Source organism: Colius striatus, chromosome 1 (assembly GCF_028858725.1).
Source record: "Colius striatus isolate bColStr4 chromosome 1, bColStr4.1.hap1, whole genome shotgun sequence".
Lineage (NCBI taxonomy): Eukaryota > Metazoa > Chordata > Aves > Coliiformes > Coliidae > Colius > Colius striatus.
The window spans coordinates 20,683,719-20,754,832 of NC_084759.1; the positions used below are offsets into that span (position 1 = coordinate 20,683,719).

At 45.2% G+C, this 71,114-nt stretch overlaps 2 protein-coding genes across 2 annotated transcripts; one reads left to right on the top strand and one right to left on the bottom strand.

The window, feature by feature from the left end:
- The first annotated feature begins 48,102 nt into the window (after positions 1 to 48,102).
- On the top strand, positions 48,103 to 53,757 carry GTF3A (general transcription factor IIIA). Its single transcript, XM_061993464.1, has 9 exons — positions 48,103 to 48,291; positions 48,558 to 48,658; positions 49,187 to 49,283; positions 49,464 to 49,552; positions 50,496 to 50,569; positions 52,331 to 52,414; positions 52,640 to 52,869; positions 52,966 to 53,025; positions 53,531 to 53,757. Exons 1-9 carry the CDS (start codon positions 48,103 to 48,105, stop codon positions 53,690 to 53,692), a joined length of 1,086 nt encoding a protein of 361 aa, XP_061849448.1. The 3' UTR covers positions 53,693 to 53,757.
- On the bottom strand, positions 53,730 to 60,272 carry MTIF3 (mitochondrial translational initiation factor 3). The gene is made up of 4 exons (XM_061993142.1): positions 60,166 to 60,272; positions 56,605 to 57,062; positions 55,243 to 55,388; positions 53,730 to 54,028 (listed from the first exon to the last, which is right to left on the bottom strand). The coding sequence occupies exons 2-4, from the start codon at positions 57,059 to 57,061 to the stop codon at positions 53,834 to 53,836; spliced, it is 798 nt and encodes a 265-aa protein (XP_061849126.1). The 5' UTR covers position 57,062; positions 60,166 to 60,272; the 3' UTR covers positions 53,730 to 53,833.
- Between the last annotated feature and the right edge of the window lie 10,842 nt (positions 60,273 to 71,114).

The following is a 71,114-nucleotide window of genomic DNA, read 5'->3' on the forward strand; positions in this document are numbered from 1 at the left end:
CTGGGATGCATTAAGAAGAGTGTGGCCAGCAGGTCAAGGGAGGTTCTTCTCCCTCTCTACTCTGCCCTGGTGAGGCCTCATCTGGACTCCTGTGTCCAGTTCTGGGCTCCTCAGCTCAAGAGGGACAGGGAAGTGCTGGAGAGAGTCCAGCGCAGGGCCACCAAGATGATCAGGGGAATGGAACATCTTTCATATGAGGAAAGGCTGTGGGACCTGGGGCTGTTTAGTCTGGAGAAGAGGAGATTGAGGGGAGATCTTATTAACATTTATAAATATCTAAAGGGTGGGTGTCAGGAGGCTGGGACATCCCTTTTTTCTATAGTAGCTAGTAACAGGACAAGGGGTAATGGGATGAAGCTGGAACACAAAAAGTTCAATTTAAACTTAAGAAAAAACTATTTCATCGTGCGAGTGACAGAGCCCTGGCACAGGCTGCCCAGAGGGGTTGTGGAGTCTCCTTCCTTGGAGGTCTTCAAGACCTGCCTGGACATGTTTCTGTGTGACCTGATCTAGGTGAACCTGCTTCTGCAGAGGGGTTGGACTAGATGATCTCTAAAGGTCCCTTCCAACCCCTACCAAATCCATGATTCTATGATTCTATGATTCTATGATCTCCTCAGTCAGACCACCAAGGCTTGGAAAGTGCCAGGTTTACCTGGACCTTCGTGCTCTGGCCGCACACACTTCCCAGCACAGTCTCAAAGTGGTGCCTGACTTTTTTCTTTAGAAGGCCCAGTTTCATTAGGCAATCTCGAACACTGTGTTTCCAACTCCTATATGCTTGACCCCTCCTCCAGAGCTCCTGTGACATGTAGCTGCTGCCTGCTTTTTGGTGCCCTTGGCATCCAATCTTACCTCTTTCTGTCAGGAGGACATGGTGGCCCATGTGCCTGGGCTGCTTCAGTTTGCCCTCCAGAAATTTCCACTAGGCAGATCGGGAGAGAATGCAATTTGTTGGTTTAGCTTCCCACAGATTACTCTGAGGACAGCAGTGAAGTTGAAACTGGTTTGTGGCTTGTAAGAAAAGTGCTAGGAGATTTCTGCAGCATGGCTGCTGATGCTTGGCTGAGCCACAGAAGCTGTGAGAGAGAGTAGGACAAACTGGGAAACCCTGCCATAGGCTTTTTCACCATAGCTTCCTTGCACAGGCAAACACCACTTAATCTCTGACCTCATTTCCTAGTTCATCTGCCCACTGCAAACATCCTTGCAAGGACACCACGTTTAATCAGTGGCATTGGGAGAAACTTTTCCAGTTTTCAAGCTCCCATCTGCCATCCTCCACTGACTAAGCTGCTGCCAAGAACAAGTGGTGATGATGGCACCAGTGATCACAGATGTGGGGGTGTGTGTGTATGTCGGTTCTGAGCACTCTCCACCCCACATGCTATGTCCTTATGTAAGCCTTGGGGAAGATGCTTGACACAAACATTTACCACTTAGAGCAACGATACAGTCTTGATAACATCACTTGCCAAGCAGCTGCAGATAAACAGACTTAATTTTTTCAAAAAAGGGACTTCACATCATTTTCTTCCTACCAGAACCAATCAGTGCATCTGGCCTGGTGTGGGGGGGTGTGTGTGGGTGGGGGGGGGTGTGTGTGTGTGTGTGTGTGTGTGTGTGTGTGTGATGCTGCAGGAGGGTTCGGCTTCTCATAAGAAGTGCAAGCAACTGGTTGAACTGGGCTGTCAAACCTGCTTCAGTCTGCTTCTGTTTGTGAAGCAAAACCTCCGAAATCTCCATGCAGCCCTTGGGAAGAATGAGAGAAATGGGTCAAGAGGCCCTGGGAAGGTACTTTTCACAGCTTTTACCTTCTACTTGTTGAAACTGATGCTCCTAAGCAGATGGTTTGCCTTTCCCATATCCAGGCAACTTTGGTATTAGAGCTTCTAAACTCAGAGCCAGGTGCTTTCCAAAATGGTAGCAAGTTGCTTCGGTTGCAATTGAATTGCTTCACTGAGCAGCCAGCCCACGAGCTGTAATGCCAGACCTTTCTGGGTGCAACACCTTTAATCCCCAAGACATCTGCTACGCTTTGCAGAGAAGCTCTGATGGTGTTGCATCATTCCTGAAAATTGTTCTCTGTAGTAACAGCAGAATTATATCTTAGAACATGCAATCACACCACTTCTCAAGGTTTTACTGACTGCAGCATCTGACCTTTACAAAGCACAGAAGGTTGTACTTGGAGGCATGAGCCACTCGGAAGACCTAAGTGCCGAAATGGAGGTTTTATTAGAAATGTATTCCTTCATTTTCTGTAAAGATTTACTTTTATACAGACATATGTGAGTTTTGTTTTGCACTTAATGTGCTTTCTCATTTGATTTTATTTTTAGATTGCTCCCACATACAGCCTGATCGCCAAGCCATATCTTCTCACAGCCACTGGCTGACTGCATCTTGAGCCTCTCTCTCTTGTGTCCACAGCCATATGTAGAAGCGAACTGCAGGGCTGGACACAAAGAGAACGTCAGATACATAGGGCAACTCTTTTTTTGAAATTTTATTCTTTTAAACTGCCTTTATTTTTCAGGAACAGCAAAGTGGTAGTGTTGCTTTTATGAGAGTATGAGTGAAAACAATTTCACTGATTACGGTTAAGAATAAGACCCAAAGAAAAACAATCATTAAGTATAAACCTGTTTTTATGCCGTTGCTCATTTCATGAAAGCTTGCTGAGTCAGGTGCTCTTTCTGGCAAGCTGAGGGGAACAGGGATTACATGTTCCACACCAAGATGTCAGAAAATGCTTTAAATGTTTAGCCTGGGTTGGGTTTTTTTTTGAGAACAACTAAATCTTCATTGATTTTTCTGGAGATCAAAGCTGAACATACGTAACTGGAAAGAATAGCCCAGGGAGAGCAGAGAAAAGAAATGCATGACACTTTACATTGATTTAGCTATTATGTTCTACAAATGGACAATTGGAATATAGCAAGAAGAGCCATTACACACAGTTGTTCCCAAAGGTGGCCTTGATATTTGCACCTACTTAGACACAATTACAGTTTTAAGTACAATAGCAAGTGGTAGAACTTTGCCCTTCCTTCTTTACCTTCAAGTCATGAAATTACACAGAGTGTTCCTTAGTCATCCAAAGGATGCCACAGAGATGAGCAAAGCACCCTATACTGCTTTTTGAAGGGGAGGTACTAAAAAATGTAGAGAAAAAAAACCCCTAAGCAAATACAAAGAAGAAGGAGAAAAGCTTTCTGTGCAGATGAGACGCTCCTCTGGGTCTTACTGGCTGCTGGCAGCCAAGCTTTCCAAAATCCTCTAACTGCCAATGCCTAGGGAACACACTCAAGGTACTGCCTGAGGCATGGAAGAAGAAGTTGGAATTTGAATTGGTGTTTGCCATTTCCAGCTTCACATATTAGGTAGGGGAGTATGACCAAATCATCCATCTGCTGAAAGACCTCTTCCAAGCAAAAGGAAATGTTGTATGAGACTATTTAAGATCCAAACAATGATTTTAGAGGAACAGTGGCCACCAGTAGAATCTCATCTCACTTTTTGTTTCCAATGGAGAAAGAGAAACTCAAGTTGCCTTTGAGTTGATAAAATTGTATTCAGGTGTCAGGAAAGCTGCACACGTCACCTTAAACAGCAATAGATTTGTTTTCATCCCAGAAAACCTGCCAAATCCTATTTAAGACTGAATCACTGCTTCTCAATCTTTCAAGCACATAAGATCACTTCTATTTGTACTTGATTCATTTGTGAGCTTTCAGTCCTGTCCTACTTCCAGGATCCCAAGCAACTTCATATCCTACTTCATGTGATCATGAACCCCTTTTTCGATCTGGAATTATAAGGATATGCTCGTGGCCTGATGACAGACCAGCTATCCACTTCCTCAGTACCCAAAGTCTGTGTAGTGGGCTTGAGTGGATGGGTTTTGGTAGCAGAGGGCTACAGGGGTGGTTTCTGTGAGAAGGTGTCAGCCACTTCCCCTGTGTCTGACAGGGCAGATGCCAGCCCGCTGGCTCTGGAGATGGACCCACCACTGACCAAGGCTGAGCCAGTTACAGATGGAGGTAACGCCTCTGTGATTAACATGCTGAAGAAGGGGAAGGAGTTGCTGGATAGTTTCTAAACCTGCAGCAGGAGAAGGGAGTGAGAATATGAGGACAGTATCTCCACAGACACCAAAGTCAAGTGGAGAAGGAGGGGAGGAGGTTCCCCTGCAGCCTGTGGTGTGGCCCATGGTATGGCCCTGCCCTTGCAGCCATGGAGGCCAAGGGGCAGCAGAGACCCAGCTGCAGCCCGAGGAGGACTCCACGGCAGAGCGGGTGGATGCCCAAGGGAGGCTGTGACCTTGTGGAAAGCCCACACTGGAGCAGCTCCCAGCAGGACCTGTGGCCCCATGGAGAGAGGACCCCAAACTGGAGCAGGTTTGCTGTCAGGACTTGTGAGCCATTTGTTCCTGAAAGTCTGTTTCCCCCATGGATTAGACCCACAGGGGGGCAGTTTGTGAAGAACTGTAGCCTGTGGGAAGGACCCACATTGAATAAGTTCATGAAGGACTGTCTCCCATTGGAGGGACTTCACACTGTGGCAGTGGGAAGTGTGCAGAGGCCTCCCCCTGAGAGGAGGCAGCAGCAAAGTCCATCTGTGATGAACTGACTGTAACCCCCATTCCCCACCCCCCTGTGCCACTGGAGAGGAGGTAGAAACCCATGAAGAAGGGAGGAGTGGGGGAGATGTTTGAAGATTCAATTTTTATTTCCCATTTCCCTACTCGGTTTGGATTGGTTGTTATAAACCAAACCAATTCTCCCCAAGCTGAGTCCATTTTGCCTCTGATGGTAGTTGCTGAGTGATCTCCCTGTCTTTATGTTGACTTGCAAGTCTTTCATTATATTTCTTTCTTCCCTGTTGCATGCAGTTTAGGAGGAAGAGTGATAGAATGGGTTTGGTGGGCACGTGGCACCCAGCTAGGGCTAAATGACCACAGTCGTGGATGGATGGATGGAAAGACAGATATAAAGACAGAAATACAATCTTTTTGATGTGTCAATAGTCTGAACTGCTCTGTTTTCTGCATTGCTTTCTGTCCTTAGCAGATCTTTAGAAAAGAGCAGCATAAAAACTGAGCTAGAGCTGTCAGTAAGGTGTCAGAAAATGGAGAACGCTAGAGTAATATCAAGTCATGGTCATGGTTGTCACAGTTGCCTTTGAGGCTGAAATGCATACTGCCAAATACATGTTATGAATACAGTAATGCCTAGGTTTAGGCTCCAAGACTTTCTGTCTTGTGGGCAAGTCCCGCCAAATTCCATTTGACAGTATAAAATCAGTAGTTTCTCTCCATGCAGTATCTCATGCACTCACGGCTTGGCTGCCAATACTTCTGCAAATACTTCCCTGTAATAAACCTGCATTGCACATTTGAGCCCCTCTCTTTTCCAGATGCTCCCTCTCTGTAAGCAAGGCATGAAGACTGTACTTTTGCTAAAACAGTTTCTGCTTTGTTCTGGGGACATCTGTGGGGTGAGAGTCAGGAACCTGGGTGTCACCTCACTTTTTTTCAAGGACTCTACTGAAGCTCAGGCCGCTGCCCATGGTCCCTGCCCAGGTGCACTCACTCAGGACACAAAACCAAGAGAGTCATCCTACACTTTGTCTCTGCAATGCTGCCCTTCAATTACCATGCTGGGTCCTGTGACACCTTAGCTTATGTAATTGTCTGAAGGTATAGCTGCAGGGCCACATGCTGCTGAGCTGCTGCTCCTCTGCCCCTGTTGTGGAATCCTGTTTTTGTTGTCCTGGTGTGTAATAAAGGCTTCATTCACTTTCTAGTACTATTGTTCTCTTCCAAGTGGCTCTTATGTTTCCTCTCCCTTATTGCACCGATGCAAGATCTTTATTACAGAGAGCTAAAATAGAACTAGTTCATTGTTTGCTAACAACTCCAGCATTTGCGAGGCAGCTGCACACTTATTCTCCACAAGATAAAGAATGCCCATCATTGTGGGTCTGGCTTGGCCCGCTCTGGAGCCAGCAGGACTTTGTTTTAATGTGAATTAAGCCTTGGTTGCTGAGGCTGATATCAGTAAGTATGAAAAGAACAAGCCCAGCTTTCAGAAGTATCTTACAGTATAGAGAGAAGTGCAGTTGCTTCAGAGGTGGTATATTAGGCACTCTGGTCAGTGGAGCTGATCCTGAGGTTCACAGCTGTGAGCTATCCTCCCAGAAATGGTGCTGTTAATGAACACATGCTTTGCCTGCTGGGAGCCAGTCTCTGCTGTAGAAGAGCCACAATGCAGTTCACAAGCAAGCAATTGTACCTGATGTTTTATGAAAACGCTGTAAATTTGCCATCACAGCTCTGCTGAAAGGAGTATTGGGCAGGAAATGACAAAGCCAGATCCTGGTTTAATTCTGCAACCCAAAGTGCATGGTATAACTTTAGCTGCAGCTGATGACTTTGGAGTGAGTTTCTTCTCCTGACAGTGTCACCAGCTGTAATGTTATCAGTTTTGTTATCAGCCAAGTTATCAGTTGCTGTTGATTTGAATCAGGATCACTGCTTTGGGCAGTGATCTCCTGCGATTGTGACCTACTCTAACTGGTCCTGCTCTGGCGTAGGGGTTGGACTGGATGATCTTTTGAGGTCCCTTCCAATCCTTAAGATTCTGTGATTCTGTGAGTTTCCAGCCTGTGTTCCTAGGTTTTTCCATGTCCATAAATTCCAGATGACTAGCTTTTGTGGATACGTACAAGTTCTGCTGCTTTCCTGGCACTGGAGAGAAATTAGGCCAGTGTTACCATATTGAATGGTCTGGAAGGAGACCCTGGCAGTCATGCCTGCAATGCTTTTGAATAATCTCATAAAGCTGATCAAGGTTTGGGAAGAATATCTAGCTTGCTGTGAAGTTTTCAACTCAGACTGAAGTCTACCTTACTGATTGCAAAGCAAGCCTGTTCATTGTTTTGACTGATTTGATCTGGTTCACGAGCATTTAAGGAATATTCTGTGTTTCGTAGCTTCTCCTCCTGGATGATCTGTGTCCTCTGGTCACTGTTACTGGACCCACACTAGTTTGCATGCAGCACGTAAGGAAATGACTTGGTGACTCTTGGACAAGGAGTGTGACAAGGTTTTGCTCTCAGCTTACCTAGTGCACCTCTGCCTACCCGATTTTTTTTTGGCTGTAACTAAGTGTAATCACAATAAATATCTGCTCAGGTATAAAACAATCACCTACCTCATAAAAGACCTTCTCTTAAATTGCACATGTTTGTGTGGGAGTGTTTTCTTTTCCGCTGGCAAAGAGTCCTTATAAGGAGTAATAACACTGAGGAATCTGTTAAAGAAAAATGGTTATTGAAGGTTTACTATTTCACAGGTTTTACTGTAGAATCATTTACGCAAAGCTATGAGTCACAAGCTGAGGTTCAGTGTCTGAAGTTGCTGGCAGAGTGAATGAATTTTGTGCATGACAGAGATCAGCAATCTTCATGCATTACAGCAAATTCATAATTGCTTTAAAATCACATGGCAAATGATTATAATTAGGACAGGAGCTGTTAAAATCAAGAACAAAAGAAGGCCAGCGCCTGAAGCTATTTACTGCTACATTTCTCCTCCTTGAAGGTTTATGAAAGACATACTACCTCCTAACTGGAAAGCACAAAAAAACCCATCAGTGCCCCTTCCAACTGCTGCAATATCAGCAAGTCTGGGAGAAATGTCTGTGAAGTGCCACATTTTACTCATGTTACGTGTCACAGGGACTGAGGCAAATACCAAAAATAGACAGATCTTGACAGCAATAACTTCATTGTCCTGCCCGGATGGTCAAGCCTACCTAGTAAATTGAAATGACCTCTATCTATGGCTGTTCTGTCTCCTCTGCATCCGGGGTGTGCAATATCTATTAATACAGACCTTCCTCTAAGGGCTTCTCTTTCTAGAAGCAAGATGCCTTGGGGAAGTACATGTCACTCTTGAAAGAGATGACTATCCATGAGGTCCACAGACTGGAGGACTGAGACCGCAGCTAAGTGACTAGAGAAAACAGGACAGAATGAAATCTCGAAGAAAGGTATTGTGGTGATAGAGGCTAAAACCAACCAACATGTACCAACAGCCAATGGTGTTATAAGAATGAGCCTGGTCTACACAAGCCCTGGCCACCACACTGTGAGCTCTTGCCATGGCCCCCATCTCGCTGGTGGTTCAGAGACACAGTCCCTTCCTGCAAGGTGCTCAATGCCCCGGGGTATGGTGGGAGATGACAGACCTCTTGGCAAGGTGAGGAGCCAAGGGAGACACTGGCACAACCTCAAACACACACAAGGTGGTGATGCAGCACCAGAGTTTGTTGATATTGCCCAGAGTTTTGAAACCATCAGAACCAAAACAAGGTTTTAAGGGAGGACTTCATTGTAAGCAATGGTTATTGCCTCTGGATATTTGTGCTTTATCCATTCCTGATGGGTAGGGTGGAGGCAGTGCCCATGCCAACAGTGGGCTATGGGGCAGCATGGCCCCACCATTGCCAATGGCCAAACTCCCTCAGCCCCCTGGAAGGAGAAACTGCACAGGAGAAGGATGCTGACTCCAAAGGACGTAGGCATAACTGAATCAAAGAATGAACTCACCCTATTTACAGCAACTGGTACACATCATTGTTTAACTGAATCAGAGCAGAGTAAATGCTTCCTACCCCATAAATCAAGATGAACCTTATTAATTCCCAGGAGATTTTATTGTCAAGAGCTTATATTTACTCTTCATTTGAGGATTTGTTTGAGGATCTTTTTTGGCAAGGTCAGCAGTTGTCTCACCTTTCTAGCTATCCTCAACACCACATACACTTTGTCATGGACATGGGTCACAGAACTGCTGTTCTGGCTGTGTCAGCTGGGGAGGGAAGCCACAGGAGGGGTCCGTTGCCCACCCCACTGTGTATGCAGCAGTGGAAGACCCGTTGCTCTGCACCCAAGAGGTGCCAAGGCCCTAGTATTTTAGCTTCAGTTCTCTTAACTACAACTTTCAAAACAAACATAAACTCAAGAGAAGATTAATATTTTCTCTTCATGGATGAGGCAGAAGTCGTATCAGCAAGCAGTTGCTGCTGCCAGGAAAACACGAGTCTCCTAGCTGGGAGGCAGCTGAAGTCTCTCAAAAAAGGAAATTTTCTCTCTTCTAATGACTCCTGGATGACAAAGCAACTCCTCTTACCTGCTAGCATGCAATTTACAGGAAAAATGCTTTACAGCCCCTATAATGTGTGCTAAGATTAATCTAAGAAAGGACCCTCGCTCCTCTTTCTGAGGCTCTGATGAGGAGGACTTTCTCCAGGTGATGTATTGTGGATTACACCTCTTTTTACTCTCATCAACCCAAGGCAGTCAATGCTCCTGCTAGGTTTCTTTTTCTTCTGCCATGCCCTCTATAGTAAGGGAATGGGAACAGTTAATTCTTTTCCTAGAATTAAGAATGTTCCTCAAATGTTTTGGTGGAAAACTTAATAACCTTTCTGAATAGCACAAGGGCCTCCAAGGCTTGGAGACATCTTATTTATTACTAACACTGAAGCATGCTGTCATGCTCAGATTTAGCCTTCCTCTCAGCCACACAAGAACAAGAGAAAAGAAACTTTGTTAGGATCAGTGCATTTCCATTGATAACAAATCCAGACACCACAGGATCCAGACTGATGCTCTTTCAAGAGGCATGTGCAAGTCACTGCAGCTGTTCCCAGGATACAACGTGTTTGGAGTGAGGCCCAGAGGTCAAGTCCTGAGCAGCAGTATCTTAACAGCTGATATGATGACTATGGAGATAATGCTAGTTAGGAAGATATATATGTGTCAATCACCAGTGTAAAACCAGATGCTCTGAGCTTGTATTTGTGGCTAGTTGGCAGATCAACTGACATATTCTTCATCTGCAGGAAGATGAGAGTTTGGCATACAGGTGTTTATTTTGCCATGGCAAGGAAGAAATCTGATGTGCCTCAATTAATTGGTTAAGTGCAGGACAAGGCCAAGAGAGTAACAGACCCAAGGTGGAACCTACTAAGTACAAAGAGGCTATTTACATTCCAGGTGCATTGCATTTGCACATTTGTAAACAATTAAGATGATCCTTAAGGGCTTGTGATAGTTGTTTTTTTATTTCCCAGCTAAACATAAAATGATCTGACTATGAGTTTAGCCTTTACACACATATCATGCTCCTATGCAAAGGTTCCAGAAAGTAAGTCCTCTGGGACAACTTCCCCGGCTGCGGTGGGCACCGATGTGAGCAGTTGGGTACCAACTCGCCTCTCTCCCATGAAGATGGTCTCTGGGCTCTGAAGGTATTTTGAATCCCTATGTCTCAAAGAATTGTTGTCAGGGTGATGGCTCATTCCTGGGATCATATGGTTACCGTTTTAGACCAGAAAGACTTTTTCCATCATGGTCTTATCAAAGCACTTATGTATGTTTCTCAAGCCTCTCTTGCAAGCCAGACTTGATGCATGTTATGTTACAGCTCTTGTGCTTGTTTCTTCTCTTTTTTCCCTCTCAAATCTAGAGCAAGATTAGTCTCCAATGAGGTGTGGTAGTTCTGTAAGAGGGAAATAGTTCTCTAGGGCAACTTTAATGCAAACCTTACAATCTCATATGGTCTCTTCTTTTATGGGAGATACCAACAATCAGCAAAACAGACACAGGCAGTGAGTTTTATCATGCTTTCTGTAACAGTCAGGTACCTATGAAGTTTAGATATGTTTTCAGCAAGCATTTGGAGCCACTGGACTTTAGTTTTGAACTAGAAAAGAACAGTAATAGGCACTATAAATTAAGGAAATGTAATATTTGCCTTCTAGGGGACAGCAGCTTAGCAAAGCTTCATAGGGGCTTCTTGCAATCTCAGATGCATCCTTCAAGTGCTTTAGTGCAGCTCAAGCAAACAGAGGCACAGTATGGCATTATTCAGAGGGACATCAAGGCTATGATGGGCTGAAGAACAGGAAAGGAAGGAAGAAGCAACAAACGCTATGGAGCACTCTTCAGGAGCATTCTTCAGCAGTTGAACCTTGAAGAGTGAATCTGAATTTATTCCCTGACTGCCTTTCAGGTGAGGAGAAGGCAGTTGTGAAAATGAAAGCCAAAAAGAAGCCAGACTGGAAGAGGCCTACTATTGTCCATAGGACCACAACTCATTACCAGAGATGGGGTGAGACATCAGGCATCATGGAGATGTTAGACAGGGATCACAACTCATGGAAAAGTTATCTTGCAGGTGTTCCTAGCACCTCTTCATACTTGACATGTAGGAGAAGATTCCCTAAGAACACCAATTATTAACCATCTAATGGGACAGAGACTCAAAATTCCCATTCAGAACATCTTCAGTTATGGGGGAAGATGCGAGTCCAGTTGTTTATTCAATAGGCACGTCATTAGAAAAAGCCCACTGCTGAAATAGCTGGGTTTTTTTGTGCAACATCATGCATTATCAGCCTGAGTTGTACAGATTTACAGTCAACTTCCCTGCCCCCTGCCAGCACGATTTCCAGCCTTACATACCAACGCAGTTCATGTCCAGGGTAGATTTATTGAATTTCTCTCAGCTAGTGGCTACCCAGAGTCATTTGTTTTAGTCTTGGATTTTCCTCGGGTGGTAAATGCACAGATTTCTACATCTCTGAAGAACATTTAAGCAATTTCCAGGAAATAGCTGCATATCTGGACATGCTCTAGCATTACCTAAATGGTCCTTAAGAAATAGGCAGCAGATGTTTTAAGATGAAAAACCCCAGCATTTCACAAACAGTCTCAAGTTCTGTTGTTTAAAAAATGTACTTAAGTCCATTATGAGCATAATCATAAATAAAGTAAACTGGATGCATTTGCTGTGACACTTGAAGCTAGAACTCATCCAGATTGTGTTTTCTTTGGAGTTCAGTGGGAGCTGAAGACACAAAAGGTGACCTTCCTAATTCATTAATCATCACAAAACACTTCCTTGAGGGAAAGAAATATGAAAGGTATGTGCAGTGCTGAAAGTGGGCGGCTTGTTTCACAGCAGATTTGAGAGTCTGGGCTCCAAGTCAGAGGATGATTTTTCTTAAAGAAAAGGTCCGTCCAGCCTCCATGTGCATAGTGGATCCAAGGTTTTATTTTAAGGGCATGTAATGTCTGTAAAGCAAATAGGATTATTTGTGTGCTTGAAGTTAAGAGCAGGTTGAAAATTACTTCTCTGGCTGTGGGCCAGGATGCTCACTATGTAGGTCATCCTTGCTGCCTTCACAGCTCTGGGAGTGTACACTGGCCTCAAGACCACCGTCTTGGTGGGATGACAAGAGTCCAGAGTAAAGCCACAACGTCAGAAGACCAGAGTGAGCAACTTATAAGAGAAAATCATAGAGTTAAATAGGGTTATCTGAAATATAACACAATGTGTGGCCAGATGTGAAAATAGTCTGTAGATGTTTGAGGAGAGTAAACACTGTTGATAGAGAAAAATTGCTTAGGCAAACACAGTGGCAGCGTAATTAGGGTAAATGAGAGGAAATTAAGGAAGATTCAAATTAAACACTACGAGCATATAATTGATGAGAGAATTTATACTGTGAAACTGCTGTCTGCAGTTTTGCTAACTTCTGCAGCTCTGCTTCTCATAAAGTCATCAGGCTGGAATTCAACAAATCGACATTAATACTGTGGTTTTTCCATTTGATGCAGTTTTAACTGAAATGTCCTTGCATGGTTCAGTGTATTCATTAGACGTCACACTACTTGATGCCACCTCTACAAGAAGGTAGATAATGAGACAAATTGTGCTCTGATTGATACCAGCATCATTCTTCTTCACCCTCACTGTTTTTGGGCAAATGGCGTTAGAAAAGGGGAGGTCATCAGGTGCAGTTCCAGGCTGTACAGGTTTAGGTGTTGTGAAACATTATGGAAACATTATGGAAACATTTAAGCTTTTTTTCCCAGTGTCAAAGAGATTGTTATCTCTTCACATAATTACTTCTATCATCTAAAAACAGTTGGCATTTTACAAAATTATTCACATTGCTCTTTTGTGTGGTGAAGCAAACCATACTCTGGGATTCTAACGTCAGCAGTTTGCCAAAATCTTGTGTACCACCAAAGGAGAATCAAAGATTGGCCCAGATGCCACAGCCTGCAGTGAATGCAGGCTGGCCATTACCTGTGACTTTGTGTTTCAGATAGCTGATGGCCTTGCTTTCACAAGGGAAGTGTTGCTCTTGATAGGCCCTTGGATCCAGATCCAAGGAACAATTTGATCCTGATGGGAGGACTCCAAATGCCTGTGTGGAGCTATATTCCAGTATCTAGAAGAATTTGTGATTAAGCCATCACCCCTTGGCACCATTGAATTCCAGATTTAAGCAGGGCATACCCCATTTCCGCTCCTGCACCTGCCTTTTAATTCTGCTTTTGTTTCTGCTCAGAAGTAGCCCGTGCTGTAGGATCACAGGGAGCCCAAATAAACCTCATTCAAGGCCCAGACCCATGGGCAGATGCTCCTTCTCTCCCAGTGAGAGTTACAACATTAAAAGCAGAGAGTGTGCTTTATGGCTTGATTCATTGCTGCAAGTAACTTTCTCCACTATTTGCCTCCTTGGGGTTGCTAGAAGAAGCAGCCATGAGAACAAGGTTGGAGGCTTTGTTTTTCTTCCATGGTAATCCGTTTCTTGGCAGAAGTGCCTCCTGTCTGCATAAGCAGCTGGTGGCTGAGCAAATAATTTCAGGGGAGCTCAGTTTCTGCGGAAGCGTTGCATGTGCCCCTTACTGTAACTCTCCATAAACACTGGTGTCACTGCGAGATCAGACAGCAGTTATCACCGTGTTTCATGATAAACACAGATGGTGTTTATGTTTAAATATGCCAAATGTGGTAATGAGAGCAAACTTTGAAAGGATTTATTTTTATGTTGTTTCCATTCTGGCCTCTGATAATTAAGGCTGCTGTGACCTGCCTTTTGGAGGAGGAAAATGTATTTGTGCAGTGCTATTCAGGTTTCTAAAATAACTCAGAGAGGTTTTGTTTGGTTTTTACTGAAGGACACTGAGCTCCCGTTTCCCAGGGGATTTTATTGCCCTGTATTGAAAACTGTAGACCAAGGTTTACAGAGACAATCTAGCCACTAGTTTGTGCATGTCTTAGCTGTTTCTAAAGCATCCTTTTAAAAACTATTACTTTTTTTTTTTTCTCCAGAAAATGAGGTCAATGTAAAAGTGAGAAAAGTTTTACTCTGCTCTATGTAAGTTCTTAAGCCATGCTTGTGCAGTAGTGTTGACCACTATTAAGGGATGTCTTCAGCCATGTACCTGTTTCCTAAGGCGTATCTCTTCTCTCATCTCCTCTGGAGGTGAGTGTGTTGGGAAGCCCAGTTTCGAGTAAACACTGACATATGCAAACACACACACAAGCGTTTATGCTACAGGCAAGATCTAAAAAACAAGTCCTACACTCTTTGAAGATGGTGATGGTGTTTTCCAGAGCTCTCTCTCCAGCTACGAGCATCTCCACTCTCCTTGTCCCAAGGGAAGGAGCTCCTTCTCCTGTGGGAATGAGCCGGAGTTGCCTCACACACACACACACGTTGCTGCCAGCCTTCTCGGAGGAGAGCCTTCTTCTCTGCAAAACTTCCCCCACATTATGGTGTTGAAACCCTGGAACAAATCCATGTGAGGCTGCTCTGAAAGGGCAATCTGCCTGAGCTGGAGCAGAAAGCACCTCTATTTGTCTTCTGCCTTCAGGCCAATATGCACAGGAAATCTTTCAGAGTTAACGCAACCTTGTGCCACAAACATTGGCACTGGACACTTGGACTGAAAGAAATGGGCTGTGACATTTAAGTGGGGTCAGAGTGGAAAAGATGCTAGTGCAGCATATCAAGCAAGCTACGACAGACAGTTCCAGAGATGCCTTTCCTCTGAGGGCCCTGCACCAGCCATTCTGGTTGTGGGTCCTCGGGATTTCAGTTTTAATCCTTGTTATCCCACTGTTTTATTGCACTAAAGGTCACAGACTGACAGGCACCTCTTCTGTTATCAAATATAACCTGTAGCAGAAGCTCTTACACTGAGTTTTTAAATAGCTGTGCCTAAATGTCACTGTTCTGGGAGGAGACTGTATGCACTGAGACTGCATGATCTGTTGGTGCAGAGCTGCTTCAGGGACAGCAAACTAAGAAGAATTAGAGAAAAAAAGTATCATTTCTTTATATTAACATTTTGAAACCACTTTGGAGTGACTACATAACTCAAACAGCTTTCTAACTGTTGGAATTTCCATGAATATTGGCTTCTTTAAGGGAAGCTAAAGCCTTACTGCACGTTTTGTGTCTTTCAGATGATAAAACTAGCGTTTAAAATCTTTTCTCTCCCTTTCCATTGCCTGCTGATACAGTGAGGAAGATGCTAAGGTGGTTTTTTTATCCTACAATTGTTACCATTTAAATCATGGCCAACAGGAGGTGTGTGTAATGGTACTTTCAGGAGTCTGTGAGACAATAGATGTGTTAAAGATAGTTGTACGTTTTCTTCTCTACTTCAGCTTGGCATCTATAGCTGTACTATAAAGACTAATATAGAGGCCTATATAGACTACAGAGGGATGGTTTCCTGCACAGCTAAGCGCCTTCATCTTCCACCTTTGAAAATGAGTGCTGAACACTGGAAGCAGGAAATACTGACTTCCATGGCTACCTCAGGACCAGAGCATCAGTTAGCAAGACATCCAAATGTAAATCACAGACCAGGAACTACTGATCACACTCAATTAATTTTCAGTGCTACACATAAGTCTATAGGATGCTACTGATCTATGGGGTCTGTTCTACTTAAAACCAACTGTGGACATTAACTTATTCATCTAGAGTCAATGCGAAAGTTGCTGTTGAAAAGGTGACTGGATGGTGTAGATACAGGGGGTGTTACATGTGTTGAGGGAGAACCTATGACAAAAGGCTGAGTAAAGGTTAACTTCTGTATGTGTGAAAACCTATAAAAAAGACCTGGGAAACTGGTCAGTCACAGAGACAAACCTGAAACCAAGTCAAAACTAGGTGTTAAGAGTAGCTGCTAAACACTCAAGAAACTCAGACTTTCAGTCCTGGTTGAGCAGATCCCCCTATAACCTTCAGCAATTCATCTCATACTAGATCTGTATCTCCTAACTTCAGGTATTTAAGCTTCCTCTGTAATCAATGGTGAGAGATAAACACTTCAGAGATAATTAACCTGACTCACCTCCAGAAATACATCTTGGTGGCCTCTGCTGAACTCTCCCCAGCTGGTTGATGTCTTCTCTGTGTTGGGGAACCCAAAGTTGGATGTGGTCTAATGAATGTTGGGTAGAGGAGATGATCCCTTCCCTTGATCCAGTGCACTGCTCCTGTTATTTCAGCTTATACAAGCAAAGTCTGAAGAACGATTCATGTGCCTCATCCCGGCTTGTATGAAGAGAAGACGCCATAAGGTATTTCCCTTGCCCAGTTTCCACCCCATCGCAAGAGCAATACTATACTTCCACTCTACAATGACCTCCAGGCTTCTCCACAAAAGTGCTGAGGAGTTTTAACATGTAAGTTCAAGGAACACTTGATTTACACGTAGTCTCAAAGACCAGAAACTCCTGGGCAGCAGTTCACCAGTACCTGCTCAGCAGAAAGGCTGTGGTCCACCTTGCCATCAGGACCCTTACATTTTCCCTTGAGAAAGTGATCGTGGCCATGCAGAACTTAGAATAACAGATTTCTGAAAAGGAGCACTGGAATTTGGTTTGATAGCAACAAAAATAGCCCCAGTCAAACATTAATCCAAAATAAATAAGACATGAAGATCACTAGATTTTCCATGTCACTTGATTTTAAACAGTTGTTAGGAACGAGGGGAAACAACAGAAACACTTGTCTTTTTATAAAATCTAAATTTTTGAGGGAATGCCAACTGCCCTGCAGCATCCTGAGCTGAATCCTAAAATAGGCTATTGAAGAGCAGCATAGAAACATGAAAAATATTTTAAGATCAGTTAGAAGAGATGGGAACTGAAGTCCTTTACTAGAAACAGAGCAAAGGGGTCCCAGGAGCCATTCTTAACTAACCCAGAGAGCCTCAAATCAAGCCCTTTTCCCTGGGTCCCACCTGCCTTTGTTTCTCTTGGCTGCTGGCACCATCTTGTGGCACCCAAAATAATGCTGTTTCGTGAGGAAGAGAGAGAACCTGAGGTCAGCCTGGCCAAGCAGGGGCTACCAGTGCAGCCGGCACCCAGCAATTTCTTCCTCTGCAGGGACAGATAAATCAAAACCAGAGCAAACTCTGTTCCGGCACTCAGAGCATGATCATTAGGAACTGTCAATCAAAGCAACGTGCCCTTAACCTCTTTCTTATCCAAAACAGTCACGTTGCACTTATATCCAAATTCCTGGCGGTGTCATAGCTGGGCAGATTTCCAAGATTTTCACATAACTGGTATTTTGCAGAACACCCCTGACATTTATGCAGCTGTAAATTCCAAAGGACTTGAAAAGCAATAATTGTAAGGCACCGGTAAATTGTCTCTGGGCTGGAAGGTGTCAGCTGGGGGTAGGTGGGCAGGACATCTAATAAGAAAAGGGAGAATTTTGCCAAAGAGTATCTGAGCTAAATCACATTGTAAAAAAATACCCCAAACTCACAAAAAGTACAGGGCCTTAAAACACAGGCACTTTCCTCATAGGATCTTATCCAAAGGAACACCGTGAAATAAGCTGCATTACATTTCAGCCAGCCTAGCATTTGAGATCAGACCTTAAAGCTGCTAAACATTCTCCTTCCACATGGTTGACAATCTGAACAAATAATTTTCTGCATGATTTCCATTCTTATACCTCCAGAAGAAGTTTATTTCATAAATCACAAGATGCAGCATAATGTTACTTATTTGTATCACAAGTAAAATACACTGCACTTGCTTATACTGTTTGATTTTTTAGCACTGATCATTAACTTTGGAGGAGCATTGATTAATGAATGACCAAACACTCCATTTTGGTGCAAAGGGAAGCTTTAGTGGAGATCAGATGCAAGTAATTCAGGGAGATTTAGATTAGGAAGAATACAAAAGTAATGAAAGCAATTTAACTGGGTTTAGCAGCAGCAGTTGAGACCTATAAATCTACAGAAGATATATAACCGAGGAGGACTGAGCTGAGATTATTCAGAAGGAATACGGAAACTGGAGAAACTATGAGCCCATTAGTTTGCATATGTATGAAAGACTAAATAATCAAAGCTGAGAAGCAGACATATAGCAGGAATTAAAAGGCACATGGATCTATAAAAGATAGACCATATCAGACAAATCTGCCACTGTGTGTATCTGAAAAACATCTCATTGGATGCTCTGGGAGAAAATATCAGGCAGCTTGTAGAAAACAGGATCCTGGCTGGTCTTTGAGGCAGCACAGGGTACCTTGCAGCATTCTTCAAGGACTTGTCCTGGACAGAATTTCCTTGGTGGTCGAAACAGGACCTTGGGATGGTGTCTGGAGATGCTCAGTCAGTACAGAGGAGGATTGGGGCACTGGGGAAGGAGGCTTGGAAGAACTGGGAGTCTTGAAGACTGGACCAGCAGCTCAACTCTGTCAAATAGAAAGTCACAGTCCTGGGAAGAGGTGGTAAGAAATTCTCAGTAATTTAGTGCTCATCTGTCATGAATGGGAAACAGTGAAAAAGAGATATTCTTGTTTAGGCCTGACCTTAAAGCTGGCTTCTCCCAGACTGAATCAATTCTTCCATGCCCAACTCACTTACTAGCCCACATCACAGAAGGGCGCTTTACTCTTGCTGATCCTCCAGCAAGACTTGTCCTGTCCTGATCTGGTGCTTTAGGAGCTGACTGTAGGTGTGAAGAGACAACATAGGAAAAGAGAAGGAATTGGATTAATATTTATGGCATTGCAGATACTGTGGTGGCTGTGAGTGCCATGATACTGTATGAATGCCAAAGCACTTCTTGTACAGCAGCCTCACCTTGCCTAAACACTCATGACTTCTATGCCAGGTGCCAAAATAATAATAGTCTTAAAAATCACAGTGTTTGAAAGAACATTTGTTGTGTGCTTTCTACTCACCATTGAAATTGAGCCTTTAAGCATTGTATTTCCAACTTACGGGGTTTTTTCTTTGCAGCTGCATGGGTTAAGAACTTGAAAGAAAGCAAAACAAACTTCAGAGTCTCATGCAAGGGCCAAGACACGCAGCGACACTGCTCCAGCCTCAGGCTTCTGGCTGGTCTCTGCCTTTGGCCGGGCACTGGTGAGGTGCATCCAAACAGGGCAGTTTGTTGAGGATGGGTCCAAGAGTTATTAGCTGAAGCTTAACGATAATGTTGCATCACACCAGAAGCCACCAGCTTGGAACTACTTTTATCAAAAAGGACTCAGGTATTTCCTTTCTGCAAATACTTGTTGGATTAATTATTATTCTGGGTTTTGGAGGCAGCTAGACATTTTCTTTTTGTTAACACTACCTTCTACTCTTTAAAAAGTTAAAAGAATCAGAGAAAAGACCATTCATTTGCTGTCTTAAAATAAATGCTAGGATGAGTGGCAGCAGTTTTCTGTAAAGAAAACTTCACTGGTTTCACTTCACATGTTTAGTTTCGCTCTGAGCTGATTGTCAATTTTCACTTAAACAGACAGATACAAAATCTAATCTTAATTATGGGCAATAAAACTCAAGGAAATAAACTACAGTGGAATAAATTACATGGGAATAACCTTTATTTATATTTAAAGATTTCCCAAAGCTTTGCACTACTCCACTTGCAAATCAAGTCTTGGCTTTATATCAAAACCTAGAGAAGGATCTTTGTACAGTCATAAAAATCATTGATTGGCTTTCACTCAGGGACGGGTGAGAGAGCAGTTACAGCAGCACACAGCCTCAAGTCTCACTTTATTGGCAGGGTTTTACTTAAGAGTTGTAAAGGTGTAAAATGAAACTGGAGACACGGTCGGTAGATGTCACCAATGCACCAGGCACCAGGCTTGCAAACCTTAGCCCACGGCCACCCAAACCCCCACCTTCCTACAGCCAGAGGAAAGTTTACCTCAGAAGCAGTCCATGGTGGCTGTCCACGATGGCCCTGCAAGCCCCTCCAACCGGGCTTCTAGGCAAGCTGTGGGAATGATGAGTGGGGGAATCTCCCGTGACCCGTGTTGGACATGGGGAGGGAACCCAAATTTCTACCTCCACTGCTGGCACTTGGGCAGTGGGGATGTCCCTGCAGAATGTCACGCTCTGCAGTCCTCTGTGCTGAAGGACTTAGGCTCCTCAGTGTGACAGGCCAGGACTGCTGGTCCCTGTTGCTCCTCTTTACACGTCTCATGGAAGTGAAACTTCCAGCTTGTTTTTACCTCCCCTAATAAAATAATTTAAAAGCAACTTGGTGCTATCCAGCTTAATTATTAATAAGTGCTGAGCTGGCTGATCGTGTTTGGTCAGGCTTTCCATAAAACATTTAAAATCAAAGCCCTGCAACCCTCTCACCCCCAAAACCCTGTCCCTAAGAATCTCATTAATCCCAGACACACCACTCAGCCCCCATGTTTTTACTGCAAGAGGTTTAGAAATAGTCAAGCTTATGCCCTACTCTGCTTGTCACAAGGCCATTTGTGCTTGGCCCAGGGTTTTGCTGCCGCTGTGGTGTGGCAGAAGGCAACTGCTTTGGCTGAGCACCTCCTGTCTTGCACCAGTATCTGGTGTTTACAGACAATTTGGCTGTCTAACCAACTCATAGTGATTCCTGAGCAAAACTCTGGGAACTCTGAGCCTAAAAGAAATGGAAACAGGAACAATGTCAGTTGGTTATATCAGTGGCTTTGGCTGTGACAAAATCACAGAATCTTAAGGGTTGGAAGGGATCTTGAAAAATTGCTTTGGATTTCATGTGCTGAGCACAATCCTGGGTAGCAGGAGCACCCCACAGCTTTTGTGGAGTTCTGTGCTCTGGTGTGCAAGATCATGGGCTTTTTGAGCCACCTCTGTGGTTTACAGGCATTTAGGCATTAAGACATGGGACAAAAATAAAATCTGAATCAGTCAAGCAGTGTGAGATGTGATGATCTCTGAATATACCAAATGGATCAAAGAACATCACTGATGTTTTTAGGGTTTTTAGCATATCAACCAAATGGAAAGATTTCCTACCACTTTGAACCTAGCTATCTCTCCAGGATCCCACATCAGGGTGAGAGTAGCAGCCATAGTTCCATGGCTGCAATAGGTTTCTAAACAATTTTTTTTTTCTAGGCAGGATAACAGGGTTTGGAAAAAATGAAGTATCACTTTCTTGACCCATACCTAGGTTTCATTTCCCAAATCAGAAGCTTTGGAAGGGGACAAATTCCCTTTGTTTTCCTGATAGAAAAAAGGAAACTGTCAACTGAAGTCAAGTTAATCTGATGGAGCAGTTTTAGACCTGCATCCCCTTGGAGCTCCTGACTGGTAGAGCTTCTGTGAGCACTATTGGATAATGATTTCAAAGCAGCTTACCTTTCTGCTCTGGCATTGCCCAGCGTGGTTCGATGACACAGGACCTTCCTGGGAGGGTTTCAAGAGGAGGAGGAGAATGATCCCGCTTTAAATAAGAACAAAGTGGGTAGAAACCATCTTCCCTGAGTACAGGCAGGAAAAATAGGGAGGGGGCAATTCTATATACAGAAACCCAGCAGGCATCTGTCTTCAAAGAACTACTGACTTAGAGCCTCTCCTGGGCCATATCCTTCTTGCTTGTTGAGCAGCTCTCCCCACCAGTGTTTCTGTGATGGCTGACCCAGCTGTAGGTAATCCCTTTGCCTCCAAGTCTGCTCTGCTTGATGCCTTCCTATTGCTGCCCTGTCTGATCACACAAAAGGCCATTTCATTCCTCTTTGCTTCAATGAAAGGTGCTTGGCCTGGCTTTCAGCCAGCTCTCCAACTGTAAAGTAGAAATCTGCTGTAACAAACAGAACTCTTTTTCTTTTCAACAGTAGCACAAACATTACCACCATCCACACGTGCTGCACAGATTATCTTGAGCTACAGGAGAGGAAGACTCAGGTAGTGCCCCATGTCTGTGCTGTGTGCCTGCAGGGATGTTGTTATCGTGTGGCTGACACTAAGATGAAGCCTTTTATGAGACTGATTGCTATAACTGCAGGTACAATGTGGGGCAGGAGGTCGAGCTGGGGCCCACAAGCCACCCCACAAAGGCCTCTGGCTAGCAGAGCCTGAGATGGCTTCTACGAGGTGGGGCTCTGTGCCCAGATTTTGCAGCTCTTCCTGCTTTCCTGAAGGCATCTCCAACTTCTTCCTCCTGGGTGGTGACAGTGGTCCTGGATAAACACAGGGTGGAATTTTGACAGGCCAGTCAAAACAACACAGAGGTGCTCAGTGTCAAGGATGTTCAGCGTCAGCCTCCTGAAAGACGCTGACTTCCTGCAAGTGCTCAGCACCCTCAGCTCTGCAGCACACACAGCCTTGGAGCAGCTCAAATCAGCACCCAAAGTCCAAAGCACATTTTGCAAGTCAGGGCAATGAGCTGGCACTTGGACTGGGCCTATGGAGACCAAATCCTGTCACATTCTAAACACCTTTCCACCCTCAGTATTGAGGATGTTTGGTAAAGGCAAGAGGCTTCCCACAAAGGGATTTTCTTAGCAGAAACTATTTGCTTGAGGCTGTAGGCTCACAGACATGGGCATTTTCCCCATTTCCCTGCACTTGAAATGAGTCATGTTAACATCCCAGTAAACATGTTTTCTTTTCAGCTACACTGCTTGTAACAGTATTTGCCTGAATTAGCGTGAGTTTGCTCTGCAAACTGCATTTACCTTTCCCAGATAGAGCAGCTGTTCCCTGTACGTTCTTGCAAGATCCTTGTTTGCACAGACTTTTGTCAGCAAATACACCCCCCCTGAACAAGCCACTCACTTCGACTTTCCAGCACTGATAGGGGAGTTGTGAGCCCTGCAAGACACTTTCATCCTTGTCTTTTCGTTTCATTAATGGTCACCCGCCTTCAAGACGGCGCCAACAAGGCTTTGCTCACGCCATCAATCATGGTGCTAGGGCTGACCAAGTCTTGCACAAGTGTGAAAGAAAGAAGCAGAGGCTATTAATTCTTCCTCTGTGAAAGCTCTTCGATCACACAGTGCTGACAGTCACTACTTATCCCCACCAGCACAAACACGAAGGTCAACAGCTCCCAAGTCAATACTCCACAGAAAACATCACCCCCACACCTCCACACGTGGATGACAGTGTTTACTGCGACTCAGGTGGCATCACAGCCTCTGGAAAATACCAAAGCAGTGGTTCCTGCTATGATGGTGGAAGCAGAGGGAGCCATGCAGAGGGCTGCCCTGATCCTCAAGCGAGCAGAGCTGAGGGCAGAGCAAGGGCTGGCTGCAAGCCCTGCAATGACAGAACTTTCCAGGCTTCAACTGTTGAGGAATGGTTAAGGGAGAATGGACATGGATTCCAGGGTATAATGTTAGGCCTGATGGGGCAAGGCAATCTGAGTTCTAGTTATATGAATTTAATGCACAATCAAGACCGGAGTCAGAGCCATGGTTAAAGCAGTTGCTGTCACGTAGTCAGCGCAGACAGCAGGCCGCTTTCTGCTCCTTCAAGGTCGGGGTGTTTTCAGCTAATGAGCTAACAGCTCAAAGTGGAAAACAACTTCGGAGAAAAACAAGATGGGAAAATGTGAGGGAGCTTGCTTATCGCAGAAACCGCAAGTAGGATGAACATGAGAATGTAATCTATTAGCTGCTGTTGCTGAGCTAGCTTTGAAGCTGCTGTGTATATAGGTTAGAGCCTGCTCTCAATAAAGAAGAAGATTTCTGCTGTCACTCACATTGAGTAGGACTGATTTCTTCCCACCCAGCTGAGAATCGGACCCTGGGTTGATCGCCGCATGAAGTAGGCTTGGAGCTGGTTTTTCAGGCTTCGAGCCTGGGTGTTTCAGGCTTTGAGCCTGGGTGTTTCAGACTTAGAGTCTGGTTTCAGGCTTCGAGCCTGGGTTTTTCAGGCTTCGAGCCTGGTTTGCAGACTTCGAGTCTGGTTTTTCAGGCCAAGAGCCGAAAACTTCGCGGCATTCAACATCAATCTGCAGGAGTCAGAATATTCTGCAAAATGCACTCATTTCAATGATGCATGGGCACAAGTCCACCAGATGGAACTGTGAGATGCTGCCAGCTTGCTGGGGCCCTTGAGAAAGCCTTTTTCCTCCCTCCAACCCCAAGCTCAAGAACTGCTGTTCTGGACACCTGTGAGAAGAACCACTTTGAGTTTGCCAACACGTAAAGTGTCCAACCACCGATTTCCTCCATTTTGCAATCTGCCTCTCAATTCTGACACAGACTGTTTCTGTTTTTGAGGTGATCAGAGCTGGAACACTAAGGAGGTCTTCATGTTATCTACTGAGAGCATTCTGTTAATCTGAAATCCAGACCATCTCTGCAACTTCTTTCTTACAAAGCCTGGGGAATAGGTGGCTTTGAGAGGGGTTAATCAGAGGGGTTAATCAGCATCCATGGCAAGAAGTTAAGGTTTCTTCAGACTGCTTACTAAAGATGTCATTACGTCTTTGACCCTACATTGATTGCAGGGAGTCTTGCAGCTCTGCAGAACAGGTGGTCTGGCTCACCCAGCACTCTAGTGCATTCACACAGGAGAGTACGCAGAAAACACAGCTGTAAAGGACCTATCCAAAGACTCAGAGAGAATCTGGAGTAGAGTCAGCAACCTCACTCTCATCTCCTCAGTCCCTGCTCCATGTCTTAACTTGAAGGCCATTGTTCCTCACAAACAGTTGTGTCTGATGATGGGGCAGTGCGAATGAAACCACCTGAGAGATGAGACAGAAGGCAGTTGCAGTTTCAGTAACGCTCTGCAACAAGAGCTGGGGGGTCCAGGCACCTGAGGGGTGTGTGGTGACCACTGAGCAGCACAATACATGGTTTAGCTAAAGGCCCCCATTGCAAAGTGCTGCTCAAGAAAGACACTGGTTTTACATTACTGAGGAGAGACATCTTCCTCATCTCTGCACTTGAGATCAACTGAAACTACTGACTGTGTCCAGCCTACCACAGCTGGCCACAGCTGGGGATCTGGCTCTCACCTTCCTAGTCCTGAGGAGGTCTGCACTTCTGCTCTCAGGGGTAGGCACACCTACAAATGTACACACCTGTGCTCTTCTGACCTCAAACAACAGAGCTGCCAGATGCTCAGGCCAACTAGCAATGTTTCTCTGAAATGTATTCAAAAACATTAGTCTTCATCGATGGCCTCAAGTTGCACCAGGGGAGGTTTAGATTGGAGATTAGGAACAAATTTTTCACTGAGAAGGTTGTTAGGCATTGGAATGGGTTGCCCAGCGAGGTAGTGGAGTCACCATTCCTGGAGATATTTAAAAGCTGTGTAGATGAGGTGCTGAAGGACATGGTTTAGTGATGAGCTTGGCAGGGCTGGATTAATGATTGGACTCAATGATCTTAAAGGTCTTTCCCAACAAAACTGATTCTATAGTTCTACGATCAACATAAAATTGTTGCCTAAAATAAGAATGTGGTTTGTTACAGCATCCATGGTTTCATGTCTGTTGCAACTAATTCAGCTGGCCCCAGGTTCCTCAGGGAGCAAAACCAGATACCCTGGCAGATAAATGCTTGGGGGAGATCTTCAAGGGCAGGTCCAGCTTTGAGACAGATGTGGGAGGTCTACCAACCCATACAGTCAATACCCAGTGAGTCTTCACAGAACATGTTATTTCCCATGCTCCGAGTTTCCTGTCAGAGGAGATGTCCCCTGTCTTTTAGCTGGAGAGGGCTGGCCATAGCTGCCTTTAAACTCCTGAAGGGATGAAGGCAAGAAATGGCTCTCTTCCTGGAAAGTGCCTGCAGCAGCCCCACCCTGTGAGCTGGCTTGATGCTATCTGCAGTCATTTAAGCAGATCTTGCATGAGTAAAGAATGTTGTATGTCAATACACACTTAAAGTGTAGTAATAGTATTTTCCTTCCTTTCCAATGGCTTGAGCTGTAGTTCCTGGCTTGTCAGGGGACACATCCCCATCTCCTTGACAACAGTCAGGCTCAAAGCTGTTACATTAGTGATTGATGTGCAGATCAAGAGTATTTTTCTGGGACTGTTTTTAACTGGACAAGGCTATCTCAGAGGCTTTCTCTGGCCGTGATCATTGAGAGATGAGGATATGGTGTTTATTACAGACCTGGATGCAGGCAATTCTCTGGTAAGGGCTGTGGTCCATGGTGCTAAGAGCCTGTCTGAGCTCAGGAGTACAAGTGTTGAGGGCAGGATGATAAAGGCTTTTTTCTGTACTGATCATTCAATGCTAGGAAGAAGTCATGGCAACTTTGCCCCTATTAAATGGAGTAGCTGAGTTAGGAAGGCTGGATGCAGCTGGAGCTGGAATCCAGAACCGTTTCAGACGGGACCCTCACTGTTCAAAGCAACTGGGGTTAAGAGAGAGGGATCATTTTTGCTATCTGATGAACGCTGAGCAACTTCAATCCAGTTCCCTTTGGGCAAGTGTCTACCACCGCAGGCTAACATCTGCAGGTGATCCAGGTGGCTCTCAACACAGGTCGATTACTTGTAGAGGCTTGCAGCTTGTAGCTCAAATTTACCTGGGACTCCCTCAGGGCTGGAGCATTTTAGCAAGGACTTACTTTGGTTCACATATCTAAATCTGTCAACAAAAGATGTTTGAGAAGCAGCACAGTGAGATTGCATAAAGGTCATGTGCCATCTCTTGCTCTACTGAAAGGTTATCTGAGCTGGAAAGCTCTGACTCGGTGCATTTCCAACTAATATACTTCTCTGCAATAGGTTTAACATTCCACTAGATGTAGTCTTATTTTCAACACATGTTGGTGCCCTTTCAAGGAATGTTGAGTTTGACATTAGGAGAGATTGCTATCTGTCTTTATTATCACTGCCTTCTGACTAGGTAAGCCTAGTCATAACTAAATGACCATGGCAAGGAAGTGAAGTCAGTCTTTATTTAAGGTTCTATCAGCTGAATCAAGCAATCTATGAAAGAGGCACAAACCCTGCTTATCGTGTTGTCATCTCTTATCAGACTGGGATTTGCTTTAATGCAACAACTCAGCTTATCACAATAATCAATGTGAAGAAAGCTAGGGGAACGTGGGGACAGTCACATTAGCCTAGAAAGGTGTTAAAATAAACCAATGGATCCAGAAAAGGAGAACAAAGAACTAGGGAAGTGCATTGTGAAACATGAACTGTTTGCATAGGCTTTAAAAGAACTATATTTACTGAGTAAACTTTGGCTATATCTAATGCACATGGGTAGGGCATGTCTCGTGTCTGAACAGCAACTGGCTAAATGACACGTAAATATCATTGATTAAAGTTTTATATTAATAACCACAAGCATAGAAGCAATGGAATATGAGGCCTTTATGCAAGAAATCCTTCACAACAGCAACCAGCAAAGTTTTGTAGTCCATAAGGATGCAGATAGCATTCAGAAGAAGATGTGGAAACCATAAAACACTGGTGTCAACCGACAGCACAACTGCAAAAACTTAAAATGTGTACCACAAGCTTCCAATCTCAAAAAGGAATGTAACCAATCTCCATAATGGAAAGGAAAGGGACCTTTTTCATTCAATTTTAGTCCATTGTGAATGCTAACAGCCCAGTGAAACACTTTGATGACTCCAGAAAATGCCAGCCAATTCTCATCATGTACGTTTAAAGACAGAAAGTATTGGAAATACTACTTTCTCTTTTTTTGAGTTTTGTACAAGTAATGTCATTTAAAGACAATGGCTGACAAAGGATGTTTCAGAAACATCACAAGGGCAATGTGTGAGCTCATCTGTTAATCTATGCCAGTGGATGCATGTGGTTCTAGTTTTATTATATAGCTTTCTGAAAGTGGCAAAAGCTTTCCTGGGTTTTCAGTAGGTGAACAACTGTAGTTGCTCTGCATAGATTTGTCCAATCTCACATAACAGAATTTTCAAGCTTCCAAAATCATCCTCACCTGAAAACTTATGATTAGGCCCAAAATGAGGCAAAGACGTAACAGAGGGATTTGAATCTTTAAGACAAACTAAGGTTAAAAATCAAAAATCTTAATATTTATCAACCCCCTCGTTCCAAAATCTGACATGTCCACCTAAGAAACTTCCTCATTCTCAGAACTGTTGCTTCAAAGAGAAAAATACCAATCTGAATGCAAGAAGAGGTGTAAAAGTCCTTCTAAATGCGGGACTCTGCCTATTTGTTTTCCTGTGTGACAGAAGAGACAAAGCAGTGCTTGGCTGATCCTCTGAAGACAGTCTAGGAAGACAATTTGTAAAGAGGGAATTAGAGGATGAAACATCAGGCTCTTTGTGTGCCGTTGCTACCAATCAGATACAGATATGCTGTTTACAGCTGGGAAGAGCTGTGGCCATCTAGACAGTGGATGGTGGTAGCAGCCTGGGGCTGAGTGGGTCACATTGCAGGGGGCAGCCACCGATGACCATCATGACTTTCCTTCCTGCCTGCATGCCTGGGTTTCCTTTGAGACCAAGTCCGAGTGTACTGGGGACCCACCTTTGGTTCTGACATGTCCTGTGTAAAACCAACCCCACAACATGGGAAAGGGGACTTTAACACATGGTGGGTGGCAGTCAAAGCTTGCCCCAAAACATCAAGAGGATGTCATACGCTGGGATTTTTCACAGGAGGCACACTCAGCTTCAGATAAAATACTAGTTTTCAAACTTACAGGGAAGGATCATGATGACTGGAGTTATGGTCCCACATATCTGTGCCTTAGTCACCATGAACAGTTCCACAACTGACGACTTTCGCTGATAGAGGTATAAATGACAACCGGAGGCAATCCAGAGACATGACAATGCTGCACAGAGGGTGCTGGAGAGAATAACACTCCCCTTCCAGGCTCAGGACTGCTACAGTCTCATTCGCACACTGTACACGGTGTGACACATATGACACATACAGACAATTGAGTTCAGTGGAGCTGAAAACACAGAAAAGATGAATTTTTTTCCTCATTATGCTTTTGCTTGTGATTTCAAACACTTCAAATATCTCTTTACTCTTCTCATATTCATCTTATTCTAGGTTTTCTCACCTGTACTTGAGCCCTGGACATGATGTGCTCAGATGTGTCAAATTTTTCCTAGCTAGTACGTGTCAGTCCACGGATTTACACTTAAGTTTGAAATTAGGCTCTTACTTCTACATACTGCATAAATGAGACCTTCTGACATGGTTTGAGTGTCTTCTGCAGAGCATAAAATAGCTTCTTTGGGAAGTGAAGGCACATGGCAGCCCAGGGAGCTGGGTCCATAGTGAGCCTTTCCTCTGAATTGCAATGGCTTTGTTCCCCGTTTACTGTGTCAGATGCTTGATCCATTGAGGGATCATGAAAGAGATAACTCACTTGCCCAAGGCACATTAGAATCTGAAAGGTGACATGTCTTTCATGCAATTAATTTGCTTTCAGACAGCTAACAAACATTGGCAAATATTGGCTCAAGGAGAGCAATAAACTAATCATTCTGAATGAGACTTTAAATTTTTGACTACTGTAAGACTGCAGGAAGATGACAATCTAACCTGCTCACCAACTAACATGCCACGGACAATATGGGAAGGGGCATATGATTCAGGGTGGAACAGTCTCTTGAAATCTATTGATTCTTCCTTTTCCTTCCTCTCAAATGCATTTTTGTAGTAACTCCAAAAGCAGCTCCCCAAGCATCAGGCAAAGAAGAAAACAAGCACAGCCTGCCCGACTGACTGCTCCTTCTCACTGCACTATCGCTTTTGCTGAGTGACACTGTTGTCACCCTGGGGTAATGTGGTGAGTGAATCAAACCCATAGGGATAACACAGGTACACTTCATTTGAAGATTGCAGTGGTTAAGTTATGTGAGCCCTGCTGTTTCATGTATGCATGTGAACAGTGTGCAGCCAATAGCTTTGTGGTTTGCTCCATCCCTCCTGCACACCTGCCTCTTGGCTGCAAGTAGAGGCTCTGTCTACCACTGCAGCAATCTGGGTCCCATCCTGCAGCCCTGGAAGTTTGTTCCTGAAAGTTTCCTGGGTTGCAGCAATACAGATTGAAGCCTTTATAGTGCAAGGCAATTGCACTCATGGGCCTAGAGGTTAAAGACTGACTTTCTCTGTGCTGGGGTGCAGCATGGCATCTCTGGTGCCTCAGGGTGTCTAGCCCATCAGCCCCTTTGGCCCAGTCAAACAGCCCTAGCTCTCATCCATCTTGGCTATAAAGGCAATTTTCTTGAAAGTCAGCAACTGAAGCAATTTCGTCAGAATGGTCATAGAATGGTTGGGATTGGAAAGAATCTCTAGAGATCATCTAGTCCAACTTCCTGCTAAAGCAGGTTCCCTTCAATTAGGTCATGCAGGAACACAGGAGACTTCACAGAAAATAAGATTTTGCTTCTGTTTAAGTGGAACTTTCTGCTCTACATCTTATCCTTAGTCCTATTGCTGGACACTCCAGAAAAAAGTGCCACCCCATCCTCCTGATGTATACCCTTTAGGTACTTATAAGTGTTAATGAGTTCCCCCCTCAGTCTTCTCTTTTCCAGGCTAAACAGGTCCACATGTCACAGCCTTTCCTCATAAGAAAGATGTAGCGGTTCCCTGAGAACACAAGGCATTAGGAATATCAACACAAGCTCCATTCCCTCAGGTACTCCAGTGCCTGTGTTGGTCATTGGTTTTCTTTTTTGTTTTTAATCTGGTTTATTTTTGTGGCTATTTTTTAATTAGTCAAGAGAATTGTATTGCAGAATTGCCTGACTTTTCCCTGTCCCAGTGACTGCATGAACATCACTTGCTCTTGCCAGATGCATCAGCCTGTTTCAGGCTGCATTTGATGTGCTCACCTGAGAAGTTATGGACAGGTGAAATTGTCCATGTGATGTATGCTCAGGGACATCACTTTATTAGGGGACATAACATTTTGGAGCTGGTGTACTAGAGTTTGGTATATTGATCAGATAATACCCAGTCATTTATACCCCTACTCATACTGACCTAGAGTGGGTCCCCAAATCACTCAGAGCATCACTCTTACTGGTCCCAACTCTCTCGTAATGGTGCTCCTGTAACTTTCAGTATCAAAGCTCCAAAGCTACTTAAGAGCCGGAGGTGGCTGTGGGGTACATCAAGTCAACTTTGCCCCATCAAGAGAGTGACGGAGCACAGGCTGCCCAAAGGGGTTGTGGAGTCTCCTTCCTTGGAGGTCTTCAAGACCCGCCTGGACATGTTCCTATGCAACCTGATCTAGGTGAACCTGCTTCTGCAGGAGGCTTGGACTAGATGATCTCTAAAGGTCCCTTCCAACCCCTACCATTCTATGATTCTATGATCAAGACACTCTTTAAGCTGCTCTAGCCTTTCCTTGGACAATGTCACAACTGCCTTTCACAGACTTTCCCACCCAGGGCAACACCTTAGAAAATAGATCTCCTCTGATGCAGACCACTATAGAAAATACAATCATTGCTGTACATAAAAGGAGACATAAAAACTACATAGAATCCCAATGAAGGAAAGATTCCTATACATTCAGCTTCTTTAGGTTAATTTCTTTTGAGAAGATAAAGTCAGATGGATGAGTTTGTCTGGAGCAACCAGCAAATAAAGAACCCTCGAGTCATTCCAGCAGCCCTCATTGTGGTCATCTTCATTGTGGGTTTTTTTGTACTTAGTGTTTTCCAATTTATAGGTTTATCACTTGTTTGCAAAGGGATGGAGGCCGTTACCCATGATCTGTGGGGTGCATTTTGGGTCTTTTCCCTTCCCATGCTCCACACTGCTTTCTCTGATCATAGCATGACTGGAGTTATGATCCCACACATCTTGGGGAAGAGCAGGCCAAGGAGTCATTCCAGGAACTGGGCAGCACCATGGTAAGTACAGCAATGCCTGAAGATTAAACATTCCCCTTCATGTAACAAGATCTTACCTCTGTGGTTGAGCTTAGGCCACTCTGCAGAAGAAAGAAAGACACTTTAGGAGTACAAGCAGGGTGCCTGGGTAGGAGCCTGACATTGTAGCCCAGGGGTAAACTCATTTTTCTGAGAGAATTTGAGGGTTTCTGGTCTGATTCACGCAGATCCATGATCTTCTGAACATGATCTGCAGGACTAGATAACAAGGAGCAGGGATTGAGCCTGAGCCTGCAAGTAGTTGCTTTAGTATGACCTTTGTATACCCTGTCTACGGTTAAAAAATGGATAGGATACAGCATGTGCTCAAGAAGAGGCCTTTTGTTCTGAGTAGCTCTTGCAAAGCAGGAGGCAGCTCTGATGGAGATCTTGACAAACACCAAAAAGACTCCTGTTCCACTTTCAGACACTTGTGCACTTGCTCAAAACCATGGGACTGAAGCTGAAGCTAAGGTTAAGAGTCTCTGGGCTGTACTGCACAGGTCAGGCTGGCTGAGCTGCATCCTTTGTCTGGCCTTCAAACCCTGCCAGTGTGCCTAAGGACAAAGGTGGAATTAGGGTTTGTCCAATTCATTGCACAAAAGCAACGTTGACAATAACTGTTACTGACACCCCAGTTTGCACTTAGTGAGCGATGCTCGGAGCCACTCCATGTTGCTTGTTAGGAGAACACACCTTGTGAGCCAGTTAATCCTGAACCAACCGTCAGTGAGCTTATGTGGTGATAGAGAGGCTGCCAATGGCCTCATGCCCTCGGTTTCTTCATGATGTCTTTCGTTGTATCTGCTGGATCAATTTTATCTGAACTGTTTGCTGCCCCTGAGCAGTGCTGAGGAGGCAGGAATGCTAAAGATAACTCTGTAAACAGAGAAGGCAAGGAGTAGTCACAGCCCAGGGGAAAGATCAATATGTTGGCTTAGCCAAGGAGATGAACAAATTGTATCTGAGGGCCACATAGACATCCTCAAGAGAAAAAGCAAGATGCTTCCTGTCTCTAAGAGCAATCACAGATTATCGTTTTAACCTGTATGAGACAAAAGACCAGATTCCTGGAAAATCAATGGTGCTAATAATAATAGTACTACTCCTATGGCTAGTAATTATGGCAATAATAATAACAGCAACAACAATAATTATAGTAATCCAGACTGTGCATGTACAGAAGAGGCGAGTAAGGTGAGGACCTGGGCTGCCTTTAGGGTTGAAATGCAGCCTGTGTACAGGGACCCTAAGTCCCCTACAGCCTGCAAAGGGCTTGCACAGGCACAAAAGCTGACTTTCTGCAGTACTCAGATTCCTCATTCCTTCACCTGTTACCTTGTCATCAGAGGCATCGTCCATGGGAAAACAAGCTCACTCATCAGTTGTTTCTGGCCCCTCTTTCTCCTCCTTCCAGGCCCACCTTTGTCCTGCTCCTTGGCATCGGTAGGCCCCTCTCCTTTATCTCCTTTGCTGCCTTTCCTTTCTCTTGCAGCTCCCAGCTCTCTGCCCTGGGTAAGTCCTACGCCCTCCCCCAAGAGACACTGAACCCACTCATGATTAAATGGTCAATATCAACATAATTTGAGGTGGTAGAGGCTGTGGGGGCCAGGGAAGTTATTCCTGATGACACCTGGTTTGGGTCACAGGCTTCTCCCTGCAGGGAGAGAAGGAGGAAGAAGAGCAGAGCAGCAGAGTTGGAGAGTCCTGGTGCCATTAATTAGCTCCTGGCACTGGGAAATGAAACATCCATCGCTTAGGAGAGCAGGACATGAATTTCAGGTTGCTCTCTTGGTTAGCCGTTGGCCAAGTGGCACTGCTCTCTGATGCTCAGAAATGTTGGGCTAATTTTCATCACAGGGTTCTTTGCTTCCCAAGGTGATGTCCTTAGCTCAACAGCCTTCCCCAAATGTTGAAACTATCCCTATAGCTTTTCCTTCATAGCCTCTTTTCTTCCTGCAGCCAGTCCCTCCACTCCCCAGGAGCTTTGCTCTTGTTTGGCGCTGACATCCCTCTGGAAGGCCCCAGCTCTGATAGCAAGGGGAGCATGAGTACCCTGGGATGCTGACAACAGCCACTTCCCAGCTTGTTTGGTCACCACCAACGCATACTGAAACCACCACTTTTAACACCAAGAGGGTCTGGGCTTCACATTTTGTGTTTAAAACTTGACGAACTACCAAGGCAATAAGTAGCTGATTCTCTTCCCATCTGGTTGGACACAGATTCTCAGCTATGAAGCTACCATCACTGTCCTTGCTCCCAGATTTCCAGCTGCTTCTTTATTTTCTGCCCTGCTGCTCCCTCGCTCCTGCCTGACACTCCATGAGACAAGAAGTGAGATTTTCCATCAGGGATCTCTCCTGCCTGGCTGTCAGGGCCTCCCTCCCCTGCTCCCTTTGATTAATTGGCAAGGCACTGGCGCACGCAGCGGCAGACACTCCATCTACTGACGCACGGGCTTTGTTTTTCCATCCTCAGCACTGGACTGTGATACTGATTAAACAGTCCTGCGTACAAAACTGGGTTAAGGCACCCTTTCAGTTAACAAGGTGCTGTTTTCCCTTCCAACATTAAACCCCTGCAGGAGGGGCTCACTAACACAGTTCTAGTAGGTTCCCAGAGGTGGGTGGTGGGAGGAGGGACCATCTTACTCTCAAGCTGATGGAGAAATACTCAGAAATGCTGTGTCCATCAGGTCTCCAGCACTTCATCTCCGAGCTCTGGTTTCCCAAAAGTGAAAAGTTTTTCGTCAAATGCACATCTTGCCTAAATGAACTGGGAGCTCACTGGTTTGGGTGCCACCTGCCCCTGGCTCTCAGCTGGCTGGAGAACCTCAGCACTGCACTGCAGTATCCTGCGCACAGCACTGCAGGTGTGGGTCAGTGCACGTGTTGGTGGCTACACTTCAGTGACTGTGTGGTCAGCAGCACTCTTCCTCTTGCATCCCCTTTGCTCACCCCATCTCCACCAAATGTGGAAGCAGGTAGTGGGCAGAGGGGCCGTGGGCCCTGGGGCAATGCTGCTGTATCATGGCTTGCAATGTGGCAAGGTTGTGTGCCCTCACTAGAGGATGAAACCCTACTGTGGGGATTGTCAGAAGCTGCATAGCAACTACTTGGCTATTCCTTAGCTCCCAGCTTGAGTGATGCTTTGGGACAACCTGATTAAGAAAAACGTGCTGCAACCACCCAGTTGCATCTCTGGGATGTTGCTGTGATTCACCCTTCAGCCTCCTGCAGCCTGACAGAAAAAGACTTAATTCAGGGAGGACGTGACTTCAAACACCTGACATTGCCACCCCAGGGGAGAATGATGAAACACAGGCATAGTTTAGGTCAGGTATTTGTTTCATCTGTTAAAAGTTTTGGGTCTTTCTGTGTTGGAAAAGGATCACATGTGGGGGATTAAAAACAGTTTCACTGCTTTTAAAGTCATCTGGAGACAAGTAAACCTCTACCTCAGGAAGGATTTGTAGTTGCCTCTGCAGAAACCAAGAGATCATGGATGGCAAAGAGCCATAAGAAAACCATCCTTCTGCAAACACAGGCAAGATGCAGGGCTGTTTGCACCCATGGTGGCAGCAGCCGTGCTGCTCAGAGAGCATCCAGGTGATTCCAGCCCTGGGAAAATGGGGACGTTATAAGCTTCTGTGTAAAAGTAGCGTCTATCTTTGCTTCCCTTTTAACAAGATTAGTCTTGCTTTTCTATCCCTCTTTCTCTTGCTGTCTGCCGGCCACCTCCGTGCTCTCCCACTAATGTGATTAGCGGTGCATGGGGACCATACTGGCAGCAACTGTCACAAAGATCTCTGCTTACTTGAGTGCACCTCTTTCCTCAATGAAACATCTTGTGTTTATGGTCACAGGGGGTATTGTTAACTCCTGGATTCAAATAGAAAGGGATATTTACGACCCTCCCATAAAAGTTGATTCAGGGAGACATTTAGGAAAGAAAGGGACAGAAGACAGATGTGTTTCCTACCACAGATGCTGAGGAGGTTCAATTGTTCTGCATATGTAATGACTTTTTATGGTTCCTTACAGACGCTTTCCACACTGCTAGAAAGGTGCCAAAGTCAAATACGCATAGTTGCTTACAGAAGACAGTTTAGTGACCATACAGGACACTACAACTTTATATCCCGTTAAATATGTTAGAGATGGCTATTGCTGCATGTATAACACGAAGGGGAATGTCTGCCTCACTCTCTTCCTCACTGCAGCTCTGCTTTCATTTAATGTTTCCTGAGGCTTTCAGAGCATGTTTACTGTCATGTCCATATGGTTAACACTTAAAGCACCTATGGATTCTTTTCCAGTAGAGACACATTATCAACTCAATTGCCTGCAGTTTGGGTATTCCCAGAAGAGCAGAAAAAGAAACTGAAGTCTTCCTAACTGCAAACAAATAAATACTTGTAGGTGACAGGACCGGAAAGGTTTCTGGATTATAGGTCTGAAGAGAACAGATGACCAGTGACTAAAGCATAATTACAGGCAAGAGAAGAGAAGGAAGATGGCAAATTGCTATATTATCCTAACAGCAGACAGAGGATGCTTGACTACATGATGCTTCTGCCTGGGGCTGGCTCATTTTACTCTCTCATGTGAGCTCCCACGGTATGACAAGAGGTTTAATGTGAGCGTATAGGAGGAAATAAGTATGTGTGGTAGTGAAATAAGTTTTTGGCTATTTACAGCACTGGAAGATCTGGCTGAAGCCACTGACCATGGTACCTCCATGCTCCTGTGACAAAAGCAAAGCCATTTCCCAAGAGTTCTTATGACAAAAAAATGTTATGCAAAAAGTGGCTGTGCACTGAGATGCCTGCAGAGAAATGAAGCTCATCCTAGCAGCACCCACCATCCCACCACTGTTGTCCAAGGGATCGAAACTAATACTGACTGAGGACAAAGTCCTCCTGTCTTGACACACACAGAAGAAACTGGAAAGATGGGCAGCATGAGATCATCAAGGAGCTCATGCAGCTCTGTCTGTGCTCAAACACAAATATTTGCAGTTGTCCTGGTGTTTTGCAGTGTCATAGAGCTAAGGAAAGTTTCTTCAGGACCGGCTCACACTTTTATCAAGTTACCTAGGAGCTTAAAGCTCAGGCAGAGCATCTCAAGGGGGAGTGAATGGATAATTTTCAAGTGTCCAGCCTGAGTCCAGCTTGTTAGAATGAAGAGCTGAACTGCCATTACATGGGCAGCACTGAGAGGGTGGCTGTAGCTGCCAGGCTGCCCTCCACAGTGTGCCATTCTGCATGGGAACATCACAAAAAGGGTCGTGATCAGGTTCCCTGTGTGGCCAAGGGATTTCTAAAGATTTTGTATAAATGCATACATCTTTGTCTAAATCAGTGGGGATACCAGTGTCACTCCTGCACTCTCATAGCATGAGTGGCCATTCATTACTCTATCATCTCTGTCCACAAAAGAAATAAAATGTTCCCAGATGGGAAAGTTTTCTTTCTCTGGTAAATAATTAATAATGACACCGCAAGCTGCTGCTGGTCTCATATGCTCATACAACAAATGGTACTTTCTTTGCCTCAGAATAAGCAAGGTTAAAACGTCATAGCATAGAGACCATGTCTGCAAAAGCCAAATGTCGCTTGCTAGAAAAATCTGGGCTAAAATGACTGAGGAACCAACCAAGTATAGTAAAGGCTGCACTCAAAAGGATGTTGTTACGACTCAGAGAAATCCCTGCTCGGGAGAAGCCGAGCTCTGCCACAGCCACCTCCTCTCTCAGGAGAGCTCAGGTGTGCTCTGTCCAGATTTCTTCTGACATGGATGATGGGCCTGTAATTTACCTAACTATCCCAAGCAGTGGGGGCAAGAGCAGAAGTTTGCAGCCCACCTGCCACATCGAGCTAAAGTGAGAAGACGGTGAAGCCTGGGAGAAGGGGAAGGCCCATTGCAGCCTGTGTCAGACTCCTTCCTTCCTATGACACGGTGCTGCTGCTAACGGAGGCCTGGTTAATGTTCAACCACCTTGGGAGAAAATTAGCTCCAATACGTGTTTCTGGCTTCTGAGGCTCCTGCATTATTTCCAGAACTGCATGGTCTTACCTCGTGCTCCAAAGTGCTGCACTTTCATTACCAATTGCTCTCACCACATGCTGTGTAGTCCAGATTCTGCTTTAGATCCTATATCAATCTCACTGACTTTTTAGGAACAACTCCCTTTCTTTGAGAATGTATTTATATATTTCCTTCCTTTTGATGTCAATAGGAGTGTTACATTATAAAGTACCTGCTGATAAGGAAAAACTCCAGGCTACCAGCCCAGAACACCTGACATTAGTGACATCAGTGACAGCAGCTTCTCATGCATGTGCAGACTGTGACTTTTGCAATAGTCCCATGGAGAGAGCCACACAAGACAGCACTGGGCAGAGAGAATCAAGCTGGTTTGCAGCACCTTAGCTCAAGCACTGGAAGCTATAAGAATGCAGTGTTTGTGTTTGTTCAGAGCCCCAGTCCCAAAGTGATGGAGCCCTTCCCACCACCCGCTCAAAATCCCTGCTGCCCAGACAATGGGGATGTGCTTCAGCGATGCTGGCTGTAAAAGCAAGCTAGCAGTTGCCACCTAGCTCAGCCTATCCTTGGTTTCATCAATGTAGGTTTTCAAATTTCATCTCTCCACTGCTCAAGTAATTTTCTTCAGCACATCTGGGCCTACGATGCTGCCCTGCACATTGGGGGCAGGGGAGGCACAGCCCTGCCATAAAGGGAGACTGCTGCAAGCGGTGAGGAAATGAAGCCAGGAATGCTCCAAGCTCTTGGCCATAAAACACGTGCTGCAGGCTGTGTCTTGCTGGGCAATGTTAGTTCCCAAAGCTATTTTCCCTTGTTGTCATAAAACTTCAGTGAAACCACCTATGAGCTTCAGAGGTTGTGTGGGGGAGGGGTATATGTTGACAGTTCATTGTTAGAGCCTACAGAGTCTCTTCTGCTTAAATTGTCTTGTACTGGCCCAGCTTTGCTGGGCTCAGTGAGATAGTCCAGTGAGTCAGGTCCCAGGAACCAATTAATCAGCATTTTCTTCCTCAAAAACAGATGACTCTGCTAGGAGAACTTTTGAATAAAGGTGTTTGTGCTGGGCTCTGAGTCCTTGCTCTTTCATCCTTCTAATTAGGGGCTAAATATCTGTTTAGCAGGACTGTTTCAAGTGTGAGGCAGGGCTGCAAGCTGCTGGCCAGCCAGTGTACCAAAACACAGAAAGGGATAAATGAACTCAACTGCCAGGAAGTTTTACGAAGGCAATTGCAATCAGTCGCCACACATCTCCGTGCACACATACAGTGGCACTTTCAGACCACAGCAAATACATAACTGTGCTTCTAAATGAATACTTCATTGAATGATTCATAAAGAAATGGGGAGTGAGCGCACTCAAACTGCCCTTCTCCACCTAGTTAGCTAATTGATGCAATCTCTCCTCCTGCCTGCAGACCATCCCTGAGTCCATGGCAGTTACCTGTGCTAACGTGCTTGCCTGGAAGCTGTCCCTCCCCACCTCTCCTCTGCAGCAGCTTGTGGGGCATCTGACACTTGAGGCTGGAGCTGCAGAGCGTTGGTCTGCTCTGCCGGGCACCTGTGTGGCGGAGATGTGTGTATTCAGGTGGCACAAGCAAAGGCAGTAGGCAAGACCAAGGGGAAGCATGGCCAAAAGGAGAGCTACAGAGAGAAGGGATGTGGTTCAGCTGCACTAGTTAAAAGCTCTACAGAGAGTTAGTTTTCTTAAGGAGGAAAGGAGACTTTGCCCAAAAACCTGAGCTGAATGACTTGTCTCTATACCCCACCCCAAAATATGTTCTGTCAGGAAAAGCAGCATCGTCCTCTGAGGCAAGTTGGCATAACGCCCATTTGAGGGCTGGCAGCTACTCCCCATAGGACAGAACCACAGCTTGCAGGTGGGCAGGGGAGACAGAGAAGAGAGGAGACAGAGAGCCTGATGAGTAAATATCATTGATAACTTACCACTCAAGTCAGCTGTAGCCATGGACAACTTAATAGATATGAGGCAGAACTGTAAAAAACACTTGGTTTCGCCAGCTTAACGCAGAGTTGAGGAAGGGATTCCTTTTTTCTCTTTACTGTGCTAGAGATACCAAAACTTTTCCAATACAACTAACAACTGTTTTTCTTGGGATCCTTTGCACAAAGCACAGAGTATGCTTGTCCGATGCTAAGGTGATTAAAGTGACCTGAGTGAATGAAGTTGTCACTTTCTGGCTCATATTCGATTTACTGTGACCAGAGTAATACCTTCAGATGAGAGGGTAAGGGACAACTATGTGCCATTAAGGCACTTGCACTCTATTTATAACAGCCCAGAGAAAGATTGGAAACCCTACTGTGTTAAGTGCTGGATGAGCATCTAGCACAGCCTCTTACTCCAGATTTTAGTATACAAATTTATGAACAGACACAAAATGTGGGTGAATTTTTCACCAACAAATGGTCAAAGGGAGGGGAGATGATCTGAGATAACTAAGTGAACACAGCTAAGTTCAGCAGAAATCGACCATAAGCAGGTAATAGAGTCAGGGAATTACTCTCTCATCAGAAGAGAATTCCTTTCTTATTATAGGCCTACACAAAAGTGCTTTTGCTCCTTTGATAATTGTATTGTTCTTGTTCTCCTTCCCCACCCTTCACTCTGGTAGCTCATTATATCCACTCATTTCACCTTGAATTGATTAGGGATGTGCAAAACAACCAGGATGCTAGTGCTGAGGTCCTGTCTGGAACTGGAGGTATGAACAAACTATTAACATGTGCAGAGAACTATGTCATCTGAAAGAAAGAAAATCTTTCTGTGGGAACAACAAAAGGAAAAATTTGGCCTTTATTTTCAACGGAAAAGCACAAGTCAGAGGCTAATCCAAACCATTAGGCTGACCCCAAACAGCTCATTTTGCTTTGGTGTGTACTGCAATGCAGTGTTAGGCTTGTTTCCACTCTGAGTCAAACCAAACTTTGCAGCTGGAACTTCTTCACAAAACTGGAGTTCAAGTCCTTCCTGTTCCCAGCACAGTTTAGTCTGTCTCTGCTTGCCCTGAGCCAGGGTGATGATGGCAGCAATCAGCCTGCTCACTCCAGACTTGAGCTGGTAGGCCCAGCCTATGTCTTCATGTCCCACGTCTTCAGACAGCATCATGCCACGCTCCCACAGATATCTTCACCCTTGTGTGACAAAAGCACAACTCTGATGGGCTGTGATGAAACCCTCGCCCATTTCAGGCACTTTGAAGTGGTTTCTGCTCCCGGCACAAGGTGACAATTCTGTCTTTTGGCCATGGGGAAATGTCATGGGATAAGGAGAAGACCTAGGCTCGAGGGCTCTGTGGTTGAGACAACCACTTTATCCTGAAGGTCCATTCCTGAGTAGTATGAGTACAGCCTAAGGCACCCAAACAGTCTGTGTCTCAGCTTTGCTTGCAGTTGCAGCATGTATGCAGTATAGAGTACGCCTGCAGCATATGTAGGACCAGAGCTGGCTTTGGTCTTTTGCCAGTGAAGTGATTATCTCCTGTACTTGTCACTGTTCAGTTTTGGGTCCCTCACTCCAAGAAGGACATCGAGGTGCTGGAGTGTGCCCAGAGATGGGCAGTGAAGGGCCTGGAGAACAAGTCAGTTGAGTGGCTGAGGGAACTGGGGATGTTCAGCCTGGAGAAGAGGAGGCTGAGAGGAGACACGGTCACTCTCTACACCTACCTGAAAGGAGGCTGTAGCGAGGTGGATATTGGTGTACTCCCAAGTAACAAGCAATAGGACAAGAGGAAATGACCTCAAGTTGCACCAGGGGAGGTTTAGATTGGAGACTACAAAGAACCTTTTCACTGTGAGAGTCGTTAGACCCTGGCACAAGCTGCCCAGAGAGGTGGTGGAGTCCCCATCCCTGGCAATATTTAAAGACTCATAGCTGAGGTTCTGAGGGACATGGTTTAGTGGTGGGCTTGGCAGTGTGAGGTTAGCGGTTGGACTCGATGATCTCAAAAAGCTTTTCCAATCAAAACCATTCTATGATTCTATAAACTGGTGCTCATGTTCTCACGTCTGGGCCTCCAGCAGGAGAATCCCTTCCTTCCCAGAAATGCTAGGAGACCTGGAGGATGCTTGGGCAGGCTCACATAAAAGCTACCGTGGCTACCTTATCTCTCACTTTATAAACTAACTGCTGTATGGAAATTACCCGAGGCACAAAACCTGCTAAGTAACCTCATTATCCCTTTCTTTGGGGAGTTTACTGTAAAACTAAAGCAGGTTTTGGAAGTTAATTTGCTGGGAAGTGCAGTAATGTAATTAGCTAGACTGATAACAAGCTGAGTTTTGTGAATTCTTCAGAGAAGAGGAGGAATGTAACAGAGAGAGAGCAGGAAAAGGAAGAAGCAACAATAATGCTTCCATTGCATAGAAAGGAAAAAAAAAATCAATATATTAGTGATACAAAATCAGGCAAAGGTTTTGTTTTAGTCACAGGGAATGCCATGCAGAGACATTTCCTTACTTTAAAAAGACACCACTTCCAGATTTTTTAAAAATAAATTAATTCATATTCTGAAACAAAGTATATTGGGGTTTTTTTTCCTCTTTTCTAGGAAGTGTCTCCCCTGTCCTGACTTTTCCCTTGTTTGGCTAAAGCTCTCCCAACAAACACAAGAGCATTATCTACTCGCTGTGCAGCCAGGGCCCAGCTCTGCCTGTGCCTCAAACTCCCAAGGCACCACAGGCTCTTCACAAACCCATACCATGTCAACAACCCAAGAAGCCTTTTTACCATCCCTCTTCTCAAAAGCTTTGCTGAGGGCCATGCAAGGCTCCAGCGGTGTGAATTTCATGAGGCTCAGCCACACACATCTCTGGGAGAGAGGTTGCTGGTGCCTTGCAGGCCTGGTAGCCAACACAGGCTTTTAGGGGATTGAGAAGCTCTTTCACGGTGTGAAATAAAGAATGCATTTCCCTTGTCACTAGATGGCTCTAGTTGCTTTCACTAAATGCACACGGTTTTCTTTATTATGGTCCCAAATGAGCAGCAGCCCTACAGCTGTGTGCTTGTAGGGTCACCAGCCATAGCTGGGAAGGTAAATCTCTGGGAGATAGAAAATTTCACCTAGGTTTTGATGTTGGTTTTAATCTTGCTCTTGCTAACTTCCCTGATTACAACAAACACTGCTGTAAGAAATATCATGGCTTGAGATTTGTGTGAAACTGTCCCCTTGGAGAGAAGTTCTGGGTTTTCTTCATCTCAGGCTCCTCCAGCAGCCATTTCACACCAGCCTCTGTGTAGATCTGAACGGAAAAGGGAGGATTTGCGGTGGCTGCTGGGCATTTAACTCAGGTGCAGGCTGGTGGAGAGCCTTTTCTTTGTCCTTTATAAGGTGGGAGGTAAGAAGGATTTGTTTCTAGTACGCCTCTGAGATGGCTTGAATTGGTGTGATGATGTTTCTAGGCTCTGTGTGCATCACCAGCCACCTCCAGGGTCAATGGAACCCTGCCTAAAGGATGCTGCACCCATGCAAGCAGCTGCCATCCTGTCCCGTGCTTACCCCGTGTTTCTGTGCTGCATATTCTTGGACTGTGGCTTCCAGGCACAAACGTACCTTCTGAAAATGCTCTTCTTCAGGGATGGGGAGCTCACTGCCACAGCCTGTACACAGCAGCCTGGAGGAAGGGCTGGGTCTGTCGGGCCAGCGAGGAACAGGAGGTTTGCAAGCAAGCCATCTCAATGTGTGGCCCATGATGGCAGGGAGGACATTCTCCTGGGCTTTTGGCTCATGTGACATGGAGCAAGCAGCCAGCCAGCCCAGCCTGCTGCAGAAGAGCCTGTGGCTCTGTGACTCTGTGAGTGTTGGCATTTAAGGGAGGAGATGCCGGTACATGAGCAGAGGGAGTGAGGGCAAACCCCATCTGGGCAGGAGGCAGAGGGCATGCACTGGAGCCCTGTGGGTGTCTGCAGCCTCAAATAATCACACTGAAAGTCACATTTTCAGGTTTTGGATGGCCTCAAGTGACTAAAAAGCTGCTGCAGGTCTGACTGGACAAGAAAGCATATCAGGTTGTTGCTTTCTCCAGGAGAAAAGCTTCATGTTGAAGAAAAACACAAGATATTTGTGGGGTCCACTGTCTGAATTGGCTTAAGGCTGAGTATTTTATCAGCTGCCAGATCTCTTAAGTGTATTTGAGAGATAGTTGAAGTAAAATTCCTGCCTGGAAAAAATTCCTATCTGAGGATATGGTCCAAAGACATGAAAGACAGGGAGTATCTCTCTACTGATTTCAAAAGGCTTTGAATCAGGCCCCAGGGAACTACTCCAGCATCTCTTCCTCGCACTGTAGCCTCTGCACTTTGAGGAGACAGCCCTTGGAACAATTGCTCACAGTGCAGTTTGCAAGGTCACAGCTTCAGCTGCATGAATGATACAAGATGCTAGTGACCATGGTGGGAAAGGAGGTGTATTTGCTTATTTAGATAATTGACAGGCATTTGAGACAAACGTTGCTGTCTAACATGTTACTGACAGACTAATAGCTCTGTCTGATCAAGCAGCAATTATTATAATAATGTTATGGTCCACTAAACGAAAAAAAAAAGATGTCCCTCCAAGCCAGCACTGCCATGAGAGGATCAGTGGAATCACATTTCTCCTTCTTCCAAGTGAACGGGCTAAGTGCTGGAGAAGTGCCCTGCGGGGCTCAGCCAGGAGAGGAAGGACTCGTACAGCTACCCAGTGGCACTTTCTGTTGCAACCTGCCTCTGGAGGATGCCTTGGTTTTATGGCTACAGGTAGCTGCAGGCCTAATTTTGCACCTGCAGTTTTGGTCAGATAGATAAATGCTGTCCTTACCCACCATGTAACACGATACCTTAAGAGACCAGTGCTGCAAGCACAGATGTTGGGACTGATTAGGGCAGGCATCATTTGCAGGGCAGAAATAAAGCTGGGTGTTTTATCCCTTCTGAAAACTCACTGACTAGAGCAAGCACCATTGGCAGGGCAGACATAAAGCTGGGTGTTTTATCCCTTCTGAAATCTGACTATGCTGTGAGGCCGGGGGGATCAACAACCCCATCAACATCCTTCACTCAGGCAGCTCCTTCCCAGAGTTGTACCAAGGCACTAAGGAGTAACTTTGCTCACTTCAGGGGACTACGACTGTGAAATGGAGAATTGAGGCCATTTTGTTCTAACCTGGTCTTGTCTTATCCTGTCTAATGGCTGGGTGACCCAAATGCTCGAGTAGATAAATCCCTCAGGGTGAACACAGTGAGGCAGGGCAGGAATGTGTTGGGGAGGAGATGTTTTCCAGAAAAGGGCTTCTCCATCACTCTACAGTCCATGGAGGGGCTGTGTCCAAGGCCTCCTTTCCTCCATCCTGCCCAATGAGAGCTTGTGGGGCATCAGCTTATACGGTCAGACCTTTCCCTTCTTTTCATGCAAGCCATGGGAGATAGAGATATAGGGATATTAACTGACTGGCCTCAAACTGCCTAAGGAACACCTGGGATTTGGCTCTAATTTGGTTTATATGACATGCAGGAGATTTTACTCAAAATAGGCAGGTCAAGGCAGCCGATGTGAGAGTGGCAGAGGGCTCTGGGTGCTGTTCCACACAGCTCTGCTCTGCAGCTTCACCGTCGCTAACAGCCCGTGCCTCCTGCAGACAGGAGAGAAAATCAGGTAATGCAGATCTCAATTTGTTCTCCTGGGAGATCAGTCTATTGAGAAATTCATTAAAATCCACTATGCCTGACAGAGAAAAGCATTACCTGACAAGAAAATGCTCTTATGGAAAACAAGTCTTTGACAGCTCTACATGCTTCCTGAACACAGGGAAAGCCAGTCAATAAAGTTCCTTGTAGCCTAAAAGCAGAAACATCTGTCAGAGCCGGCTTGCTAGGCTGAATATAGCAGCAGGAAAGCCCAACTGATTAACTCCATCCTCTTCCTAACATGGTTTAGTGGTTCCCAGAAATCCCTAGAAAGGGCTCCTGAGGACACTGGCACCATTACAAGCCAGCTATAATTCTGTAAACAGAGAGATCAAGGAAACATTATCCTAACTGCAGTTCACCTCTGGCATCCAGTTTGCATAATTCACACATGCTTCATCTGCTCTTCCTTAGCCGTGGGACAAGCTTGTGCTTTAGGGAAAGAGGAAGAGTCCACCCTCTGATAAAGGAGAGAATAAACCTGCAGTTGTTGTGAGGAAGACTGTGGGGTGGGAGGTGGGATGTCCTTATAACCGTGCAAGTAGGTTGGAGCCGGGGGAAACGGCAGATTAGAGCAGCAATATGGTAGATGGAGGAAGCGCTTCCAGTGTGGCTGGGCTGATCCTTCTCTATGTGAACCAGAGCCCTTTTCCCACCCCTTGCTCTTCTCATCTGCATTTGTCCCACTGAGGAAAGCAGCCAGCTTTGTGGGCTTCCTCCTGACCACTTTTCACATTTTGGTCACCTTTAATTTTTGCTTGTAGCAATCCCACAGGATGAAGATGCTTAGCAGGAACAGTCTTTTCTATGGCATCCTCTGCATCAGCTTCTGGACAAGGTGGTAGATAATCACCTCTGGGCTCCCTTTCTCACAAAAGGTTTGGACCAGATGAGCTTTTGAGGTCCCTTACAACCTGGGCTGTTCTAGGACTTCAAGTCTGCTATCAAGTAACAACTTTGTCTCTGACATATGAGGGACAGTGTGAGGGAGACTGCCTTCTTGGTGGGAATAAGAGACGACTACTTGGGAGACAGAGTTTAAGGGACAGACACATTTCCCATCACGTGGCATGCTTTTTTCCCCCTACCACTGGTACATTTCTGCAGTACACAAATATATAACTCAAAACAATTTAAAATTTACTATTTGAAAAGGTACTAAGTCACCTGTGTGCCTTTGAATGCATTTTAATCAAGTTTGTAGTAGTAGTAGTAGTAGTAGTAGTAGTAGTACACTACCACTACCAGGTTTCCAAGATATCTGCTACCATGATAATTTTCGTGTTGCTACCAATCAAAGCTCAAAGTTTCACATTTATAAGAAACGCTAGAACTACTTCTTTGCTTTATTCCACTTCCATCCAACTTGATGCAATAGCTCACCATGCATAACTGAGGGACCCCTCCACAAACTGCAGGAAGTTTCCTGGCAACTATTGTCAGCTTTATCAAGCTACTCAACACCATTTCTCCACTATTCTGGAAAGCAAAAGACCTTCATTGTTTTTATACATGTGTTGGATTTGCTACAGAATTGTTGACACCACAATTGCAGTTACGGTCACAAAACTGGTAGGGACCAACTAAAAACACAGGATCAGTAGTCGCTATCATTCTGAAGTCACAGTCACTCACAAGAGACCTTGAAAGGGACCTTGAAAGATCACCCAGTCCAATTCCCGCGCCCGAGCAGGGCCACCTAGAGTAGGTTGCACAGGAACTTGTCCAGGTGTGAATGTCTCCAGGTGAATGTGTCCAGGTGAATGTCTCCAGGTGTGTGTCCAGGTGAATGTCTCCAGAGAAGGAGACTCCACAGCCCATCTGGGCAGCCTGTTCCAGTGCCCCGGCACCCTCACACTGAAGAAATTCTTCCTTGTATTTCTTTGGAACCTCTTGTGTTCCAGCTTGTACCCACTGCCCCTCGTCCTATCATTGGCCATCACTGAGAACAGTCCGGCTCCATGCCTCAAACAGCCCAGTATTCAGCCTGCAACAAGTTTATAGGAACAAGGGCTTTTTCCATCTGCAAGCTGTCTCATGCCGGGGAATGATTTCTGCAATTCCTCAGCTACTCCGTGGTTATAAAGGTAGTTATCTGCATTTTAGTACACACTGGAATAATTTCCACCTAATGTTCGTAAGACCTCTGGACTGCAACTGTGCTGTGCAAAGAGACGCTACTTTTCTTGCAGGCGGGGTAAATACAACCGTGCCTAAGGCAGCGGAGCTGAGGTTCCGCGCCGCCGCGCTGCCGGGTGCCGGGTGCGGCGCCGCGTCCCGCCAGGCCGCGCATGCGCGTGCCCGCCCCCTCCGCCCCGGGCGCGCGGCGGGAGGGGCCAGGCCCCGCTGGGGCGTCACGTGCGCAGCGGTATGGCCGGGGAGCGGGCGGAGGCGAGCGCGCCGCGGGGCGGCGGGGCCGCGCGCGCGGGCACTCCCGGCGGCGGCGGCAGCGGCAGCGCGCTCCCCGCCCGCTCCTTCATCTGCTCCTTCCCCGACTGCGACGCCACCTTCAACAAGGGCTGGCGGTTGGAGGCCCACCTCTGCCGGCACACGGGCGAGGTGAGCCGGGGCGGGCGCCGCCGACCCGAGCGAGCAGCCGCGCGGGGGACTTGCGGCTCCGGACCCGCAGGAGGCCAGGCTCGGGTCCTTGGCGGGGGGGATCGGGCCTCCGGCTTCCCTGCGGGGATACCCAGAACTCGGCGGGCTGTGCGGCGGCCGCGCCCGAAGCCCCGGCGGGGCACCCCGCGGAAGGCAGCTGCCCGGCAGCAGCCGAGCCCCGAGGGTGCGCGATTTCCGCTCCTCCGGCAGCCCTCTCCCTCTTCCAGAGGCCGTACGTTTGCGATTACGAAGGCTGCGGCAAAGGTTTCACGAGAGAATCCCACCGCGCTCGACACCTTCTCACGCACACTGGGGAAAAGTCTTTCCAGTAAGGCCAAATGCTTTCCTTCTTAAAACGGGTTATGCTTGTCCTTATGGGAGTGAGGAGCAAGGAAAACTGGTGCGGGGGTGATGCTGGGCAGGCACGGCTAGCGCTGGTGTCGTGAGTGCTACCACAACAGAGCACACTGAGAGTGAGAGATGGGGAATCACCTTTGCCTGAAACCTCTTGCCTGGTAGTCATCCATGAGAGATGCTCAAGGGAATGGACAGGTCTCTCCCTAGTATACAGGAAAGGCAGTTGCTTCCTATTAATAAACCCTTAAGAGCTGCCCGTTGTGGACTAAGAGCTAGGAATTCCTAGGGGTTCTATTAAAAACCTCTTCTGATAATCTTTTCCCGTGGGCTTTTGATTGTAAATTAGCCTCTGGTTTTTCGTATCTTTAAAGCAAATGATTGTATTTGGGTTGTGAGTTTAGGTTGTTCTTCACGTATTGCTCTTGTCTCCAATGATTTCTGTGTCTGCCTGGGAAGTCCCTGCTGGAGAGGAGAATAAAAAGCCACAGTTCATTTGCAGGTGCACGGCTGAGGGCTGCAATCAGAAATTTGTATCAAAAACAAACCTAAAGAAGCACATTGGGCGCAAGCATGAAAATCAGCATAAACAGTATGTGGTGAGTACTTTGATCCTGTAAAGTTGGGGCTAGGCAGGCTGCTTTTTGTGTGTCCAGTGAAATGCTTTTACTTGTTACTGTGCAACATTTATATGAATTCAAATATTGTGATTTCAGCAAACACATGTGGACTGGGCTGTCATTATTTGGCCTCTAACGATAACTTTATTTCCTAAACAGTGCGACTTTGAAGGCTGTAATAAGTCTTTCAGGAAACATCAACAACTTAAAGTTCATCAGTGTCACCACACCAATGAACCTCCCTTCAAGTAAGTGGATCATTTTAATAATGAACTCTTAACAGTTCCGTTTAAACACTGTAGATGAAAACAGGTGCCTTTTTCTCTAACTTTTCATTGATGTGGCATTTAGAAAAACAAAACTTGGATTAATTTGTAGTCATGACTGCAAGTACATTTCTTGAACTAGTCCTTTGCTCAGCAGTCTGTTTTGAGCAACAGTTCTGGTGCTCTGTAACTTCAGCATTCCAGACAGTTTCTTAGCATTTATCACAGGTTCATAGAAAGAATAAACAAAAGCCTCCCAGTTTTTTAGTACACACAGACTGAAATACAAGTGCAAGAGCTTGTACAGTAATGAAAGATGCAACTATCTCAGTTTCCCAGTAAAAAACAGTCTTGGTTAACATTGAAATGAGCAGCTGCTTAAAAAAGGTTGAGAGGGTTGGACACCCATCCATGAAGCTGTGCATTGCAACTCCATTATTCCTGTGACACGTCAGCATAGGTCTGATAACAGCAAAGTTTAGTCTTGGATTTCTTACAGGTCGAACCCACTTTACAGGAGGGTTCCACTTCAGTGAAATACACTAGTACTGCTGGGTGACAGGCACAAAAACACTGTCAGTGCTCTGCTGCTGCTCGGGCTCATAGATCTGTACAAGCCACTTAAACCCAAACCCCACACTTCCTGTCTCTCTCTCGTGCTTGAAGAGCCTCCTGTGTAGGGGATGGCGTGAGGTTTGGTTCTTTAGCTAAAGCTTAACTTTCTGTATACATGGAAATCATACTGTGATTTTAACTGTCGAGGGGATCAGAGTCCTCTGTTACAGAAAACTGTATTTTACAGAGTGAGAGAGATCTCTAGGTGAGGAGAAACTTGCTTTTGTACACTTTAATCATTCTTGACTTAAAGAACAAAAAAATGTGCAGATGCAGTGAAAGAAATTAAACCAGTGTGCTCTATACCTAGATGTAATAATGAAGGATGTGGAAAGTACTTTTCTACTCCAAGTCGACTGAAGCGGCATGAGAAGATACATGAGGGTAAATACAGTTTTTCTTCTTGTGTTCTTGTGTCTTCTGTCTCGTGTTCTTCTTGGGCAGAGGGGAACCTCCTGAGGTTCAACAAGGGCAAGTGCAGAGTCCTGCTTCTGAGGAGGAACAACCTCATACACCAGTACAGGCTGGGGGTTTTCCTGCTGAAGAGCAGCTCTGCAGAGAGTGACCTGGGAGTCCTGGTTGATAATAACTTTAATAGACTGTAGCCAGCGGGTCAAAGGAGGTTCTGCTCCTCCTCTACTCTGCCCTGGTGAGGCCTCGTCTAGAGTCCTGTGTCCAGTTCTGGGCTCCCCAGCTCAAGAGGGACAGAGAACTCCTGGAGAGAGTCCAGTGCAGGGCCACCAAGATGGTCAGGGGAATGGAAAATCTCTCTTATGAGGAAAGGCCACTTAGCCTAAAGAAGACTGAGAGGAGTGACGGGCACAAGCTGGAACACAGGCAGTTCCACATGAACATGATGAAAAACTTTCCTGTTCAGGTGAGGGAGCCCTGGCACAGGCTGCCTAGGAAGGGTGTGGAGTCTCCTTCTCTAGAGGTTTTCAAAACCTGCCTAGGTGTGTTCCTGAGTGATCTGATCTAGACAGACCTGCTTTAGTAGGGAGTTGGACTGGGTGATCTTTAGAGGCCCCTTCCAAATTTGACCATTCTGTGACTTCTGTGATTCCATTTATGTTTTAGCAAAGGAAAAAGGAATTCTTCCAGTACAGAGTATGCAGGCACGTATGGCAGACCTGGAAGTATTCTGGGCCTGGTGATCCAAACAGACAGGAAGAATAGTTCTACAGGACTGCAAGGTACTGTGGCAGTGTGGCAGGCTGAGCTCAGGATTCCTTCAGCCTCTCCTAATGTGCTTCTCTGTCAATAATCCATCTTCTGGAGAATTCTAATGGTTAAAGTGCTGGCCTAGATCTCCAGAGGTTAGGATCAATTGCAAGTTGTGCAACAAATTTTCATGAAGCCTTGGCAAAACCACCTAGGCTTGCATTTTGAAAGCTGTCTATGTACCTGCGTGAAAGGTATTTAAATGGAATTGTCAAGGAGGTGGTCATGTATGTTTGAGCTAATCCTGCCACACTGCTGTCCACTCTTTCGGTACCATTGACAGCCAACCCACTTTCCAGTGCTAGAAACAAACCCAGCAAACCAGAGGACTAGGAGTATCCAAAAAGCTGTGATTCATACTGCATTCCTAAGACAGGGACTTCTTCATAGTTGTTTCACCTTTCCAGTGCTGGGTTTTAAGCGGTATAGACTTTCTGTGGTTCGTTTAAAAAACATCCTGTCTGCTTGACAGAATGGCAGAGTCTCTTTAGACTCTGCAAGATTACTGTATGGGTCTTATATTTTTGTTATATGCAATACATTTATATTAGAACAATATATACTGTTTTCATCTATCTGAGTGAAAGTATGTGGCTGGTGAGGAAGTCGTTTACTGAAACAAGGCGAGAGAGAGATGCAGGAAATTATTTAGGTTGGAAAGGACCTCTGGAGGTCATCTGGTCCAACTCCCCACTCACAGCCTCTGCATAACTTGTGTCAGTTGATACAAGGTTTCTTCTGTTCGGATTTTCTCCTGTTCTGATTTGTGTTCATTGCCTCTTCTCCCCCAGTCACCATGCAGGATGGGAGGGAGGAGGAATACCGGCCTTTGATTTTCAAGTGCCAGAAGTGTCTTCCCCCTTGTAAAACTGGACAGTGTTTGCCAGAACCTTTGTGACTGTAAGCATCTTTCCTGTCCAACAGGCTATGCGTGCAAGAAAGAAAACTGCTCGTATGTTGCAAAAACGTGGACAGAGCTTCTGAAACATAATAAAGAAAGTCATACAGGTAAACTTCATGTGCTTTAGTACAGAGAACTTTTGCTATGGATAGGAAACAAATTGCTAATTTAAAGAGGACCTTAACTCATTTCATCAGCTTGTCATTTGGTCTAGACAAACTTGTTTAGCAACACTATCAGTGAAATGGTTGTCACTCTGGCTTTACCTGATTGATTCTGAGCTCACATAAGCAGCTGTTAATTTCCACTCTGCCTGTCTCTCTCCCATTCAGAGCCCATAGTCTGCAGTGAGTGCAACAAAACTTTTAAACGGAAAGATTACCTCAAGCAGCATCAAAAGACACATGCTGTGGACAGGGAAGTCTGCCGCTGCCCGAGAGAAGGGTGTGGGAGGACTTACACAACTCTATTTAACCTTCAAAGCCACATCCTCTCTTTTCATGAGGAGCAAAAATCATTCTCTTGTGATTATCCAGGCTGTGGAAGAGCGTTTGCCATGAAGGTATGAATTTTTTACACTGTTTCTAATCTGAATCACAGAGTCTGAAATGATAAACCTCTTTTTTGTTTTTTCCCCTCCTGCTCTTTGTAAGTGTAGCAGAGCCTGGCAAGGCATGCTGTGGTACATGATCCTGAAAAGAGAAAGCTGAACTTGAAAGTAAGTTACACTCTTGGAAAAAGTCCTCTCAAGCATACCCTGTCACTGCAGAGGAGGGTAAATGTTACGTGCTTTAGAATGTGACTTCAGGCAGGAGCCAGGCTCTTCTCAGTGATGCCCAATGATGGGACAAGGGGCAATGGGTATAAACTGGAACACAAGAGGTTCCCAAGAAAAATAAGAATTTTTTCACTGTAAGGGTGAGGGAGCATTGGAACAGGCTGCCCAGATGGGTTGTGGAGTCTCCTTCTCAGGAGACATTCAAAACCCAGCTGGACGAGTTCCTGTGTGACCTACTCGAGATGGCCCTGCTCTGGCAGGGGGGTTGGACTGGATGATCTTTTGACGTCCCTTCCAACCCTTAAGATTCTGTGAGAATCTCAATTTCTGCAATTCCTTTAAATAACACAGTGTTGGCCTATTGATTTTTTTTTCCTTTCCCTGCCACATTAGTCTTTGCCCCACAGGTATCTTAAGGTACTAAGTCTGGATTTATTTCTGCCAGGCAAAGCGTTCTCGTCCAAAGAGGAGCTTGGCCTCTCGCCTGAGTGGCTACATCCCTCCCAAAGCACAGCCAGGGCAGGCTGGGGCTGAGACAGAGAGCAAGTCAATGCACGAGCCCGTGGGAAATGAAATTCCAGCTGTTGAGATTCTGACTCTGCAGTAAGGCTTAACAGCGACAACATTTTTCACCCAAAGACCACTGCAAAGCTCAACAATAAATTTATTATGTTCACAGTTTGGGTTTGGTTTTTTTTTATAAGCAATTAAGATTGTTTACACCTCTTCATAAAGTCACTGATGCAACTCACTTCAGATCTTCATTTTCATCTTTCTTTACTGTACTGTCTTTCTGCTGTTCTGCCTTCTGGTGTGCCTTCAGCTCTTTTTCAGACATAGGTCTCAAGATGCAAATACTCACTCCTTCTCTGGCAGCTCTTGGCTTGGAAAGATAAGTGGCTTTCTCAGACACAGTCTCTAAAATCTGATCAAAAAGTGTGAACTGAAAAGAAGAGAAATAGGACTAAATGCACAAATACAGGTAGAAAAGTATCTCAGGATTGAAGTTTAGCTATTAGCTGAAAAAAGCTCATTGCTAGTCCTGGTTTGAGTAGTTCAGCTTTTCCTTTCCTAACAATTTCTTCTTCACTCATTTCACCATAGGGAATAAGCCACTTCCTAACACTTTGGCTGAATGCCTGCCTCATCCTGTGTTGCAGTTTAAAGGTGTTGGTGAAAGTGGACCATATCTGGCCCCTGCCCACCCACCTCTTCCACTCAATTTGGGCATGTTACAGGACTTTCCTCTTCAGGGGCAGTACTGTCATAAGTTTAACAGAATGTGGCAGTATTGAACTGCATGATATGGTGCATTCATGTAACAAACTGAACTCTTAAGCTCATAATTAAGCTTTTAAATTTAAGGACAACTTAAATCTAGACTGTGTCATGAAATGTTCTGCTCCTTCCCTTATCCAGTTCTTCCTCCTGCCCTTTACCCAGGCTTTCAACTGCCTATGAGAAGTTCTGTTCCTTTTGGGTGAAGTGATACCACGTTTTTTTTTCCCCAGCAATTTAGTAGAGAGAATCCTCAAGGAAACTTAATTCACAACATACCTTAAAAGAAAAAAATAATGGGATCTTTATTAAAAAAAGCCATTTGTGCAAATGACAATGAAGAGAAACCTCAAGGCCCTGCAATTATACTAGTAAGTTGCCACCAGCTTCGTAACACCTTTCTAGCTATTTGCTTTGTCAGTCCTGAACACCATTCCAGTAGTTTCTCACACAGCAGAGGACAACAGCCTTAGCCACAGTTGCTCAAATGCATCTTCAGAAGAGCAGTTAGGTTATTGCAATAATCCAGCTAAAACACAGCAGAACATCCTTAAGCCTTGCTGTTAAACCCTTACGTGAGCGAGCTGCCTTAAAGGCATAAACAAGGGAATCTCCTCAGCCCAGCTGATGAGCTGCTGCTGCTGTCGAAGCAGGGTTGTAACTGCATTCTTCAGCCAGTGTGGCCTTTGAGCTGTGTCTACAACTGCAGTGTTTGGATGGGTGCACCTTTCAACAAGGTGGGACACCAGGGCACCTAGACCTTTGCTTATTTCAGCAGGACACAATCTCTTAAAAAACCCTGGCAGTACTGGGTAGGGTAAGTTAATGCAGGTACAGCTCTAACAAAGTTGCTTGTCCACCTTCCAGGAGTCCACTTACCATGTCCACATTGCTGCCTTTGGCTTGCCGGATGGTAACTTTAACGTGGCATTTCTTCTCAATCCACTGTGCTATCTGTTTAGTCTTGGTGTCTAAGTCGTTCTTGGCAATAGATGAAGAAAAGGATAACTCCTTCTGAACCACCACTGTTTAAAACAGAACTAAAACTGCGTTGGCTTAACCTCTGACAAACCTGTATCAGTTGCCTAAAGTGCTTTGTCTGCTTAACTGCCTTCCCCCATGCTGACCTCTCCTACACCATCTTGTCTCAGTGTGCACCACTCACACCTTAAAAGGTGACTACTTGGTATCTCACGCTCCACTTCCACAATTAGGAGACTGACTGCATGTTTGAGGCACACAGGAAAAGCTCCTTCAGGGTCGTAAAGCCTAAAGTATTTTTGTTTTAATGCCAGTTTTGTTCGTACCACCTACAATGCAGGTCTAACAAAGGCACCTGGGTAAGCACCGGGTCTGGAATTAAAGCCTTAGCATGTAAATTCTGGCAGAATGTCAAAGCTTTGAAGCTGGGTAGCTCTTCAGCTTGAGACCATCTTCCTGAAGTGCAATATTTACTTGGAAGCATGATACGTTGCAATACATGTGAACAATTTGTGGTCTCTTCTTCCTTAGGGATTCTCTAAAGTTATTTTCTCAATCATCTTTTTGTACTTTCTTGAACAGAAAAACTCACTATCACAGCAGTGGTCTCCTCTCTACACCAGAACTCTACCAAAAGCAGAGATACTTTTGTTAGCCTGAGGATAAGGAAAGAGGGTACAAGGTTAGATGCCTTTTCTGAAACCTCTTTGCCAGTCTTGGCTAGTTAATACTGCTGGAGCAGGCTGACTTAAGAAAAAACACTGAAAAGTGCTCAATATTGTAAAAGTAGTTCTCTTACTCTGTCCAAGAAAGGACTCCAGACTTTGCCTTCCTAGCAGCAAGCTAGGAAAAGAAAGTTTCACAGCTACTGGTGACAAAAGTTTGGAACTATTGGTGCCTCTGGTGCTCAGTTTGTGAAAACTGCCCGTCACTTTACGCCTTAAGTAAAGGAGCAGAAATTCACCGAGTCTAATAGAACCAGAGCCTATAATTACAGTCACTTCAATCAAAATAGATTTTACAAAAAGCCATCAGACAACAAACCAGTAAATCCTGCCAAGGCAATAGAAGGCTTCTCTGTGGAGGACTAAACTAATCCCACATTTTATTTTCACCACTGCAAATCCCTAGCAGCGTGGACTGCAGTGACATTGCTTTGGATTTACACAGATGCAAGTAAGAGGATTTCCTCTGCTGAAACCACTTTTAAAGCAGCATTTCCCAAAGTGCTCGGCACTGTAGTGCCAACAAAGTACGTACCTGCTTTTGGACTTGCTTTTCTCTTCTCGGCACGTCTCATCTGCTCCTCATGAATCTGCTGCCCAGTCATTAGTCTGTACACAGGAGGTTCTGCATTCTCCTGAAGAAGAACTAGCTTCAGGTCATGTTTATCCATAAGCTTGAGTGCCTCTGCTCGGTGCATATTCCCTAAGCTCTCTCCATCCTGGCTGATGACGTGCAAAATGCGGTAGGGAATTCTTCGCCCAACACTTCCAAAGGCTGCTTTCCTTTTTGGGTCTGTGTGAGGTTTTTCAGCTGTACAAAATGCTTTAAGTCCAAACACAGTTGACATTCTAGGCGCATTTCCCCACCATAATGGAGAAAAGCCCCCGTCTTGCGGTGTCTGTGTTAGAAGAGTACTGAAGAATCTTTTTGAGCATATACTCTCATTTCTGGTTGCTTGACAGAAAAGTTTCATCAGGCAGAAGGCAGTCATTCTGAGGAAGCAGGGAAGAAATTAAAACAAGTTAACCCCATCAGTCAGGTTCTTCTGGTTGTATCAGAAAGACTTGACTCCAGTTCAGTAAACCTGCTCAGTAAACTCTACCTACTCTTATGTGGCTGGTTTTTTGTGTATAGAGGGATTAGGCAGTGGTTTAGAGGGAGAATTTGCTGTCAAATGAAAAGGCATGTCACACTTTTAACATTTTCAGGTCAGATTTCTTTCACCAAATATCTGACACTAGGACTTTCTTCCTTGTTCTAATACTCTTGTTTGGGAAGTGTTTAAGCCACGTTAAGTAAGAACCACCCCAATCACAGAGTGAATGAAGAGGTGATTTCTGCAACAGTTCTCAGCAACCTGACTCTGCTGTTTTGTATAGTTTGGGAATTTCAAAGCCTTAACCATACAGAGCAAGGCTGTCATGCAAAATCTGCATTATCTTGCCATTAAAGCATGACAAATTAATCATTGCTATACTTAAAATACAGTCCCAAATTCCTCCATAGCTGGCATGCAACTTCCTTCTCGTAGCACTGACCCCAAATTGGGTATTTTTGTCAGCTTTCCAAATGTCATTTTGGGGAAGTTATGCAGATAGTTACTCGGTCTTATATGGATCAACTACTAGTAGTATTTCAGTAACACTAAAAAGATTTTAGTAAAAAAAAAAACCCTACAGCATCTCCACTGTATTTTAAGCTCAAGTTCCACAGCTCCAGCCATGCTTCAAAGCAAAAACAGTGCCTTAATTTTAAACCTATTTTGTCAGGTATTTAAGTATTGACCGACTTCCCCATTTTTCACAAACCTTAAATTTAAGGTGGCACACAAAGATGATAAAGGATATCAAAGCTGTGTCACAACAGAGCAGTTGTCAAGAGTGTGACTTCTTTTGCTGGGAAGAACATAACTCTGCTCTATAAACATATGCATGTGTAGACATGGGGACTGACCTGCTGGAGTGCAGCTCTGCAGAGGGACCTGAAAGTCCTTGTTGATAACAAATATGAGCCAGCAATGTGCCCTCATGGCCAAGAAGGCTAATGGTATCCTGGGATGCACCAAGAGGAGTGTGGCCAGAGGACAAGGGAGGTTCTGCTGCCCCTCTACTCTGCCCTGGTGAGGCCTCATCTGGAGTCCTGTGTCCAGTTCTGGGCTCCTCAGCTCAAGAGGGACAGAGAACTGCTGGAGAGAGTCCAGCGCAGGGCCACCAAGAGATGATCAGGGGACTGAAGCATCTTCCTTATGAGGAAAGGTTGTGGGAACTGGGGCTGTTCACCCTAGAGAAGACAAGACTAAGGGGCACCTCAGCAACACTTACAAGTACTTAAATAGTGCATGTCAGCAGAATGGAGTGACACTTTTTTCTAAAGCACCCAGTGACAGGACAAGGGGTAACAGGCACAAGCTGGAACACAGGAAGTTCCACAGGAACATAATGAAAACCTTTCACATGAGTGTGAGAGCTCTGGCACAGGCTGCCCAGGGAGGGTGTGGAGTCTTCTTCTCTGGAGGTTTCCAAACCCACCTAGATCTGTTTCTGTGTGACCAGAGGCGGACCTGCTTTAGCAAGAGGGTTGGACTGGATGACTTTTAGAGGCCCCTTGCAACCACTACCATTTTGTGATTCTGTGATATATATGTCATTGTGTAAAGGTGTATCCATATGCACACATGTACATATGCATGGATAAGGTGCAAACAATCAGAAAGGATGAAGTCTTTATCATTCTTAGCGTTACTGGCCTGGGAAGAAGTAAAATGGCCTGCCTATGGATAAACTTAGTCTGAGAATGGGGACAGTCTGGAGCCTGGAACAGACTGAAAATTTTTGCACTAGAGACAAAGCTGATATAAACTGCTCGAAGAGGTACCAGATCGGTTGGTAAACAGGGCAGTCTGCCTCGGCTGCATGGTTCCTGAACTTGGCTAGTCACAGAAGAGTAACACTGGGATATCCACAGCAGAGTCTAAGAGCTGCCAGCACAGCTGACACCTCTCCCTGCCCAGAACCACCCTGGTACACACTTTTTTTTTTCTCTCAGCTCTGACAATGGCCCTACAACTAAACATGCACTGCCAGCACTCATTTATCTCTGAGCATCATCAGGGTGGCCACAGAAATGCCAATAAATCCTTCTTTTTAAAATGGCTTCACAGACCAGCTGCACACCCTACACTGCAGACTTACAGGCTCAATCTGGGCATCACATCCATGCGGCATGCAACACCATAATCACATTTGTCCTGCACTCAGAGGTGCCTAGAGTGCCACTTACTGACCTCTAAAACTACGTAAGAGCATCATAGCAGTGAGATAATTGTTTGCTTCAAAGAAACGTTATTCCTGCTCAGCTAATTATGTGGTTTGCCTTTATTCTCTTTCCTACTTTGCTGCTATTTAATATTTACAAATATCTACAGGGTGGGTGTCAGGAGGTTGGGACATCCCTTTTTTCTATAGTAGCTAGCAACAGGACAAGGGGTAATGGGATGAAGCTGGAACACAAACAGTTCCATTTAAACATAAGAAAAAACTATTTCACTGTTCGGATGAGGGAGCCCTGGCACAGGCTGCCCAGAGCGGTTGTGGAGTCTCCTTCCTTGGAGGTCTTCAAGACTCACCTGGATATGTTCCTATGCGAGGATATGTGACCTGATCTAGGTGAACCTGCTTCTGCAGAGGAGTTGGACTAGGTGATCTCTAAAGGTCCCTTCCAACCCCTACCATTTTGTGATTCTATTTAAATCACTGAATCCTGCCTTAACTGGGAAGAGCAAGAAAGCGACCCTTTCCACGGAACGACTTTCCGTTGTGCCACATGGCACGCCATCCTGGTTTGCTTTGTGCGTTTCCCTCCCTTGCCGGCCCACGTCTCGGCACGGGCAATGCCTGCGGTGGGAGCTTCTGTGAGCAGCCCGGCCGCCCGAGTGCTCCGGGGCTACAGGTCTGCGCTAGGGCGCTGCGGGCTGACCTTGGGGCGGCGCGGGACGGGAGGGACGGAGGGCCATGGCGGCGGCGGCGGCCCCACTGTCCGGAGCCCGCCGGGCCTCCCGCGGCCCGGCCCGTAGCGCCCGCGCCCCGCGGCTCTTACCTGCCGAGCCGGGCCGGTCCTTCGGCCCCGGCCTGCCGCAGCAGCCGGGGGATGGGCCTGAGTGCCTCCCCCCTTCCTCTTCCTTCTCTTTCTCCTCCTCTTCCTCTTCCTCCTCCCGCCCCGTGCGGAGGTAACGCGCGCCCCCGCGCCCCGCCCCTGCCGTGCAGCTGCGCATGCGCGGGAGGCCGTGCCCGCGCTCGCCCGTTCGCGCGCGTCGGTGCTGCGCGGGTGCGAGCCGGGTCGCGCTTGAGCCGGCGGGTCGCGTGTCCCGCGCGTGTCCGTGCCGCCCGGGCCGCGCACCGGCGCGCTCCCGCCTCGGGCACACGCAGCCGCGCATCCGCACCGGGCAGTCGGGCTGTGTGCAGGGATTGTTCCCGTCCCTGTGGGAAGCAGGAGCTTGGTTGGGCATCCGTACGTGCCAACTTCCACGCAGGTGCACGCACCTGGTGTGTGAGGCCTTGAACAAACGTTACGAGGAGAAAGTGTGTATTGCCATAGAATCATTTGAGTTGGAAAAGGTCTGTATGATCATCGAGTCCAACCACTAACCTCACACTGCCAAGCTCGTCACTAAACCATGTCCCTCAGCACCTCCTCTATGTATCTTTTAAATACTTCAGGGGGGATGGTGACTCCATCATGTCCCTGGGCAGCCTGTGCCGGTGCTAACAGCCCTCGTGGTGAGAAAGTTATTGCTAATTTCCAATCTAAACCTCCCCTGGTGCAACTCGAGGTGATGAATACAGGGGTGGTTTGTTTTCTGGAACGTGTGTAAAGTGTGTTTGTCTCTTGGTGTATACGGTTAGGTGGAGCGATCTCCTGTACATCCAGTGCTGCAATAAAGGATACCTGCTTTCTAAAACTCCATGATACAGTCTTAGAAAGTTTTCACAGACAGGCTTATATGGTATCATAGAATCATATAATGGTAGAGGTTGGAAGGGACCTTTAGAGATCATCTAGTCCAACTCCCCTGCAGAAGCAGGTTCACCTAGATCAGGTCGCATAGGAACATGTCCAGGCGGGTCTTGAAGACCTCCAGGGAAGGAGACTCCACAGCCCCTCTGGGCAGCCTGTGCCAGGGCTCCCTCACCTGAACAATGAAATAGTTTTTTCTTATATTGAAATGGAACTTTTTGTGTTCCAGCTTCATCCCATTGCCCGTTGTCCTGTTGTTAGATACCACAAAAAAAAAGGGATGTCCCAGCCTCCTGACACCCAGCCTTTAGTATTTGTAAATATTAATGATATGCCCCCTCAGTCTCCTCTTCTCCAGACTAAACAGCCCCAGTTCCTGCAGCCTTTCCTCATATGAAAGATGTTCCATTCCCCTGATCATCTTGGTGGCCCTGCACTGGACTCTCTCCAGCAGTTCCCTGTCCCTCTTGAGCTGAGGAGCCCAGAACTGGACACAGGACTCCAGATGAGGCCTCACCAGGGCAGAGTAGAGAGGGAGCAGAACCTCCTTTGACCTGCTGGCCACACTCTTCTTGATGCATCCCAAGATGCCATTGGCCTCCTTGGCCATGAGGGCACATTGCTGGCTCATGGTTAGCTTATTATCAATCAGGACACGGGTAGTTGGTGGGCTGTGTTCTTCTGCCTGCTGTTGCCGTTGCTGCCCTGGGGGAGTCAGTTGTGTGTGCACCTAAAGGCCGTGGGCCTCGGAAGTGGCTGGTGGACGTGGATGTGGTCATGGGTGCTGAATGCTGCAGATGTGCGTACTGCAATCCACCCCTCTGCTCACCTCCAGCATGGGGCTCTGCACCCGACGCTCAGCACACAGTGCCATGGGCTTGTGGCTGTGGATGAACACACAGTGCCGTGGGCTTGTGGCTGTGGATGAACACACAGTGCCCTGGGCTTGTGGCCTGTGCATTTGTGGCACCGTCAGAGTAGCTCCAGTAGCTTGTTGAATGCAGGAGTTTGTTACCTCCTTTCCTGGGCTGCTCCGCTTTAGGTTTGCAGGCTCCTTCTTCCAGTTTGGAGATGGAAAGCCTTGCCTTTGAAAGGGAAGATGAAATTTCTGTACAAACCCAAGGTAGTCAGCTGCAAGTAACGCTCTGAATGAGCAAAACAACTAAACAGTGTGAGAGTTTGCCGTTTGCCTGTGGTTCTGTTGGGGCAGCACGTATGTGGAGCAGTCAGTGTGTGCTGAGAATGCTTTTTCAGGAGCCAAGGTGTTTGTCTTTATTGAGGGATGCTGTTTGGGAAGCTGGGCTGGAGCTGAAAGGGTGCTTCTGTTTAGAATTTGGTGTAAAATGAAGCCATAGGAAGCAGCTGGTGGGAAGGCCTTGTCCACTGCCCATCCTGCTTTAAAAAAAATCAGAACTTTTTAGCTTATTTGCTTTGGGCCCCAACTAAGTGACCCCTCTTTCCTCCTCCCACACCCTTCCTGCCCAGGAAAAAATAAATGCCATGAAAATCTGAGCTTCTTTTTGTTTGTTTGTTTGAAAGCTTTCTATTCTTAACTGTGGTCCTTGAGTGCTTCAGTTCCATGTGCTGGTTGTTTTGGTACATACATGCAGGACAGTCTGTCATTGCTTTGTCCTCTCCATCCTCACAGAAGGCATCATATGGTAAGTATGTGAGAAACCAGAAAACTTTACTAAACCTGTTCACAATTCACTTTCATCACCGTATTCTCATAAAACTCTCCTCCTGCAGTAATGAATGTGGAAAAATGCCACTAACAGAAGTAGCTGAGTAGCTGGTGAGCTGTGTTAACAGCCTGGTTGACAGCTGTAGCTTCACCTATTCCAGGCAAATAAAGCCTGGTTTTTTCCGTCCTGCTCTTTTGTTCATTTTTTCATTTGGCTCAGGCTTTATGCCTTTACAGTTGTAAGCTCTTTGGAACAGAGATTGCCATTGCTTATATCAGTAGAGTGCCTAAGAAAACTAGATCTCAGTTTCATGCTCTTGAAACAGAAATTATTGACACTCTACAGTATCCAGTTGTGGAGAGTGAAATATTCCACAATAAGAGAAGGCGAGACAAAAATGTTTTTTTACTGCTTTTTTGATGGTCTGGAAATCAAGTGTGGAATCTGAATAACCCTGAAGGGAAGTTTTGGCAGAGCTGAAGCATGGAGAGAGATTTTATTCTTTTCCCCTCCTTAGCTCTGCGATATGCATTAGAGGCGAGCTCATCAGTGGCCCAGCTTGCAGCTAGCTACCATTGCCTCTCTGAGAACCATCACTATAAGAGGTAATTTTTAGCAAGTTTAGTAGGAGCAATAAAGCTAATAATCCTCTCCCCGTGATAAAAACTACCTACATGAAAGCATACAACTTGCATTCCTTTTCTTTTTCCTATATTTATTTCCATTAAGCTTAAACCTGGTGTTTGTTTCCCTTCATGCCTTTCTAATTAAATTTATTGTGGCAAGAAATAGTGTAGCCTTCTCATGCTGTTTGTTTTCAATTAACTTGATCTTTCTGGGGGTTCATTGTACTCTTTCTCCTTGTCCTTTATCTTGTGTCTGTTTACACTGTAGTAGTTGAGGGGCTGTGGTTTTTATAGGTGCCTGTCACAGTGGGACTGCAGTGTTAATTATTTGAAAGACACCATCCTAATAAATGCAGTGAATAAGAACCTTCTCCCTTCTAGTTGCCTGATGCACATCGTCCTCTGCACACCCCTGACAATACTCTCAGTCATTTATTTGGTTTTTTTTTAATTCCTAAATCTGCATCTATCAGTTTTATTTTATTTTTCCATTTAACATTTAGTTTCCCAAGCTGGTTAGCAAAGTTTTCACTTTATTATAGTTCTTTGTGCCAAATCAAGGCCTGTTCTGCTAGACCTTGTGCCAAACTGTAGATAATTCATGCCCCAGAGAATTTAAAATGCAAATCCATGAGAAGGAGAAAGGATGGTGGATGGAGAGGTTTCTCACCCTCACACACAAATGGTATACTGATCTGCCAGTGTGGATGTTATTAATGTTGTTAATTGATGCAAGACTCAAGATGCTACCGGGAAGCTTCATTCACATTCACAACTGATCTCTGAGGGACAGTTTGATTGTCTGCCGAGGGTATCGGAAACTGGTTGCAGTCCTTTTGTGCTTCAGGGTCAATCTCCTCCTGAAGGTACTCATTCTGGGTACAGTAAGCTGCTTGTAATGCCCAGCACAGAGGGAGAATGCCCTTAGTTGGGTGACAGAGTGCTCACCTGGAGACCTGAAGCTTTAGGTTACTTTCATGGAAGGAAGAAGCAAGCTGCTGAAGTACCTCACCCTTTGCAAGGAGCTCAGTCCTGCTGGCTCAGGGTGAAGGACAGCTCTTTCTTTGGTATGCACTGAACATCTTCCTGCTTTCTAAACTGAAGTTGTGGTTCTCAATGTCTCGTCCAGGAAATTTCAAGTGTCAAACAAGATCTTCAGGATTTTACTACTAATATTGCTGGGTTTATGCAATGCCTGAGGCTCCTGGTCCTGGACCAGAAGCAGTGGGTGGGACAACAGGTTTTTCCGGTCTTGGTACTGAATCTGTGGTTAGCCTCCTGCACACTTGTGCTTGCCAAAGTACTGAGCATCCAGAGAGCAGCTTACCTTGTGCACCTCTGTTTTCCTGTTTTTCTGCACAATTCCCTCCCTCGTGGGATGTTTTGTTCCAGAAGCTTTGGAGAAGACTTGGAGAGAGTCTCTTTCTCCTCCCCACCCCTGCTCCTTAGCAGCAGCTGGCATGGCTCGCCTCCACCTTCCTGCTGGTTCCAACCATGGCTGTGTGGTGCGGTAGCCTCCTGTTTACAAAAGACTTTTGCACATAGCTCTGATGAAAAACGCCCTTGTGCTGAGCTGAGCGTTGCCGTGTGGCAGAGAACACATCCGAGTAAACATGTATTTAAAGGACACAGAAATTCTGGATACATGGTAGGGCCTGGATTCTGCAGTAGCTTGCTTACTCCTTTCCCATCTCCAGCTTTTGAAAGTTGCTTCCTACACACACTTCTCCATTTTTATTCTAGCAAGAGACCGTAAAAAATTAAAGCAAACCCAAAAATCCTGTTAAATTGGCGAATGGTCACTGCTAACTGATGCCCTGCACAGAATATACAGATACAGCTAGAGTTTTGTCTGGTTTCTGAAATCTGCCCTGTTATAGGAGTTAAACCACATCTTTTGAAGATGCCACATCTTTTGGATTGCTGGGGCTGGCTTACTGAATCCAGGCAAAGAACTGATTTTGCTCCCTGGAAAGCAACGCTGACTGAATTTATTAAAATGTGAATGGTAAAGCAAGCCCGGGGATCCCTGGGGTGAGACACAATTAAAGTTAAAACTTCCCAGTGTAGAAAGTTTTTTAACTGTCTAGATTTACATCTTGACAGTAGGGAGAGGAGTTTCCACTGTACATCTAAGACATTGTTCTGCAGCCTTTGCAAGTTGCTGGGTTCAGCTGCGAAGATTTTAAAAGCTGCTTTTGTTGGCAGCCTAGGACACATCCGTGACCTTATTAAAGTGGAAGTGAAAGCTCTCCCCACCCCACATTCCCCCCTCCCCGTTTTGGGTTTTTTTTTTTTTTTTGCAACAGTAAATCTACTAATTTTACAGTCAGTTGAACAGCAATAGATTAATTTGTTTAAAGTCTGCATTCACAAAGAAAACGTGAACTTCGCTGCCTTGAATGCCCGAAACTACAGTGTGATATTTAAAGGGTAGAAACTATTACAACTTGCCCTAGAATGGTCCAAGCAGTTCCCTGTCACCTGCTTCTCAGCACAGGTGCTGACCTCCCCGTCTATTCTATCCCTCCTGACAGACTAGCAGCGAGGCTGGGGCTTTGTGTGCAACAGAGAGCGCTTTTCCAATGACGGGGCCAGTTTTCTTCAGCAACCACAGGAAGCAGAATAAAGAAAAGGTTAAGGGCCACCGCAAGGGTCAGAATGGGTTAAATTCAGTTAACATCAGAGGTTATAGCTTTTAACAAGAGCATGAAGGAAACTTATTCGAAGATGCAATTTGTTTCTTCTTTGTCAACCATTATTTTTTTTTACTCTATTGATAGTGACAGCTTAACAAAGTTTTTATATGCCAGGGTTTTCATCCTTTAGAGGATAAAGAACTGTGATGCAAAAAAGAGATGCAGGTGGAAGACTTTATAAAGCCTCCATGATTTTCAAATTGAGGGTTGAAAGTAGGCTCCCTGTGTAGCTAAGTCAAAAATAATTTGTAAATGTTAAAAAAAATACATGTTACAGACAGAAGAGCTGCCTTTTCTTTTTCTTTCCCAATGTAACTTGCCAAGAGCAGTGTTTTATTGAGGGCTTTACAATCTGACTGGTTTTGTATGTATTTTTTCCTAAGGTAATATTATTTTCTTTTTTATCTTCCTCTAAAGATGATCAAAGTTAAAAGCCCTTAACCACAGACTTCTTCATCACCTTCCTTCAAGATTTTTTAGTGCATAGCATACAGTGATAGTTTTTTTGGGACTTTTTTCCTCCCAATTTAGTGAAGAGGCAAAGACTACAAAACACACTCACTGTGTAGCTCTACTGTGAAGTTCATATTCAGCTTCTTGGAATGCAAAGATGAAGAAATGTTCAATCTTTCTGAAGGTTATTGAAGAAAAATGTTTTTTAAAAATAGAAGTTCAGTGAGATTTTTCACATGTTTAATCACAACAGCTCATCTACTGCCAATCAATCTTTTCTTCAAAATGAATTAATAAAATTACTACCTTTTTGTTGTTTTATCCTGGTACAAAGTAAAGAACTGAAATCAGAATTTCATTAAGTCTGATAAGAATTCCCAAGTACAAACTTTGTATTTGGATAATTTGGTGGGTTTTTTTCTTTTTAACATGTTTTCCCTACAGAAAAGGGAAAAGGGAAAAAAAAGTGAATGGGATCATCCTGTCTTCCTGTCCATCTGTCTTTCTGCAAGTTTTCTGCAGCTTTCTCTTGGCACAGTTTTAAGCTCTTGGACACTTCAGCCCAGGAAGCAAAGAGATGCCTCAGATATTGTACATTTATAATACCTATAAATATTTATGTATTTCCGAGCAGTTTTGTGAAAAACAGTCCTTAAGACCCTCTAATTAATGTCTTGTTCTGGCAAAAGAAAAAGTTCATCCAGATGACCAGACAGTGTCCACTGTGTGGTATCTCCCACAACAGACCTGCAATATCAAATACCAAAATTAAAGATAACAATGTCCTCCCAGCATGTCTCCCATGCCTCTCTTGCCCTCAAAATATCCTAGCTCCTGCTCCTGTCTCTAAATCACCCAGTGCAGCTTTCGCTCAGCCTTCCATACAACTATGCAGCCCCCTGGGCAGCTGCTGAGCCAAAAGCCTTCATGGACTGTAGTTGAGCTGATAACACCTGTGAGAGACAGGAAGAACAGTGGGAGTGATTACAGTGGGAACTGAGAGACAGCATAGACCTTGAAATTTCAGCTATCAGTTATTTCAGATCTCATGGGACTTACAGAAGAAATTTTGTCTGGTTTGTGGTGTTTGTAGAATCATAGAATTGTTCTGCTTGGAAAAGACTTTTAAGATCATCAAGTCCAACCACTAACCTCACGCTGCCAAACCCACCACTGAACTATATCCCTCAGCACCTCATCAACACAGCTTTTCAATATCTCCAGGGCTGGGGACTCTACCACTGTTGTTGCAGTCTGCATGACCAAGGCTTGAAGCTTCGAGTTCACTTGCTGTTGTGCTAACTCAGACCAGTGCTGGTTCCCAGCTGTATGCTTGAGAGCTGATTTTGCTCTCCAGAGGGCTGGATTACTGGGAGGCTTCTATTTGAAATCAGTTAGTATGGACTTTTTTTGTTAACTTCCCTGAGGGACATCTGTCGGATCTAGAGAAAGTCTATTGAGATCACGGGTAGAAGTATTTGTACTGGCATCATTTATAGCCGTGTATAAACACTTGATTGGCAAAGGACTAGAGAAGGGGAATAGGGAGCTGGAGAAATATGCAGCCTTCTCTATCCCCAAAGATGGGGAAAATGGCACGATCCATCTGAAACAGCTGTGATCTGTGTATTCTCTGGCTTTGGTCATGGATGCACAGGGGCAGACTCTGCTGTGGAGGTGATTTCCTATGGCCCAACTGCAGCGACAGACAGATGAGAAAAAGCGTGGCCATCCACAGCCCAGTCAAACTGGCCTGGAAAAACACAACAAAAAGTCCGACTTACTATTCTGCTCACAAGGTGCTGCCAAAACTCAGCTGTGAGGAGAATAAGAGCATCTTTTTTAAAATGTAAAACTGACCTCCCACCCCCCTATCCTTCTTCTGAGCTGCTCTTATGGGCTTTAAAACATTAATTTCAAAAGCTTCACAAAGACAGCAGGCGTCAAATGGTCCAGGATGAGTGGAAGCTTGGGGAGGAGAATTGCAAAATAAGTGATGGCTGCAGACACAACAGAGCAAGGTTACTTGTTTGTTACAAATCAGGGATCATGGCTTGCTTTTAATGATGGAGCAGAAGGGAAGAAGAGCTAGAGCAGCCCAAAGAGCCCTGGATTCATAGAACCTAAATTTCATCTATATCTTTGGCCTCATGCTTGTGTTGGCTGGGTGATTCTCTGCTTGGAAGTCAGGAGAAGCAAGTTTTGGTGCAGGGCTGCCACTGATGGGCCCTGTGACCTTGGAAAAGTAATTTCTCCATGCTTCTCCTCTCATCTTTTTGCCCACTTGGACGTAATCTCTCTCCCTTTCTTCCTTGCAGTCTTTCCCTAATTATACATCTAGACTATGCCTATCAGATTGCAGCTGTGCTCTGAGTTTGGGCACCGCTAATCTGATGAACAATAAAGAAATACTGCACTGAGCACTTTACTAGGACACCTCTGTCATCTTGTGGCTTCACTGATAACCTTAATCAAATAAAAGTCCTTCAAAAGACTGAACGTTCCTGCCTGCTGCCCAACTGCTTGCTTTTTGTGTAGCATCTTGAACATGAAAAAACATCAATTATGATCCCAGAGTTGTCAGAAAGTAATGGTTTGTAGTATTTCATGCTTCCTGAATCATTGGTAACGTATTTTTCTTCCTGAAATCTCAACGGTAGCTTCAATACTTCACTGTGTTTTTGTCAAACTGAACTATAAGACAACATACTGCTATATATCTTGCTCATTTTTATAGGCTTTTCTTAACTTTGCTCTTTTGTGCAGGTGCAGTTCACGTGCTTGAGACTAGGGACTAAGCCTCCTCCAGAATTAATGACAGAGTACCTCTGAAGGAAGAGGACCACTGGCAAGTTTACTGACCTTGCAATATGACTTCAGCAAAATTCAGTATGTCCTCTGAGATCAGCTTTCCCTGTAGATGCCCCTCTACCTGGTCTAAGATGTCAGGATCTTAAAAAAATACTATACTATATATTACTATAACCTCAGATAAAAACAAATCTACATCTTTCAGCAACAAAGCATTCACACTAATCCATACCTGCCCTTGCAGCTCCTTCTGTTCCAACCAGAGCTGGGACTGGGTTCTTTCAGGAGATACGTATGGAAAACTTCTCATCCAGAGTTTTGCATTTCACCTTTTTCTTCAATGCCCCATCTTTTGTCTCTGTTTCAGATGTGCTGTCAGAGAGCATCTATAACAAGTCTCTGACAGCTAGGCCAGCTTTCAGTGTGCCATATAAAGTGCCTGATCCTAGACTTTGTACTTTGGTAACTTCCAGACTCCACAGTGTGTTATCTGCCTAATTTTTAATTCCAATAGCCTCCCTTCCCTTTCCCTTCTGCCCTCCCTCCACGAGCTCTGAAGTTATAGGAACAAGATTTTGGCTTCAGGAGGAACATCTGTCAAGGACCATTTATTTGTGACAGAAGCGTAGAGTCAGAATAAGTCAGGCTGGAGGGGACCTCAGCGTGATCATCTGCCTTGGTGGCATACCAAAACATTTTAATTATGACCTCAGATTGGGTGAAAAAATGCCTTTCCTTCCTTATCTGTGAAATCACTTCAGCAATCATCAGAACCTCAGTGATTTCAGGTTCTGCCCTTTTACATTCAAATGAAGGGTTCCAACCTGTATGTATATGTTTTCCTAGAAGCAGTTAACAGTCTTACAAGCTCTATTTGAAATATGAGGAACAAAAGTGAATTTGAGTAGAATGTATTGGTTCATAATTTTAAACCACTTTATTTGTGCTTTATAGTCCAAGCGATTTATGTATTTATTTGGATTCCTATGCCAGTGACACTTATGTGGTATCCGACCAGAAGTTATGTACATGAATTAAACACAGATGATGGACCCACGAGAAATGAGTTGTGTTTTTTTCTACAAGGAGCAGCAGGAGGTAATTGTTTTAATAAGAAATTCAGAAACCAGCTCTACATTAACACATGGACTTGTACTCAGAGATCAAATGAGTTATTCCCGCATTCAGCCAAGATCAAGTAACTCGCAAACATACATGGTGTTAGAAGGACTGAGCAGAATTTATTGGTGCTGGAAAGGCTCACATGCATTCATTCCATTTAAATTTGTCAAAGGAGAATCATCCTGCAAAAGATACTAATGAGAAGCACTCAAAGTATTATTGACTGTAACAGGATCCTTAAAAAAAAAATCTTAATTTACTAATCTGCTGCTTTATAGTGCTTCACTGTGTTCCAAGTAGGACTAAATTTGTGCCTAATCCTAACAAGTAAGGGAATTAGCAGACATGGAGAAACTGAAGTTTCTTGTTTGTCTGCTTGTTTACAAGGAAATAGATCCACAGAGATGGATTTATTATTTTTTTAAACACCCCAATCTCATACTTATTCATGTGAAACATCATATTTCAACAAAGATAAGAGTTATTGTTAGCTATTTCATGTCTGAATAAAACTAAAGTGGGAAAAATCACAGTATCTTTTCTTAAATGGCCAAAAAAGGGAAAAAGTTGAAAGCAACAAGCCTAGAAACCGGGCCAGTTGGTGCTTTATTTAGTGGTTCTTTTTCCATTAGCTC

Bases quoted from the DNA above. Each gene is read 5' to 3' on its own strand.
- GTF3A (XM_061993464.1), top strand. From the start codon at position 48,103: ATGGCCGGGGAGCGGGCGGAGGCGAGCGCGCCGCGGGGCGGCGGGGCC. The intron at 49,284-49,463 runs GTGAGTACTTTG...TTTCCTAAACAG, and splicing joins ATCAGCATAAACAGTATGTG to TGCGACTTTGAAGGCTGTAA. The intron at 52,870-52,965 runs GTATGAATTTTT...TTGTAAGTGTAG, and splicing joins GAAGAGCGTTTGCCATGAAG to CAGAGCCTGGCAAGGCATGC.
- MTIF3 (XM_061993142.1), bottom strand. From the start codon at position 57,061: ATGACTGCCTTCTGCCTGATGAAACTTTTCTGTCAAGCAACCAGAAAT. The intron at 55,389-56,604 runs GTACGTACTTTG...TGTTTTAAACAG, and splicing joins AAAAGCAAGTCCAAAAGCAG to TGGTGGTTCAGAAGGAGTTA. The intron at 54,029-55,242 runs GTAAGTGGACTC...TCTTCTTTTCAG, and splicing joins AAGGCAGCAATGTGGACATG to TTCACACTTTTTGATCAGAT.